This window comes from Daphnia magna, unplaced genomic scaffold, assembly GCF_020631705.1.
Source record: "Daphnia magna isolate NIES unplaced genomic scaffold, ASM2063170v1.1 Dm_contigs359, whole genome shotgun sequence".
NCBI classification, from domain to species: Eukaryota; Metazoa; Arthropoda; class Branchiopoda; order Diplostraca; family Daphniidae; genus Daphnia; species Daphnia magna.
The window spans coordinates 1-61,098 of record NW_025533269.1 but is presented as its reverse complement, the minus strand read 5'-3'; the positions used below and the strand labels follow the sequence as shown (position 1 = coordinate 61,098).

At 39.4% G+C, this 61,098-nt stretch overlaps 2 protein-coding genes, 1 long non-coding RNA gene and 102 other non-coding genes across 105 annotated transcripts; 102 read left to right on the top strand and 3 right to left on the bottom strand.

Annotated features, from left to right (window-relative positions):
* Positions 1-22,247: 22,247 nt before the first annotated feature.
* Positions 22,248-24,104, bottom strand: LOC123468417. Its single transcript, XR_006642259.1, has 5 exons — positions 24,065-24,104; positions 23,763-24,005; positions 23,488-23,694; positions 23,269-23,423; positions 22,248-23,199 (listed from the first exon to the last, which is right to left on the bottom strand). It is a non-coding gene; the product is annotated as an uncharacterized LOC123468417 (long non-coding RNA).
* Positions 24,105-24,108: 4 nt separating this feature from the next.
* LOC123468416 lies at positions 24,109-25,228 on the bottom strand (the record flags this gene model as incomplete). The annotated part of the gene is made up of 5 exons (XM_045167879.1): positions 24,991-25,228; positions 24,822-24,934; positions 24,594-24,764; positions 24,289-24,539; positions 24,109-24,225 (listed from the first exon to the last, which is right to left on the bottom strand). Coding segments are annotated over exons 3-5 (504 nt in total), but the record flags the coding sequence as incomplete, so codon positions are not given.
* Positions 25,229-25,471: 243 nt separating this feature from the next.
* On the bottom strand, positions 25,472-27,664 carry LOC116935890. The gene is made up of 4 exons (XM_045167878.1): positions 27,079-27,664; positions 26,903-27,009; positions 26,670-26,840; positions 25,472-26,602 (listed from the first exon to the last, which is right to left on the bottom strand). The coding sequence occupies exons 1-4, from the start codon at positions 27,533-27,535 to the stop codon at positions 25,892-25,894; spliced, it is 1,446 nt and encodes a 481-aa protein (XP_045023813.1). The 5' UTR covers positions 27,536-27,664; the 3' UTR covers positions 25,472-25,891.
* Positions 27,665-29,375: 1,711 nt separating this feature from the next.
* On the top strand, positions 29,376-29,462 carry Trnay-gua. Its single transcript is given in 2 exon segments — positions 29,376-29,412; positions 29,427-29,462. It is a non-coding gene; the product is annotated as a tRNA-Tyr (tRNA).
* A 439-nt stretch (positions 29,463-29,901) lies between these two features.
* On the top strand, positions 29,902-30,007 carry LOC123468435. The gene has a single exon (XR_006642277.1). It is a non-coding gene; the product is annotated as a U6 spliceosomal RNA (small nuclear RNA).
* Positions 30,008-30,078: 71 nt separating this feature from the next.
* Positions 30,079-30,161, top strand: Trnat-ugu. The gene is given in 2 exon segments: positions 30,079-30,114; positions 30,126-30,161. It is a non-coding gene; the product is annotated as a tRNA-Thr (tRNA).
* A 113-nt stretch (positions 30,162-30,274) lies between these two features.
* On the top strand, positions 30,275-30,358 carry Trnal-cag. Its single transcript has one exon. It is a non-coding gene; the product is annotated as a tRNA-Leu (tRNA).
* A 95-nt stretch (positions 30,359-30,453) lies between these two features.
* Trnas-aga lies at positions 30,454-30,535 on the top strand. The gene has a single exon. It is a non-coding gene; the product is annotated as a tRNA-Ser (tRNA).
* A 686-nt stretch (positions 30,536-31,221) lies between these two features.
* Positions 31,222-31,327, top strand: LOC123468434. The gene has a single exon (XR_006642276.1). It is a non-coding gene; the product is annotated as a U6 spliceosomal RNA (small nuclear RNA).
* A 71-nt stretch (positions 31,328-31,398) lies between these two features.
* Positions 31,399-31,481, top strand: Trnat-ugu. Its single transcript is given in 2 exon segments — positions 31,399-31,434; positions 31,446-31,481. It is a non-coding gene; the product is annotated as a tRNA-Thr (tRNA).
* Positions 31,482-31,594: 113 nt separating this feature from the next.
* Positions 31,595-31,678, top strand: Trnal-cag. The gene has a single exon. It is a non-coding gene; the product is annotated as a tRNA-Leu (tRNA).
* Positions 31,679-31,773: 95 nt separating this feature from the next.
* Positions 31,774-31,855, top strand: Trnas-aga. The gene has a single exon. It is a non-coding gene; the product is annotated as a tRNA-Ser (tRNA).
* Positions 31,856-32,030: 175 nt separating this feature from the next.
* Positions 32,031-32,117, top strand: Trnay-gua. Its single transcript is given in 2 exon segments — positions 32,031-32,067; positions 32,082-32,117. It is a non-coding gene; the product is annotated as a tRNA-Tyr (tRNA).
* Positions 32,118-32,556: 439 nt separating this feature from the next.
* On the top strand, positions 32,557-32,662 carry LOC123468433. The gene has a single exon (XR_006642275.1). It is a non-coding gene; the product is annotated as a U6 spliceosomal RNA (small nuclear RNA).
* A 71-nt stretch (positions 32,663-32,733) lies between these two features.
* On the top strand, positions 32,734-32,816 carry Trnat-ugu. Its single transcript is given in 2 exon segments — positions 32,734-32,769; positions 32,781-32,816. It is a non-coding gene; the product is annotated as a tRNA-Thr (tRNA).
* A 113-nt stretch (positions 32,817-32,929) lies between these two features.
* On the top strand, positions 32,930-33,013 carry Trnal-cag. Its single transcript has one exon. It is a non-coding gene; the product is annotated as a tRNA-Leu (tRNA).
* A 95-nt stretch (positions 33,014-33,108) lies between these two features.
* Positions 33,109-33,190, top strand: Trnas-aga. The gene has a single exon. It is a non-coding gene; the product is annotated as a tRNA-Ser (tRNA).
* Positions 33,191-33,365: 175 nt separating this feature from the next.
* Trnay-gua lies at positions 33,366-33,452 on the top strand. Its single transcript is given in 2 exon segments — positions 33,366-33,402; positions 33,417-33,452. It is a non-coding gene; the product is annotated as a tRNA-Tyr (tRNA).
* A 439-nt stretch (positions 33,453-33,891) lies between these two features.
* On the top strand, positions 33,892-33,997 carry LOC123468432. Its single transcript, XR_006642274.1, has one exon. It is a non-coding gene; the product is annotated as a U6 spliceosomal RNA (small nuclear RNA).
* A 71-nt stretch (positions 33,998-34,068) lies between these two features.
* On the top strand, positions 34,069-34,151 carry Trnat-ugu. Its single transcript is given in 2 exon segments — positions 34,069-34,104; positions 34,116-34,151. It is a non-coding gene; the product is annotated as a tRNA-Thr (tRNA).
* Positions 34,152-34,264: 113 nt separating this feature from the next.
* Positions 34,265-34,348, top strand: Trnal-cag. Its single transcript has one exon. It is a non-coding gene; the product is annotated as a tRNA-Leu (tRNA).
* Positions 34,349-34,443: 95 nt separating this feature from the next.
* Trnas-aga lies at positions 34,444-34,525 on the top strand. Its single transcript has one exon. It is a non-coding gene; the product is annotated as a tRNA-Ser (tRNA).
* Positions 34,526-34,700: 175 nt separating this feature from the next.
* Positions 34,701-34,787, top strand: Trnay-gua. The gene is given in 2 exon segments: positions 34,701-34,737; positions 34,752-34,787. It is a non-coding gene; the product is annotated as a tRNA-Tyr (tRNA).
* Positions 34,788-35,227: 440 nt separating this feature from the next.
* On the top strand, positions 35,228-35,333 carry LOC123468431. Its single transcript, XR_006642273.1, has one exon. It is a non-coding gene; the product is annotated as a U6 spliceosomal RNA (small nuclear RNA).
* A 71-nt stretch (positions 35,334-35,404) lies between these two features.
* Trnat-ugu lies at positions 35,405-35,487 on the top strand. The gene is given in 2 exon segments: positions 35,405-35,440; positions 35,452-35,487. It is a non-coding gene; the product is annotated as a tRNA-Thr (tRNA).
* Positions 35,488-35,600: 113 nt separating this feature from the next.
* Trnal-cag lies at positions 35,601-35,684 on the top strand. Its single transcript has one exon. It is a non-coding gene; the product is annotated as a tRNA-Leu (tRNA).
* A 95-nt stretch (positions 35,685-35,779) lies between these two features.
* Trnas-aga lies at positions 35,780-35,861 on the top strand. The gene has a single exon. It is a non-coding gene; the product is annotated as a tRNA-Ser (tRNA).
* A 175-nt stretch (positions 35,862-36,036) lies between these two features.
* Trnay-gua lies at positions 36,037-36,123 on the top strand. The gene is given in 2 exon segments: positions 36,037-36,073; positions 36,088-36,123. It is a non-coding gene; the product is annotated as a tRNA-Tyr (tRNA).
* Positions 36,124-36,562: 439 nt separating this feature from the next.
* On the top strand, positions 36,563-36,668 carry LOC123468430. The gene has a single exon (XR_006642272.1). It is a non-coding gene; the product is annotated as a U6 spliceosomal RNA (small nuclear RNA).
* A 71-nt stretch (positions 36,669-36,739) lies between these two features.
* Positions 36,740-36,822, top strand: Trnat-ugu. The gene is given in 2 exon segments: positions 36,740-36,775; positions 36,787-36,822. It is a non-coding gene; the product is annotated as a tRNA-Thr (tRNA).
* A 113-nt stretch (positions 36,823-36,935) lies between these two features.
* Positions 36,936-37,019, top strand: Trnal-cag. Its single transcript has one exon. It is a non-coding gene; the product is annotated as a tRNA-Leu (tRNA).
* A 95-nt stretch (positions 37,020-37,114) lies between these two features.
* Trnas-aga lies at positions 37,115-37,196 on the top strand. Its single transcript has one exon. It is a non-coding gene; the product is annotated as a tRNA-Ser (tRNA).
* Positions 37,197-37,371: 175 nt separating this feature from the next.
* On the top strand, positions 37,372-37,458 carry Trnay-gua. Its single transcript is given in 2 exon segments — positions 37,372-37,408; positions 37,423-37,458. It is a non-coding gene; the product is annotated as a tRNA-Tyr (tRNA).
* Positions 37,459-37,897: 439 nt separating this feature from the next.
* Positions 37,898-38,003, top strand: LOC123468428. The gene has a single exon (XR_006642270.1). It is a non-coding gene; the product is annotated as a U6 spliceosomal RNA (small nuclear RNA).
* A 71-nt stretch (positions 38,004-38,074) lies between these two features.
* Trnat-ugu lies at positions 38,075-38,157 on the top strand. Its single transcript is given in 2 exon segments — positions 38,075-38,110; positions 38,122-38,157. It is a non-coding gene; the product is annotated as a tRNA-Thr (tRNA).
* A 113-nt stretch (positions 38,158-38,270) lies between these two features.
* On the top strand, positions 38,271-38,354 carry Trnal-cag. The gene has a single exon. It is a non-coding gene; the product is annotated as a tRNA-Leu (tRNA).
* A 95-nt stretch (positions 38,355-38,449) lies between these two features.
* Trnas-aga lies at positions 38,450-38,531 on the top strand. Its single transcript has one exon. It is a non-coding gene; the product is annotated as a tRNA-Ser (tRNA).
* Positions 38,532-38,706: 175 nt separating this feature from the next.
* Trnay-gua lies at positions 38,707-38,793 on the top strand. Its single transcript is given in 2 exon segments — positions 38,707-38,743; positions 38,758-38,793. It is a non-coding gene; the product is annotated as a tRNA-Tyr (tRNA).
* Positions 38,794-39,233: 440 nt separating this feature from the next.
* Positions 39,234-39,339, top strand: LOC123468427. Its single transcript, XR_006642269.1, has one exon. It is a non-coding gene; the product is annotated as a U6 spliceosomal RNA (small nuclear RNA).
* Positions 39,340-39,410: 71 nt separating this feature from the next.
* On the top strand, positions 39,411-39,493 carry Trnat-ugu. Its single transcript is given in 2 exon segments — positions 39,411-39,446; positions 39,458-39,493. It is a non-coding gene; the product is annotated as a tRNA-Thr (tRNA).
* A 113-nt stretch (positions 39,494-39,606) lies between these two features.
* Trnal-cag lies at positions 39,607-39,690 on the top strand. Its single transcript has one exon. It is a non-coding gene; the product is annotated as a tRNA-Leu (tRNA).
* A 95-nt stretch (positions 39,691-39,785) lies between these two features.
* On the top strand, positions 39,786-39,867 carry Trnas-aga. The gene has a single exon. It is a non-coding gene; the product is annotated as a tRNA-Ser (tRNA).
* Positions 39,868-40,042: 175 nt separating this feature from the next.
* On the top strand, positions 40,043-40,129 carry Trnay-gua. Its single transcript is given in 2 exon segments — positions 40,043-40,079; positions 40,094-40,129. It is a non-coding gene; the product is annotated as a tRNA-Tyr (tRNA).
* A 439-nt stretch (positions 40,130-40,568) lies between these two features.
* On the top strand, positions 40,569-40,674 carry LOC123468426. Its single transcript, XR_006642268.1, has one exon. It is a non-coding gene; the product is annotated as a U6 spliceosomal RNA (small nuclear RNA).
* A 71-nt stretch (positions 40,675-40,745) lies between these two features.
* Positions 40,746-40,828, top strand: Trnat-ugu. The gene is given in 2 exon segments: positions 40,746-40,781; positions 40,793-40,828. It is a non-coding gene; the product is annotated as a tRNA-Thr (tRNA).
* Positions 40,829-40,941: 113 nt separating this feature from the next.
* Trnal-cag lies at positions 40,942-41,025 on the top strand. The gene has a single exon. It is a non-coding gene; the product is annotated as a tRNA-Leu (tRNA).
* Positions 41,026-41,120: 95 nt separating this feature from the next.
* Positions 41,121-41,202, top strand: Trnas-aga. The gene has a single exon. It is a non-coding gene; the product is annotated as a tRNA-Ser (tRNA).
* Positions 41,203-41,377: 175 nt separating this feature from the next.
* On the top strand, positions 41,378-41,464 carry Trnay-gua. The gene is given in 2 exon segments: positions 41,378-41,414; positions 41,429-41,464. It is a non-coding gene; the product is annotated as a tRNA-Tyr (tRNA).
* A 439-nt stretch (positions 41,465-41,903) lies between these two features.
* On the top strand, positions 41,904-42,009 carry LOC123468425. Its single transcript, XR_006642267.1, has one exon. It is a non-coding gene; the product is annotated as a U6 spliceosomal RNA (small nuclear RNA).
* Positions 42,010-42,080: 71 nt separating this feature from the next.
* On the top strand, positions 42,081-42,163 carry Trnat-ugu. The gene is given in 2 exon segments: positions 42,081-42,116; positions 42,128-42,163. It is a non-coding gene; the product is annotated as a tRNA-Thr (tRNA).
* Positions 42,164-42,276: 113 nt separating this feature from the next.
* Trnal-cag lies at positions 42,277-42,360 on the top strand. The gene has a single exon. It is a non-coding gene; the product is annotated as a tRNA-Leu (tRNA).
* A 95-nt stretch (positions 42,361-42,455) lies between these two features.
* On the top strand, positions 42,456-42,537 carry Trnas-aga. Its single transcript has one exon. It is a non-coding gene; the product is annotated as a tRNA-Ser (tRNA).
* Positions 42,538-42,712: 175 nt separating this feature from the next.
* Positions 42,713-42,799, top strand: Trnay-gua. Its single transcript is given in 2 exon segments — positions 42,713-42,749; positions 42,764-42,799. It is a non-coding gene; the product is annotated as a tRNA-Tyr (tRNA).
* A 439-nt stretch (positions 42,800-43,238) lies between these two features.
* LOC123468424 lies at positions 43,239-43,344 on the top strand. Its single transcript, XR_006642266.1, has one exon. It is a non-coding gene; the product is annotated as a U6 spliceosomal RNA (small nuclear RNA).
* A 71-nt stretch (positions 43,345-43,415) lies between these two features.
* Positions 43,416-43,498, top strand: Trnat-ugu. The gene is given in 2 exon segments: positions 43,416-43,451; positions 43,463-43,498. It is a non-coding gene; the product is annotated as a tRNA-Thr (tRNA).
* A 113-nt stretch (positions 43,499-43,611) lies between these two features.
* On the top strand, positions 43,612-43,695 carry Trnal-cag. The gene has a single exon. It is a non-coding gene; the product is annotated as a tRNA-Leu (tRNA).
* Positions 43,696-43,790: 95 nt separating this feature from the next.
* On the top strand, positions 43,791-43,872 carry Trnas-aga. The gene has a single exon. It is a non-coding gene; the product is annotated as a tRNA-Ser (tRNA).
* A 175-nt stretch (positions 43,873-44,047) lies between these two features.
* Positions 44,048-44,134, top strand: Trnay-gua. Its single transcript is given in 2 exon segments — positions 44,048-44,084; positions 44,099-44,134. It is a non-coding gene; the product is annotated as a tRNA-Tyr (tRNA).
* Positions 44,135-44,573: 439 nt separating this feature from the next.
* On the top strand, positions 44,574-44,679 carry LOC123468423. The gene has a single exon (XR_006642265.1). It is a non-coding gene; the product is annotated as a U6 spliceosomal RNA (small nuclear RNA).
* Positions 44,680-44,750: 71 nt separating this feature from the next.
* Positions 44,751-44,833, top strand: Trnat-ugu. Its single transcript is given in 2 exon segments — positions 44,751-44,786; positions 44,798-44,833. It is a non-coding gene; the product is annotated as a tRNA-Thr (tRNA).
* A 113-nt stretch (positions 44,834-44,946) lies between these two features.
* On the top strand, positions 44,947-45,030 carry Trnal-cag. Its single transcript has one exon. It is a non-coding gene; the product is annotated as a tRNA-Leu (tRNA).
* A 95-nt stretch (positions 45,031-45,125) lies between these two features.
* Positions 45,126-45,207, top strand: Trnas-aga. The gene has a single exon. It is a non-coding gene; the product is annotated as a tRNA-Ser (tRNA).
* A 175-nt stretch (positions 45,208-45,382) lies between these two features.
* On the top strand, positions 45,383-45,469 carry Trnay-gua. Its single transcript is given in 2 exon segments — positions 45,383-45,419; positions 45,434-45,469. It is a non-coding gene; the product is annotated as a tRNA-Tyr (tRNA).
* A 439-nt stretch (positions 45,470-45,908) lies between these two features.
* On the top strand, positions 45,909-46,014 carry LOC123468422. Its single transcript, XR_006642264.1, has one exon. It is a non-coding gene; the product is annotated as a U6 spliceosomal RNA (small nuclear RNA).
* Positions 46,015-46,085: 71 nt separating this feature from the next.
* On the top strand, positions 46,086-46,168 carry Trnat-ugu. The gene is given in 2 exon segments: positions 46,086-46,121; positions 46,133-46,168. It is a non-coding gene; the product is annotated as a tRNA-Thr (tRNA).
* Positions 46,169-46,281: 113 nt separating this feature from the next.
* Trnal-cag lies at positions 46,282-46,365 on the top strand. Its single transcript has one exon. It is a non-coding gene; the product is annotated as a tRNA-Leu (tRNA).
* A 95-nt stretch (positions 46,366-46,460) lies between these two features.
* Positions 46,461-46,542, top strand: Trnas-aga. Its single transcript has one exon. It is a non-coding gene; the product is annotated as a tRNA-Ser (tRNA).
* Positions 46,543-46,717: 175 nt separating this feature from the next.
* Positions 46,718-46,804, top strand: Trnay-gua. Its single transcript is given in 2 exon segments — positions 46,718-46,754; positions 46,769-46,804. It is a non-coding gene; the product is annotated as a tRNA-Tyr (tRNA).
* Positions 46,805-47,243: 439 nt separating this feature from the next.
* Positions 47,244-47,349, top strand: LOC123468421. The gene has a single exon (XR_006642263.1). It is a non-coding gene; the product is annotated as a U6 spliceosomal RNA (small nuclear RNA).
* A 71-nt stretch (positions 47,350-47,420) lies between these two features.
* Positions 47,421-47,503, top strand: Trnat-ugu. The gene is given in 2 exon segments: positions 47,421-47,456; positions 47,468-47,503. It is a non-coding gene; the product is annotated as a tRNA-Thr (tRNA).
* Positions 47,504-47,616: 113 nt separating this feature from the next.
* Trnal-cag lies at positions 47,617-47,700 on the top strand. Its single transcript has one exon. It is a non-coding gene; the product is annotated as a tRNA-Leu (tRNA).
* Positions 47,701-47,795: 95 nt separating this feature from the next.
* On the top strand, positions 47,796-47,877 carry Trnas-aga. Its single transcript has one exon. It is a non-coding gene; the product is annotated as a tRNA-Ser (tRNA).
* Positions 47,878-48,052: 175 nt separating this feature from the next.
* Positions 48,053-48,139, top strand: Trnay-gua. Its single transcript is given in 2 exon segments — positions 48,053-48,089; positions 48,104-48,139. It is a non-coding gene; the product is annotated as a tRNA-Tyr (tRNA).
* Positions 48,140-48,601: 462 nt separating this feature from the next.
* LOC123468420 lies at positions 48,602-48,707 on the top strand. Its single transcript, XR_006642262.1, has one exon. It is a non-coding gene; the product is annotated as a U6 spliceosomal RNA (small nuclear RNA).
* Positions 48,708-48,778: 71 nt separating this feature from the next.
* Positions 48,779-48,861, top strand: Trnat-ugu. The gene is given in 2 exon segments: positions 48,779-48,814; positions 48,826-48,861. It is a non-coding gene; the product is annotated as a tRNA-Thr (tRNA).
* Positions 48,862-48,974: 113 nt separating this feature from the next.
* Positions 48,975-49,058, top strand: Trnal-cag. Its single transcript has one exon. It is a non-coding gene; the product is annotated as a tRNA-Leu (tRNA).
* Positions 49,059-49,153: 95 nt separating this feature from the next.
* Trnas-aga lies at positions 49,154-49,234 on the top strand. The gene has a single exon. It is a non-coding gene; the product is annotated as a tRNA-Ser (tRNA).
* A 175-nt stretch (positions 49,235-49,409) lies between these two features.
* Positions 49,410-49,496, top strand: Trnay-gua. The gene is given in 2 exon segments: positions 49,410-49,446; positions 49,461-49,496. It is a non-coding gene; the product is annotated as a tRNA-Tyr (tRNA).
* A 439-nt stretch (positions 49,497-49,935) lies between these two features.
* On the top strand, positions 49,936-50,041 carry LOC123468419. Its single transcript, XR_006642261.1, has one exon. It is a non-coding gene; the product is annotated as a U6 spliceosomal RNA (small nuclear RNA).
* A 71-nt stretch (positions 50,042-50,112) lies between these two features.
* Positions 50,113-50,195, top strand: Trnat-ugu. The gene is given in 2 exon segments: positions 50,113-50,148; positions 50,160-50,195. It is a non-coding gene; the product is annotated as a tRNA-Thr (tRNA).
* A 113-nt stretch (positions 50,196-50,308) lies between these two features.
* Trnal-cag lies at positions 50,309-50,392 on the top strand. Its single transcript has one exon. It is a non-coding gene; the product is annotated as a tRNA-Leu (tRNA).
* Positions 50,393-50,487: 95 nt separating this feature from the next.
* On the top strand, positions 50,488-50,568 carry Trnas-aga. The gene has a single exon. It is a non-coding gene; the product is annotated as a tRNA-Ser (tRNA).
* A 175-nt stretch (positions 50,569-50,743) lies between these two features.
* Trnay-gua lies at positions 50,744-50,830 on the top strand. Its single transcript is given in 2 exon segments — positions 50,744-50,780; positions 50,795-50,830. It is a non-coding gene; the product is annotated as a tRNA-Tyr (tRNA).
* A 439-nt stretch (positions 50,831-51,269) lies between these two features.
* Positions 51,270-51,375, top strand: LOC123468438. The gene has a single exon (XR_006642280.1). It is a non-coding gene; the product is annotated as a U6 spliceosomal RNA (small nuclear RNA).
* Positions 51,376-51,446: 71 nt separating this feature from the next.
* On the top strand, positions 51,447-51,529 carry Trnat-ugu. The gene is given in 2 exon segments: positions 51,447-51,482; positions 51,494-51,529. It is a non-coding gene; the product is annotated as a tRNA-Thr (tRNA).
* A 113-nt stretch (positions 51,530-51,642) lies between these two features.
* On the top strand, positions 51,643-51,726 carry Trnal-cag. The gene has a single exon. It is a non-coding gene; the product is annotated as a tRNA-Leu (tRNA).
* A 95-nt stretch (positions 51,727-51,821) lies between these two features.
* Trnas-aga lies at positions 51,822-51,903 on the top strand. The gene has a single exon. It is a non-coding gene; the product is annotated as a tRNA-Ser (tRNA).
* A 175-nt stretch (positions 51,904-52,078) lies between these two features.
* On the top strand, positions 52,079-52,165 carry Trnay-gua. The gene is given in 2 exon segments: positions 52,079-52,115; positions 52,130-52,165. It is a non-coding gene; the product is annotated as a tRNA-Tyr (tRNA).
* A 440-nt stretch (positions 52,166-52,605) lies between these two features.
* Positions 52,606-52,711, top strand: LOC123468437. Its single transcript, XR_006642279.1, has one exon. It is a non-coding gene; the product is annotated as a U6 spliceosomal RNA (small nuclear RNA).
* A 71-nt stretch (positions 52,712-52,782) lies between these two features.
* On the top strand, positions 52,783-52,865 carry Trnat-ugu. The gene is given in 2 exon segments: positions 52,783-52,818; positions 52,830-52,865. It is a non-coding gene; the product is annotated as a tRNA-Thr (tRNA).
* Positions 52,866-52,978: 113 nt separating this feature from the next.
* On the top strand, positions 52,979-53,062 carry Trnal-cag. The gene has a single exon. It is a non-coding gene; the product is annotated as a tRNA-Leu (tRNA).
* A 95-nt stretch (positions 53,063-53,157) lies between these two features.
* Trnas-aga lies at positions 53,158-53,239 on the top strand. The gene has a single exon. It is a non-coding gene; the product is annotated as a tRNA-Ser (tRNA).
* Positions 53,240-53,414: 175 nt separating this feature from the next.
* Trnay-gua lies at positions 53,415-53,501 on the top strand. Its single transcript is given in 2 exon segments — positions 53,415-53,451; positions 53,466-53,501. It is a non-coding gene; the product is annotated as a tRNA-Tyr (tRNA).
* A 439-nt stretch (positions 53,502-53,940) lies between these two features.
* On the top strand, positions 53,941-54,046 carry LOC123468436. Its single transcript, XR_006642278.1, has one exon. It is a non-coding gene; the product is annotated as a U6 spliceosomal RNA (small nuclear RNA).
* Positions 54,047-54,117: 71 nt separating this feature from the next.
* On the top strand, positions 54,118-54,200 carry Trnat-ugu. Its single transcript is given in 2 exon segments — positions 54,118-54,153; positions 54,165-54,200. It is a non-coding gene; the product is annotated as a tRNA-Thr (tRNA).
* Positions 54,201-54,312: 112 nt separating this feature from the next.
* Positions 54,313-54,396, top strand: Trnal-cag. The gene has a single exon. It is a non-coding gene; the product is annotated as a tRNA-Leu (tRNA).
* A 95-nt stretch (positions 54,397-54,491) lies between these two features.
* Trnas-aga lies at positions 54,492-54,572 on the top strand. The gene has a single exon. It is a non-coding gene; the product is annotated as a tRNA-Ser (tRNA).
* Positions 54,573-54,746: 174 nt separating this feature from the next.
* On the top strand, positions 54,747-54,833 carry Trnay-gua. The gene is given in 2 exon segments: positions 54,747-54,783; positions 54,798-54,833. It is a non-coding gene; the product is annotated as a tRNA-Tyr (tRNA).
* Positions 54,834-55,271: 438 nt separating this feature from the next.
* On the top strand, positions 55,272-55,377 carry LOC123468429. Its single transcript, XR_006642271.1, has one exon. It is a non-coding gene; the product is annotated as a U6 spliceosomal RNA (small nuclear RNA).
* Positions 55,378-55,448: 71 nt separating this feature from the next.
* Positions 55,449-55,531, top strand: Trnat-ugu. Its single transcript is given in 2 exon segments — positions 55,449-55,484; positions 55,496-55,531. It is a non-coding gene; the product is annotated as a tRNA-Thr (tRNA).
* Positions 55,532-55,645: 114 nt separating this feature from the next.
* On the top strand, positions 55,646-55,729 carry Trnal-cag. The gene has a single exon. It is a non-coding gene; the product is annotated as a tRNA-Leu (tRNA).
* A 95-nt stretch (positions 55,730-55,824) lies between these two features.
* Trnas-aga lies at positions 55,825-55,905 on the top strand. The gene has a single exon. It is a non-coding gene; the product is annotated as a tRNA-Ser (tRNA).
* Positions 55,906-56,080: 175 nt separating this feature from the next.
* Positions 56,081-56,167, top strand: Trnay-gua. Its single transcript is given in 2 exon segments — positions 56,081-56,117; positions 56,132-56,167. It is a non-coding gene; the product is annotated as a tRNA-Tyr (tRNA).
* A 439-nt stretch (positions 56,168-56,606) lies between these two features.
* Positions 56,607-56,712, top strand: LOC123468418. Its single transcript, XR_006642260.1, has one exon. It is a non-coding gene; the product is annotated as a U6 spliceosomal RNA (small nuclear RNA).
* Positions 56,713-56,783: 71 nt separating this feature from the next.
* Positions 56,784-56,866, top strand: Trnat-ugu. Its single transcript is given in 2 exon segments — positions 56,784-56,819; positions 56,831-56,866. It is a non-coding gene; the product is annotated as a tRNA-Thr (tRNA).
* Positions 56,867-61,098: the final 4,232 nt, after the last annotated feature.

Below are 61,098 nucleotides of genomic sequence, written 5' to 3'. Positions count from 1 at the left end.
GTTCTTGTTCCCCAGCTACGAGATTAGTTCCGTTGTCACTGTAAACAACGTTCGGCTTTCCACGTAAACTCACGAACCGAGTGAAACATAGCATGAATTCTTCGAGACTGAGGCCATCGGAAACTTCTAGGTGAACGGCTCTAGTTGTTAGGCACGTAAACAGGCATACCCAACGTTTCTCGTGTCTACATCCTCTTCCACCGACTCGTACCGTTAGAGGGCCGAAGTAATCGATTCCAGTATATGCGAAAGGTGGACGATAGGGAGTAAGCCTGTGAACTGGTAACGATGCCATGAGTGGCGGAATGGGTTTTGATGATCTCCGCTTGCAAGGCCAGCAGGTGTTGACCACCGATTTGATGACGTTACGTCCAGAGATTATCCAGTAACGTGAACGTAACTCCGCCAGCAATCTTTCAGATTTAATGTGGAGATTCCGTTTGTGATGATCCCATACAATCCGCTGTGTCAGGAGTTGATCGGCTGGAAGCAGGATGGGATGCTTTGTGGAATAATCAACTGGAGCCTGAAGTATACGTCCGCCTACACGTAGCTGACCTGTTTCATCCAGGAAAGGGCTAAACGTGCGTAGTTTTGACTTCAGAGGCAACTCAGAGCTCTTTTTCAAGGCGTAGATTTCTTCCGCAAATGCCAGTCCTTGGGTGCGTTTAACACAAAGCGTGAGGGCCGTCATCATTTCTTCGGCCGTCAACTCCCCCACGGTTGGCTTGTAAATTCCCATCTTAGCTCTGGCGTTGGTCGCGAACCTTCTGCACCAAGCGATAACTCTTTGGATCTTGAGCAAGCTGGAATACTTCTTTACACAGTCATCAATCGGGTGATTTTCGTCTTCCGTTTTGACTGCGAAGACTCGAATTACGTTAACGTCCCTTTCTTCCGGCTCTGTGATCTCTTCCCAAATATCCCACTCCGACGGATCGAGTTTCAGGAACGATGGACCCTCGTGGAATTTCACCAACTCGTCGACGTTCTTCGGGTCAATGCCACGACTACACAGGTCCGCTGGATTGTTAATTCCGGAAACGTGACGCCATTGTCTTCGATTCGTGTTCCGGAGGATTCTGCCAATCCGATTGTTCACGAAGGTCTCAAATCGGCAAGTGCGGGAATGGATCCAACGTAAGACGGTTTGAGAGTCGGTGTGGAAGGTAACTTCACGTAAATCGATTTCGAGCTCCCGACAGATTACTAAGGCGATGTTTAAGCCTTCTACAGCAGCCTGCAACTCTAATCTTGGGATCGTGAGTCCTTTTACTGGTGTTACGTGGGTTTTAGCAATGACAAAGGATACGTTGATCGACTGGTCTTCGAAGATGAAACGGAAGTACGCCACAGCTCCAAATCCCTTTGTGCTTGCATCCGTAAATACATGCAGGTGCTGCTGCGTCCAACGTCCACGTTGATGCCGGAAACATCTTGGTACTGTTAACAACTCCAGGTTATCCAGATGCTCGTACCAGTAGTGAAAGCGTTGGCCTAATTCTTCGGGGATAGGGTCATCCCAGCCGATCCTTTTCTCGTACGTCCATATATCTTGCAGAAGTGACTTCATTAAGAAAACAACAGGAGCGACGAGTCCCAACGGGTCGTAGACACTGGAGATTATACTGAGGAAATTCCTTTTGGTGAGAACGTCATGGCTAGGCTGCTTCCGTATCTTGAACGTCAGCATATCCGTTTCTCCGTTCCACATCACTCCAAGTGTTCGCTCGATGGGCAACTTCTCCAAATCAAGGTCCAGTGTTGGTGAAGCCAAACCGAACTCACGTAGAGCCGATATAACCTTCCTTGATGAGGACGTCCACTTCGTTAGATTGAAACCGCCTAGTTGTAAGAGTTTCTTCATCTGGCGGGCCCGTTTTACTGCCCCGTCTTCGGAATCAAAGGAATCGAGGTAGTTGTCAACGTAAAAGTTTCTTCGAACGCTCTCTGCTGCCTCCGGATACTGGTCGCGATGATCGTCTGCAGTCCGATTTAGGGCGAAAATACAGGTCGTTGGGGAAGATACCGATCCAAAGACGTGGACAGTCATTTGGTACGTTAACGGAACTTGATTACTGCCAGGCGTTCGATAGACAAACCGGTAGGCCGCCTGGTCTTCTACTGGGACCTTCACTTGGTGAAACATCTTCTCGATATCTGCGCCAACTGGTACCAGGTTCCTTCGGAAGCGTAGTAGGACACCGAGTAGGCTAACGAGAAGATTGGGTCCACGTAACAGGTTCTGGTTGATCGACGTTCCCCATACTCGGCGGCTCCGTCGAATACAACTCGAACTTTGGTCGTAGAGCTGGATGGGCTTACGACGCCGTGGTGCGGTAAATACCACGTTCTACTTGACTCCTTCCGCAACTCTTCGGTCGTGAGGAGTCTGGCGTGATCCAGGCCGATGTACTCCTTAACAACTGCATCATACTTCTGGGCGAAGTCTACATCTCGTTGAAATCGCCTCTCCAGAGAATAAAGTCTCTTCAATGCAGTTGCCCGATTGTCCGGAAGGTTTACGTTGTCGGTTTTCCACATAAGGCCGACTTGATACCGGTTACCAACATTCTTTACTGTTGACTCGAGGATACGTTGCCCACGTAGATCGTCTTCGGAGAGAACAGGCTGCTCCATGTCTACGTCTTTCGCCTCCAGCTGCCAGAATTTCTTGACTAACTCATTGAGGTCTTCGGGACGTTCCTCTGCTACTATGTGGGCGATGAACGGACGCCCATCTTGTGGCGGGCCCGTTTGACCACCCAGGCACCAACCAAACGGTGTTTTGAAGGCGATAGGCCCAATTGTTCCAGCCGGCGGCTTGACGGAATCTACGTGATCGTGGGCTTCTGCTACGTCAATTCCAATTAATACTCCAACGTCTTCGGGTTGTATGTTCGGGACATCAAGACCGCGTAGGTGTGTCCAGGACTCCATCTGACGAGGGTTGATTGGAGGATTTGGCGTCACCTTCAAATTGTCGACGGCGTAGGCGTGTTTAACTTCAAATCGGCTTGTTCCATCGACGGATGAGAGGGAGAAATCCACAACCGCAGCTTGGACGTTTGATGTGGCTCCATCATAAGAGACAACGTTGATACGTTTATGCTGACCAACGAGTCCCAACCTTTTTACTAAATCTCTCCTGATCAGTGTGGTGTCACTTCCGGTATCCAGGAATCCGAAAGTGTCGACCCATCTTGTACCGACGCTAATACGAACGGGTACAATCTTGAAACGTACACGTCGCTTTACCGGTTCCTTCTGGGTTAGTGTCCCGAGGAATGCAGTCGATGTAGACGCTGATGGAGACATTTGATCCGATAGTTTACTCCGTGGGATGAACTCGGACCCGTGAAGCAAGGGATGGTGTCTTGATCCAGTGCATCGACCCATGGTACATTTGATGTCCCTGGGACACTCCTTGCGTTCATGTTTGCCGGTTAGGCATAGTAGACACCTCCCGGACTTAAATACGACTTCAGCCCTTTTCGTGGGCGTGAAAGACATAAACAGGTTACAGCTGGCCAAGTTGTGAGCCCTGCCGTTACAAGCTAGGCACCTCCATTGGTCAGTCTTTTCGGCCGCTTTCTCCTCCGTTTTCGGTTGTTTTCCCTTGGGAGCAGCCTCCGGAGGTGACGACGCCGTTGATTTAGAGCCTTCTTCTGTCGAAACGTGTCCAATGTTCGACGTGTGAGCAGCGTTCTGTTTCTTGACAGGCTTCTTCTCATCAAACCGTACTTTGGACGTCGACGTAGGCAAGGACTCAAATACGTTTTTACCATGTTGCTTACTCATGGATTTTACTGTTACCCAGTCGTCCAGGTCCAGAACGTTCAGCTCTGCACCCGTTCTCTTTCGTTTTTCATTCCACTTCTCTTTAAAGTACGTCGTCAGATTTGCTTCCATGGCCATCAGAGTAGTACGGCTATGAAGCTCGTGGGCATATCTTGATTGTGACAGCGTGACCACTGCTCCATGCAACCGGTTTGCAAAAGTCTTGAGGCTCGCCGCATCTTGGCTCTTCAAAGGTGGAATCTGCAGCAGTTCGTCGAGGTACGTTTGATCCATGACTTCGGTGCGGCCGTAAACTGCATCGAGTCGTTCCCATACCACGGAGTACATAGCCTCATCAGCGAGGCACTCGCCGATCTCATTCCGGACCTCCTTCGACAGCAGCTCTTCCAACATGAATAGTAGGGCAGGAGAACCGTTGTACTCTTGTTCGTATAAGGCTTGAAATTTAGCCTTAAACCGGGCGTAGTTCTTCGGATTTCCATCAAACGGCTGGATCGAGAAGGTCGGAGTACGTGGACGACTACAGCAGCCGCCATGAGGATGGTTGGAAGGGCCAGCGGCAGGTGGAGGTTCAGGGGTCGTGTCCGAACTCTCCGAAGACGTATCGTGCCCAGGGGGTGGGCATGGATTGCAGGTTGAAGGCATGATGGGCAAGGGTCTTCGGGTAGGATCCTGTGCAGAGGTACCGGCTGGAACGTAACGATTGGACAAGTCTCTACGGTGCATTACTGTGGCCTCAATTGACTTTAAGGACGCCCGGGCAGGGATGTCTTGTGTAGCAGCGAGTGACTGTGATCGTTTTGGAAGGCGTGTCTCTTGGTCCAGAACTTGCTCTTGTATCGTTCTCAGATGGATCTTGTTGACTTCCATCGTTGTTTTTAGACCTTCAATCTGAGCATTTAGGTCCAAGTTAACCTCTTTGATCTTCTGATCCATTTCACGTAGACTCTGACGTGAATCTTTCACCAAGTTGGTGTTAGCGGCGATTTCTGATGACGTCTTTTCCGCGCTGTCAATGAGTTTGCTCAGGTGCTCACCCATGCCTTTCAGCGCCTTGCTTAACGTTTCCGTAGCCGACGTGGTGCTCGCTTCCATCTGGATTCTTGCACGTTCCATCTTGACTTCCAGTTCCAGTATCTGTTTCTGGATGCACAGATCCCGCTGGCTGGGTTGACCAAGGGAAACATTTGACGCTGAACGGGTAGACCTCTTCTGTGATAGCGTGGTGCTAACTGTGACGTCTGACGTTGTCGTACCAATAGAGCTGGCTGAGTGACGTGACGACGTGGCATACCTAATGGCGAAGTTGAGGATTTCCACGTGGTCGGTGTCGAATTGTACCTCCCATTTTTCACATGCTTGACGTTGTGGATCCGTAATATCGGGCAAGCTCTCCATATACGTGTGGTGAAGATCTTTGAAGTCTTCGTAGATACGAATTAATTCGTCTCGCCATGCTGCAACTTGCAACTTCTTGAGTCTGATGGCTCCCAACTTGTGATCTGCCACTGCTTTTCTGAGCTGATTCGTTAACTTCGTGTGGGCCGCCTTTCTTCTCCCACGTTTCTGCTTGAGATCGTTGTCTGGGAGGAGGGGGCCTTCATTCTTCATTGCTTCTGGTTTCATTTCATCTTCTATAGAGATATTGCCGCCCGACTCAATACTCTCGGCTTTTGCTACGGCTTCACTCATGACGTAGAAACGTTCAAAGACAAGGAAGTAGTCACACGTAAACGGATGTCGATGATTCACGTAGATACAGCAACGATACAGTCAGATACGTAAAGGCGTGGTAGACCGGGTCTTGCCTTCAGGATGGCGTGGACGTGTGTCAAAGTCTTACAAAGGGGAATACCCGACAATTTTACTGAATCTAACAAGTTTTACTAGGGATAACAAGAGAAATGCACGTGTTCGTTAAATCCCGGGTTTCGGCACCATTTGTAACGCACCTGACGTGCTTGCAGGCGCGTTGCAGAGAAAAGATAAGAGAGTTTACTTGGGGGGAATTTAAGCACACTGTATTTCTGTGAGAAAAGGGGGGAGAACAAAGAGAGAGAGAGCGACTGGGAACTTAAAGTTTATACTGGTTTACTGGGGAGGTAAACGAGAGCTCCTCGTTCACGACCGTTACGGTAGTACTGAAAAAACAACTGAACAAAGGGGGGCAAGGGCCACTTCCAACATGAACACACACCGAAGGCCCTTGCCACCTACAATCCTGCCCGTGAGGGCAGCACTGTAAGTGACACATGCAGTTTACATATAGAAGTAAAAACTCATGGTATAACAGTGTATTCACATTGAATACAAGTATATTTGATGCTGTTTACATATAGAACTAAAAACTCATGGTATAACAGTGTATTCACATTAAATACAAGTATATTTGATGCTGTTTACATATAGAACTAAAAACTCATGGTATAACAGTGTATTCACATTGAATACAAGTATATTTGATGCTGTTTACATATAGAAGTAAAAACTCATGGTATAACAGTGTATTCACATTGAATACAAGTATATTTGATGCTGTTCACATAAAGAACTAAAAACTCATGGTATAACAGTGTATTCACATTGAATACAAGTATATTTGATGCTGTTTACATATAGAAATAAAAACTCATGGTATAAGAGTGTATTCACATTGAATACAAGTATATTCCATGCAGTTTACATATAGAAGTAAAAACTCATGGTATAACAGTGTATTCACATTGAATACAAGTATATTCCATGCAGTTTACATATAGAAGTAAAAACTCATGGTATAACAGTGTATTCACATTGAATACAAGTATATTCAATGCAGTTTACATATAGAAGTAAAAACTCATGGTATAACAGTGTATTCACATTGAATAGAAGTATATTTGATGCTGTTTACATATAGAACTAAAAACTCATGGTATAACAGTGTATTCACATTGAATACAAGTATATTTGATGCTGTTTACGTATAGAAGTAAAAACTAATGGTATAACAGTGTATTCACATTGAATACAAGTATATTTGATGCTGTTTACATATAGAAATAAAAACTCATGGTATAAGAGTGTATTCACATTGAATACAAGTATATTCCATGCAGTTTACATATAGAAGTAAAAACTCATGGTATAACAGTGTATTCACATTGAATACAAGTATATTTGATGCTGTTTACATATAGAACTAAAAACTCATGGTATAACAGATTATTCACATTGAATACAAGTATATTCCATGCAGTTTACATATAGAAGTAAAAACTCATGGTATAACAGTGTATTCACATTGAATACAAGTATATTCCATGCAGTTTACATATAGAAGTAAAAACTCATGGTATAACAGTGTATTCACATTACATACAAGTATATTTGATGCTGTTTACATATAGAACTAAAAACTCATGGTATAACAGTGTTTTCACATTGAATACAAGTATATTCCATGCAGTTTACATATAGAAGTAAAAACTCATGGTATAACAGTGTATTCACATTGAATACAAGTATATTTGATGCTGTTTACATATAGAACTAAAAACTCATGGTATAACAGTGTATTCACATTGAATACATGTATATTCCATGCAGTTTACATATAGAAGTAAAAACTCATGATATAACAGTGTATTCACATTGAATACAAGTATATTTGATGCTGTTTACATATAGAAGTAAAAACTAATGGTATAACAGTGTATTCACATTGAATACAAGTATATTCCATGCAGTTTACATATAGAAGTAAAAACTCATGGTATAACAGTGTATTCACATTGAATACAAGTATATTTGATGCTGTTTACATATAGAACTAAAAACTCATGGTATAACAGTGTATTCACATTGAATACAAGTATATTCCATGCAGTTTACATATAGAAGTAAAAACTCATGGTATAACAGTGTATTCACATTGAATACAAGTATATTCCATGCAGTTTACATATAGAAGTAAAAACTCATGGTATAACAGTGTATTCACATTGAATACAAGTATATTCCATGCAGTTTACATATAGAAGTAAAAACTCATGGTATAACAGTGTATTCACATTGAATACAAGTATATTCCATGCAGTTTACATATAGAAGTAAAAACTCATGGTATAACAGTGTATTCATATTGAATACAAGTATATTTGATGCTGTTTACATATAGAACTAAAAACTCATGGTATAACAGTGTATTCACATTGAATACAAGTATATTCCATGCAGTTTACATATAGAAGTAAAAACTCATGGTTTAACAGTGTATTCACATTGAATACAAGTATATTTGATGCTGTTTACATATAGAACTAAAAACTCATGGTATAACAGTGTATTCACATTGAATACAAGTATAGTTGATGCAGTTTACATATAGAAGTAAAAACTCATGGTATAACAGTGTATTCACATTGAATACAAGTATATTCCATGCAGTTTACATATAGAAGTAAAAACTCATGGTATAACAGTGAATTCACATTGAATACAAGTATATTCCATGCAGTTTACATATAGAAGTAAAAACTCATGGTATAACAGTGTATTCACATTGAATACAAGAATATTTGATGCTGTTTACATATAGAACTAAAAACTCATGGTATAACAGTGTATTCACATTGAATACAAGTATATTTGATGCTGTTTACATATAGAAGTAAAAACTAATGGTATAACAGTGTATTCACATTGAATACAAGTATATTTAATGCTGTTTACATATAGAAATAAAAACTCATGGTATAAGAGTGTATTCACATTGAATACAAGTATATTCCATGCAGTTTACATATAGAAGTAAAAACTCATGGTATAACAGTGTATTCACATTGAATACAAGTATATTTGATGCTGTTTACATATAGAACTAAAAACTCATGGTATAACAGATTATTCACATTGAATACAAGTATATTCCATGCAGTTTACATATAGAAGTAAAAACTCATGGTATAACAGTGTATTCACATTGAATACAAGTATATTTGATGCTGTTTACATAAAGAACTAAAAACTCATGGTATAACAGTGTATTCACATTGAATACAAGTATATTCCATGCAGTTTACATATAGAAGTAAAAACTCATGGTATAACAGTGTATTCACATTGAATACAAGTATATTCCATGCAGTTTACATATAGAAGTAAAAACTCATGGTATAACAGTGTATTCACATTGAATGGAAGTATATTTGATGCTGTTTACATATAGAACTAAAAACTCATGGTATAACAGTGTATTCACATTGAATACAAGTATATTTGATGCTGTTTACATATAGAAGTAAAAACTAATGGTATAACAGTGTATTCACATTGAATACAAGTATATTTGATGCTGTTTACATATAGAAAAAAAAACTCATGGTATAAGAGTGTATTCACATTGAATACAAGTATATTCCATGCAGTTTACATATAGAAGTAAAAACTCATGGTATAACAGTGTATTCACATTGAATACAAGTATATTTGATGCTGTTTACATATAGAACTAAAAACTCATGGTATAACAGATTATTCACATTGAATACAGGTATATTCCATGCAGTTTACATATAGAAGTAAAAACTCATGGTATAACAGTGTATTCACATTGAATACAAGTATATTCCATGCAGTTTACATATAGAAGTAAAAACTCATGGTATAACAGTGTATTCACATTGAATACAAGTATATTTGATGCTGTTTACATATAGAACTAAAACTCATGGTATAACAGTGTTTTCACATTGAATACAAGTATATTCCATGCAGTTTACATATAGAAGTAAAAACTCATGGTATAACAGTGTATTCAAATTGAATACAAGTATATTTGATGCTGTTTACATATAGAACTAAAAACTCATGGTATAACAGTGTATTCACATTGAATACATGTATATTCCATGCAGTTTACATATAGAAGTAAAAACTCATGGTATAACAGTGTATTCACATTGAATACAAGTATATTCCATGCAGTTTACATATAGAAGTAAAAACTCATGATATAACAGTGTATTCACATTGAATACAAGTATATTTGATGCTGTTTACATATAGAAGTAAAAACTAATGGTATAACAGTGTATTCACATTGAATACAAGTATATTCCATGCAGTTTACATATAGAAGTAAAAACTCATGGTATAACAGTGTATTCACATTGAATACAAGTATATTTGATGCTGTTTACATATAGAACTAAAAACTCATGGTATAACAGTGTATTCACATTGAATACAAGTATATTCCATGCAGTTTACATATAGAAGTAAAAACTCATGGTATAACAGTGTATTCACATAGAATACAAGTATATTCCATGCAGTTTACATATAGAAGTAAAAACTCATGGTATAACAGTGTATTCACATTGAATACAAGTATATTCCATGCAGTTTACATATAGAAGTAAAAACTCATGGTATAACAGTGTATTCACATTGAATACAAGTATATTCCATGCAGTTTACATATAGAAGTAAAAACTCATGGTATAACAGTGTATTCATATTGAATACAAGTATATTTGATGCTGTTTACATATAGAACTAAAAACTCATGGTATAACAGTGTATTCACATTGAATACAAGTATATTCCATGCAGTTTACATATAGAAGTAAAAACTCATGGTTTAACAGTGTATTCACATTGAATACAAGTATATTTGATGCTGTTTACATATAGAACTAAAAACTCATGGTATAACAGTGTATTCACATTGAATACAAGTATAGTTGATGCAGTTTACATATAGAAGTAAAAACTCATGGTATAACAGTGTATTCACATTGAATACAAGTATATTCCATGCAGTTTACATATAGAAGTAAAAACTCATGGTATAACAGTGAATTCACATTGAATACAAGTATATTCCATGCAGTTTACATATAGAAGTAAAAACTCATGGTATAACAGTGTATTCACATTGAATACAAGTATATTTGATGCTGTTTACATATAGAACTAAAAACTCATGGTATAACAGTGTATTCACATTGAATACAAGTATATTCCATGCAGTTTACATATAGAAGTAAAAACTCATGGTATAACAGTGTATTCACATTGAATACAAGGTATATTCCATGCAGTTTACATATAGATGTAAAAACTCATGGTATAACAGTGTATTCACATTGAATACAAGTATATTCCATGCAGTTTACATATAGAAGTAAAAACTCATGGTATAACAGTGAATTCACATTGAATACAAGTATAGTTGATGCAGTTTACATATAGAAGTAAAAACTCATGGTATAACAGTGTATTCACATTGAATACAAGTATATTCCATGCAGTTTACATATAGAAGTAAAAACTCATGGTATAACAGTGAATTCACATTGAATACAAGTATATTCCATGCAGTTTACATATAGAAGTAAAAACTCATGGTATAACAGTGTATTCACATTGAATACAAGTATATTTGATGCTGTTTACATATAGAACTAAAAACTCATGGTATAACAGTGTATTCACATTGAATACAAGTATATTCCATGCAGTTTACATATAGAAGTAAAAACTCATGGTTTAACAGTGTATTCACATTGAATACAAGTATATTTGATGCTGTTTACATATAGAACTAAAAACTCATGGTATAACAGTGTATTCACATTGAATACAAGTATAGTTGATGCAGTTTACATATAGAAGTAAAAACTCATGGTATAACAGTGTATTCACATTGAATACAAGTATATTCCATGCAGTTTACATATAGAAGTAAAAACTCATGGTATAACAGTGAATTCACATTGAATACAAGTATATTCCATGCAGTTTACATATAGAAGTAAAAACTCATGGTATAACAGTGTATTCACATTGAATACAAGTATATTTGATGCTGTTTACATATAGAACTAAAAACTCATGGTATAACAGTGTATTCACATTGAATACAAGTATATTCCATGCAGTTTACATATAGAAGTAAAAACTCATGGTATAACAGTGTATTCACATTGAATACAGGTATATTCCATGCAGTTTACATATAGATGTAAAAACTCATGGTATAACAGTGTATTCACATTGAATACAAGTATATTCCATGCAGTTTACATATAGAAGTAAAAACTCATGGTATAACAGTGAATTCACATTGAATACAAGTATAGTTGATGCAGTTTACATATAGAAGTAAAAACTCATGGTATAACAGTGTATTCACATTGAATACAAGTATATTCCATGCAGTTTACATATAGAAGTAAAAACTCATGGTATAACAGTGAATTCACATTGAATACAAGTATATTCCATGCAGTTTACATATAGAAGTAAAAACTCATGGTATAACAGTGTATTCACATTGAATACAAGTATATTTGATGCTGTTTACATATAGAACTAAAAACTCATGGTATAACAGTGTATTCACATTGAATACAAGTATATTCCATGCAGTTTACATATAGAAGTAAAAACTCATGGTATAACAGTGTATTCACATTGAATACAGGTATATTCCATGCAGTTTACATATAGATGTAAAAACTCATGGTATAACAGTGTATTCACATTGAATACAAGTATATTCCATGCAGTTTACATATAGAAGTAAAAACTCATGGTATAACAGTGTATTCACATTGAATACAAGTATATTTGATGCTGTTTACATATAGAACTAAAAACTCATGGTATAACAGTGTACTCACATTGAATACAAGTATATTTGATGCTGTTTACATATAGAACTAAAAACTCATGGTATAACAGTGTATTCACATTGAATACAAGTATATTCCATTCAGTTTACATATAGAAGTAAAAACTCATGGTATAACAGTGTATTCACATTGAATACAAGTATATTTGATGCTGTTTACATATAGAACTAAAAACTCATGGTATAACAATGTATTTACATTGAATACAAGTATATTCCATGCAGTTTACATATAGAAGTAAAAACTCATGGTATAACAGTGTATTCACATTGAATACAAGTATATTCCATGCAGTTTACATATAGAAGTAAAAACTCATGGTATAACAGTGTATTCACATTGAATACAAGTATATTCCATGCAGTTTACATATAGAAGTAAAAACTCATGGTATAACAGTGTATTCACATTGAATAGAAGTATATTTGATGCTGTTTACATATAGAACTAAAAACTCATGGTATAACAGTGTATTCACATTGAATACAAGTATATTTGATGCTGTTTACATATAGAAGTAAAAACTAATGGTATAACAGTGTATTCACATTGAATACAAGTATATTTGATGCTGTTTACATATAGAAATAAAAACTCATGGTATAAGAGTGTATTCACATTGAATACAAGTATTTTCCATGCAGTTTACATATAGAAGTAAAAACTCATGGTATAACAGTGTATTCACATTGAATACAAGTATATTTGATGCTGTTTACATATAGAACTAAAAACTCATGGTATAACAGTGTATTCACATTGAATACAAGTATATTCCATGCAGTTTACATATAGAAGTAAAAACTCATGGTATAACAGTGTATTCACATTGAATACAAGTATATTCCATGCAGTTTACATATAGAAGTAAAAACTCATGGTATAACAGTGTATTCACATTGAATACAAGTATATTCCATGCAGTTTACATATAGAAGTAAAAACTCATGGTATAACAGTGTATTCACATTGAATAGAAGTATATTTGATGCTGTTTACATATAGAACTAAAAACTCATGGTATAACAGTGTATTCACATTGAATACAAGTTTATTTGATGCTGTTTACATATAGAAGTAAAAACTAATGGTATAACAGTGTATTCACATTGAATACAAGTATATTTGATGCTGTTTACATATAGAAATAAAAACTCATGGTATAAGAGTGTATTCACATTGAATACAAGTATATTCCATGCAGTTTACATATAGAAGTAAAAACTCATGGTATAACAGTGTATTCACATTGAATACAAGTATATTTGATGCTTTTTACATATAGAACTAAAAACTCATGGTATAACAGATTATTCACATTGAATACAAGTATATTCCATGCAGTTTACATATAGAAGTAAAAACTCATGGTATAACAGTGTATTCACATTGAATACAAGTATATTCCATGCAGTTTACATATAGAAGTAAAAACTCATGGTATAACAGTGTATTCACATTGAATACAAGTATATTTGATGCTGTTTACATATAGAACTAAAAACTCATGGTATAACAGTGTTTTCACATTGAATACAAGTATATTCCATGCAGTTTACATATAGAAGTAAAAACTCATGGTATAACAGTGTATTCACATTGAATACAAGTATATTTGATGCTGTTTACATATAGAACTAAAAACTCATGGTATAACAGTGTATTCACATTGAATACATGTATATTCCATGCAGTTTACATATAGAAGTAAAAACTCATGGTATAACAGTGTATTCACATTGAATACAAGTATATTCCATGCAGTTTACATATAGAAGTAAAAACTTATGATATAACAGTGTATTCACATTGAATACAAGTATATTTGATGCTGTTTACATATAGAAGTAAAAACTAATGGTATAACAGTGTATTCACATTGAATACAAGTATATTCCATGCAGTTTACATATAGAAGTAAAAACTCATGGTATAACAGTGTATTCACATTGAATACAAGTATATTTGATGCTGTTTACATATAGAACTAAAAACTCATGGTATAACAGTGTATTCACATTGAATACAAGTATATTCCATGCAGTTTACATATAGAAGTAAAAACTCATGGTATAACAGTGTATTCACATTGAATACAAGTATATTCCATGCAGTTTACATATAGAAGTAAAAACTCATGGTATAACAGTGTATTCACATTGAATACAAGTATATTCCATGCAGTTTACATATAGAAGTAAAAACTCATGGTATAACAGTGTATTCACATTGAATACAAGTATATTTCATGCAGTTTACATATAGAAGTAAAAACTCATGGTATAACAGTGTATTCATATTGAATACAAGTATATTTGATGCTGTTTACATATAGAACTAAAAACTCATGGTATAACAGTGTATTCACATTGAATACAAGTATATTCCATGCAGTTTACATATAGAAGTAAAAACTCATGGTTTAACAGTGTATTCACATTGAATACAAGTATATTTGATGCTGTTTACATATAGAACTAAAAACTCATGGTATAACAGTGTATTCACATTGAATACAAGTATAGTTGATGCAGTTTACATATAGAAGTAAAAACTCATAGTATAACAGTGTATTCACATTGAATACAAGTATATTCCATGCAGTTTACATATAGAAGTAAAAACTCATGGTATAACAGTGAATTCACATTGAATACAAGTATATTCCATGCAGTTTACATATAGAAGTAAAAACTCATGGTATAACAGTGTATTCACATTGAATACAAGTATATTTGATGCTGTTTACATATAGAACTAAAAACTCATGGTATAACAGTGTATTCACATTGAATACAAGTATATTCCATGCAGTTTACATATAGAAGTAAAAACTCATGGTATAACAGTGTATTCACATTGAATACAAGTATATTTGATGCTGTTTACATATAGAAGTAAAAACTCATGGTATAACAGTGTATTCACATTGAATACAAGTATATTCCATGCAGTTTACATATAGAAGTAAAAACTCATGGTATAACAGTGTATTCACATTGAATACAAGTATATTCCATGCAGTTTACATATAGAAGTAAAAACTCATGGTATAACAGTGTATTCACATTGAATACATGTATATTCCATGCAGTTTACATATAGAAGTAAAAACTCATGGTATAACAGTGTATTCACATTGAATACAAGTATATCCATGCAGTTTACATATAGAAGTAAAAACTCATGGTATAACAGTGTATTCACATTGAATACAAGTATATTTGATGCTGTTTACATATAGAACTAAAAACTCATGGTATAACAGTGTATTCATATTGAATACAAGTATATTCCATGCAGTTTACATATAGAAGTAAAAACTCATGGTATAACAGTGTATTCACATTGAATACAAGTATATTTGATGCTGTTTACACATAGAACTAAAAACTCATGGTATAACAGTGTATTCACATTGAATACAAGTATATTTGATGCTGTTTACATATAGAAGTAAAAACTCATGGTATAACAGTGTATTCACATTGAATACAAGTATATTTGATGCTGTTTACATATAGAAGTAAAAACTCATGGTATAACAGTGTATTCACATTGAATACAAGTATATTCCATGCAGTTTACATATAGAAGTAAAAACTCATGGTATAACAGTGTATTCACATTGAATACAAGTATATTTGATGCTGTTTACATATAGAACTAAAAACTCAGGTATAAAGTGTATTACATTGAAACAGTTTAATATACTAACACATTGAATACAAGTATATTTGATGCTGTTTACATATAGAACTAAAAACTCATGGTATAACAGTGTATTCACATTGAATACAAGTATATTCCATGCAGTTTACATATAGAAGTAAAAACTCATGGTATAACAGTGTATTCACATTGAATACAAGTATATTTGATGCTGTTTACATATAGAACTAAAAACTCATGGTATAACAGTGTATTCACATTGAATACAAGTATATTTGATGCTGTTTACATATAGAAGTAAAAACTCATGGTATAACAGTGTATTCACATTGAATACAAGTATATTCCATGCAGTTTACATATAGAAGTAAAAACTCATGGTATAACAGTGTATTCACATTGAATACAAGTATATTTGATGCTGTTTACATATAGAACTAAAAACTCATGGTATAACAGTGTATTCACATTGAATACAAGTATATTCCATGCAGTTTACATATAGAAGTAAAAACTCATGGTATAACAGTGTATTCACATTGAATACAAGTATATTCCATGCAGTTTACATATAGAAGTAAAAACTCATGGTATAACAGTGTATTCACATTGAATACAAGTATATTTGATGCTGTTTACATATAGAACTAAAAACTCATGGTATAACAGTGTATTCACATTGAATACAAGTATATTCCATGCAGTTTACATATAAGAATAAAAACTCATGGTATAACAGTGTATTCACATTGAATACAAGTATATTCCATGCAGTTTACATATAGAAGTAAAAACTCATGGTATAACAGTGTATTCACATTGAATACAAGTATATTTGATGCTGTTTACATATAGAACTAAAAACTCATGGTATAACAGTGTATTCACATTGAATACAAGTATATTCCATGCAGTTTACATATAGAAGTAAAAACTCATGGTATAACAGTGTATTCACATTGAATACAAGTATATTCCATGCAGTTTACATATAGAAGTAAAAACTCATGGTATAACAGTGTATTCACATTGAATACAAGTATATTTGATGCTGTTTACATATAGAACTAAAAACTCATGGTATAACAGTGTATTCACATTGAATACAAGTATATTCCATGCAGTTTACATATAGAAGTAAAAACTCATGGTATAACAGTGTATTCACATTGAATACAAGTATATTCCATGCAGTTTACATATAGAAGTAAAAACTCATGGTATAACAGTGTATTCACATTGAATACAAGTATATTTGATGCTGTTTACATATAGAACTAAAAACTCATGGTATAACAGTGTATTCACATTGAATACAAGTATATTCCATGCAGTTTACATATAGAAGTAAAAACTCATGGTATAACAGTGTATTCACATTGAATACAAGTATATTCCGATGCAGTTTACATACTAGAAGTAAAAACTCATGGTATAACAGTGTATTCACATTGAATACAAGTATATTTGATGCTGTTTACATATAGAACTAAAAACTCATGGTATAACAGTGTATTCACATTGAATACAAGTATATTTGATGCTGTTTACATATAGAAGTAAAAACTCATGGTATAACAGTGTATTCACATTGAATACAAGTATATTCCATGCAGTTTACATATAGAAGTAAAAACTCATGGTATAACAGTGTATTCACATTGAATACAAGTATATTTGATGCTGTTTACATATAGAACTAAAAACTCATGGTATAACAGTGTATTCACATTGAATACAAGTATATTCCATGCAGTTTACATATAATATAAAAAACTCATGGTATAACAGTGTATTCACATTGAATACAAGTATATTTGATGCTGTTTACATATAGAACTAAAAACTCATGGTATAACAGTGTATTCACATTGAATACAAGTATATTCCATGCAGTTTACATATAGAATAAAAACTCATGGTATAACAGTGTATTCACATTGAATACAAGTATATTCGATGCTGTTTACATATAGAATAAAAACTCATGGTATAACAGTGTATTCACATTGAATACAAGTATATTCCATGCAGTTTACATATAGAAGTAAAAACTCATGGTATAACAGTGTATTCACATTGAATACAAGTATATTTGATGCTAGTTTACATATAGAACTAAAAACTCATGGTATAACAGTGTATTCACATTGAATACAAGTATATTCCATGCAGTTTACATATAGAAGTAAAAACTCATGGTATAACAGTGTATTCACATTGAATACAAGTATATTCCATGCAGTTTACATATAGAAGTAAAAACTCATGGTATAACAGTGTATTCACATTGAATACAAGTATATTTGATGCTGTTTACATATAGAACTAAAAACTCATGGTATAACAGTGTATTCACATTGAATACAAGTATATTCCATGCAGTTTACATATAGAAGTAAAAACTCATGGTATAACAGTGTATTCACATTGAATACAAGTATATTCCATGCAGTTTACATATAGAAGTAAAAACTCATGGTATAACAGTGTATTCACATTGAATACAAGTATATTTGATGCTGTTTACATATAGAACTAAAAACTCATGGTATAACAGTGTATTCACATTGAATACAAGTATATTCCATGCAGTTTACATATAGAAGTAAAAACTCATGGTATAACAGTGTATTCACATTGAATACAAGTATATTCCATGCAGTTTACATATAGAAGTAAAAACTCATGGTATAACAGTGTATTCACATTGAATACAAGTATATTCCATGCAGTTTACATATAGAAGTAAAAACTCATGGTATAACAGTGTATTCACATTGAATACAAGTATATTTGCATGCTGTTTACATATAGAACTAAAAACTCATGGTATAACAGTGTATTCACATTGAATACAAGTATATTTGATGCTGTTTACATATAGAAGTAAAAACTCATGGTATAACAGTGTATTCACATTGAATACAAGTATATTCCATGCAGTTTACATATAGAAGTAAAAACTCATGGTATAACAGTGTATTCACATTGAATACAAGTATATTTGATGCTGTTTACATATAGAACTAAAAACTCATGGTATAACAGTGTATTCACATTGAATACAAGTATATTCCATGCAGTTTACATATAGAAGTAAAAACTCATGGTATAACAGTGTATTCACATTGAATACAAGTATATTCCATGCAGTTTACATATAGAAGTAAAAACTCATGGTATAACAGTGTATTCACATTGAATACAAGTATATTTGATGCTGTTTACATATAGAACTAAAAACTCATGGTATAACAGTGTATTCACATTGAATACAAGTATATTTGATGCTGTTTACATATAGAAGTAAAAACTCATGGTATAACAGTGTATTCACATTGAATACAAGTATATTCCATGCAGTTTACATATAGAAGTAAAAACTCATGGTATAACAGTGTATTCACATTGAATACAAGTATATTTGATGCTGTTTACATATAGAACTAAAAACTCATGGTATAACAGTGTATTCACATTGAATACAAGTATATTCCATGCAGTTTACATATAGAAGTAAAAACTCATGGTATAACAGTGTATTCACATTGAATACAAGTATATTCCATGCAGTTTACATATAGAAGTAAAAACTCATGGTATAACAGTGTATTCACATTGAATACAAGTATATTTGATGCTGTTTACATATAGAACTAAAAACTCATGGTATAACAGTGTATTCACATTGAATACAAGTATATTCCATGCAGTTTACATATAGAAGTAAAAACTCATGGTATAACAGTGTATTCACATTGAATACAAGTATATTCCATGCAGTTTACATATAGAAGTAAAAACTCATGGTATAACAGTGTATTCACATTGAATACAAGTATATTTGATGCTGTTTACATATAGAACTAAAAACTCATGGTATAACAGTGTATTCACATTGAATACAAAGTATATTCCATTCAGTTTACATATAGAAGTAAAAACTCATGGTATAACAGTGTATTCACATTGAATACAAGTATATTCCATGCAGTTTACATAAAAAAAAGTAACAAACATATGCTGTTTACATATAGAAGTAAAAACTCATGGTATAACAGTGTATTCACATTGAATACAAGTATATTTGATGCTGTTTACATATAGAAGTAAAAACTCATGGTATAACAGTGTATTCACATTGAATACAAGTATATTTGATGCTGTTTACATATAGAACTAAAAACTCATGGTATAACAGTGTATTCACATTGAATACAAGTATATTCCATGCAGTTTACATATAGAAGTAAAAACTCATGGTATAACAGTGTATTCACATTGAATACAAGTATATTCCATGCAGTTTACATATAGAAGTAAAAACTCATGGTATAACAGTGTATTCACATTGAATACAAGTATATTTGATGCTGTTTACATATAGAACTAAAAACTCATGGTATAACAGTGTATTCACATTGAATACAAGTATATTCCATGCAGTTTACATATAGAAGTAAAAACTCATGGTATAACAGTGTATTCACATTGAATACAAGTATATTCCATGCAGTTTACATATAGAAGTAAAAACTCATGGTATAACAGTGTATTCACATTGAATACAAGTATATTCCATGCAGTTTACATATAGAAGTAAAAACTCATGGTATAACAGTGTATTCACATTGAATACAAGTATATTCCATGCAGTTTACATATAGAAGTAAAAACTCATGGTATAACAGTGTATTCACATTGAATACAAGTATATTTGATGCTGTTTACATATAAAGAACTAAAAACTCATGGTATAACAGTGTATCACATCACATTGAATACAAGTATATTTGATGCTGTTTACATATAGAACTAAAAACTCATGGTATAACAGTGTATTCACATTGAATACAAGTATATTCCATGCAGTTTACATATAGAAGTAAAAACTCATGGTATAACAGTGTATTCACATTGAATACAAGTATATTCCATGCAGTTTACATATAGAAGTAAAAACTCATGGTATAACAGTGTATTCACATTGAATACAAGTATATTTGATGCTGTTTACATATAGAACTAAAAACTCATGGTATAACAGTGTATTCACATTGAATACAAGTATATTCCATGCAGTTTACATATAGAAGTAAAAACTCATGGTATAACAGTGTATTCACATTGAATACAAGTATATTCCATGCAGTTTACATATAGAAGTAAAAACTCATGGTATAACAGTGTATTCACATTGAATACAAGTATATTTGATGCTGTTTACATATAGAACTAAAAACTCATGGTATAACAGTGTATTCACATTGAATACAAGTATATTCCATGCAGTTTACATATAGAAGAAAAAACTCATGGTATAACAGTGTATTCACATTGAATACAAGTATATTTGATGCTGTTTACATATAGAACTAAAAACTCATGGTATAACAGTGTATTCACATTGAATACAAGTATATTCCATGCAGTTTACATATAGAAGTAAAAACTCATGGTATAACAGTGTATTCACATTGAATACAAGTATATTTGATGCTGTTTACATATAGAACTAAAAACTCATGGTATAACAGTGTATTCACATTGAATACAAGTATATTCCATGCAGTTTACATATAGAAGTAAAAACTCATGGTATAACAGTGTATTCACATTGAATACAAGTATATTCCATGCAGTTTACATATAGAAGTAAAAACTCATGGTATAACAGTGTATTCACATTGAATACAAGTATATTCCATGCAGTTTACATATAGAAGTAAAAACTCATGGTATAACAGTGTATTCACATTGAATACAAGTATATTCCATGCAGTTTACATATAGAAGTAAAAACTCATGGTATAACAGTGTATTCACCCCGTACGAAACTTTTAGCTAATTCCGTGCTAGAATTAGCTACGAAGTTAGGTGGTTTTAGCTAGAAATTTTCATGTCAAAATTTTTAAATTTCATATTGGGAAATTTAGGGTAGTGTCAGCTTTGTTTTTCATAGCTAAAATTAGCTTAAAATCTTAGATTTAAGGTAGCTTGAAACTTATAAGCTTGAATATCTTAGATTATTGGTAGCTTGAAATTTATAAGCTTGGAATCTTGAGATTAAATGTAGCTTGAAATTTATTAGCTTTAAAGGAACTGAAATCTTTGTATTGAAATTAAACCATCTTTGGTTTAATCAAATTCTTTTCCATGTTACAAGTAGGCCTTGGAGGGACATCGATTAAAACACACCACACATACATTTTTACATTTAAAATGAACACAATAAGAATACGAGCAATATCTAAGTTCAATTACAGTTTTGGCCACTTCCGCGTTAATTCAATTTAACATCAATAAAAAACGACAATTTTCAGCAACGGCAATTCGTCGGAGGTGTCGTCGACGAGCAAATGGACAGACTGCCCGACATTTAAACCTTTAAAGTCAACCAATATTACAAATGAGGAAAATGTAGGAGATGCAGGAGGGGAGTTTTCTCGTCAACACACTGAACTCGAGAGATTTCACGGCAACATGGACTCGAAACTCAATTACGACATGATTAGATGTTTTTTAAATGACGTTAACTAAAACGTAACGAACATACGTACAATCAATTTTGAATTTGAAGAGAGAAACGGCAGGGAAAAAATGACCTCTTGGTCTTAAGAAGCTGAAAGCGCTGAAAGGATGATAGAGAGAGGAGTAGGAGGGTCATCGGAAAAGAGCAATAATTGCCGTCGTGTCGACGTGACCATACTGCGCGATGGAGGAGATTATTCAAAGAAGTTGAAAATGAAAAATAAAAAAAGTAGAAAATTGATAAAGAAAAGAATGACTGAACGAACAGGATATCTGTTGAACTCGAAAGTGGGGCTACACATAAACGTCGTCTTGAACGTGGTCTTGAAGAAATTTTCGCCGATTTATTGCTGTAATTGTTGGTCATCGTCATCGTCTTCCACGACCAATTTCTCTCTTGACTTGTTAGCCGTATGCTCCCCTAGAAGTTTGGATGTGATGCAAGGGTGGACCATGGATGGATCGATTGCCAACTTGTGTTTGGTTGCCCAAAACTCCACAACGAAACCTAAAATGAAAATCAAAACGTTAATATTGTGTAAATTGTTCGTTCTTAAATTCTTATACTTATACTTACTCGTAATTGCTTGTACATCATCCTTAGGAAGGGCCTCTTTCGCCGGATTATTTGACTTGTCAGTGGGTGCCTTCTTTCCGGTAAGGCTGTGTTTGGACATGAATTCCCTGTCCCACAGTGCTTCCATGATCACATTGATCATTTTGCTCATGTCCCTGTGTACACATAAAACAACTATTAGAGTTATCCTTAATAACACAAGCAATCTTAAAAACTCACTTTTTTTTGAACCAGACTTCCCATAGGACACTGCGATTGCTAGCTCATTTTGATTAATAGTTGTGTCATAATCTTTGTGAAGCTTGACTTTGTTGGTTCTTCTACTGCTTTCACTTTGCAACTGAACACGTGATTGTTCAGAATTAAGTTGACTAATTGTCAAGGTTTCCAAAGTGGACTGCAGTATAACCAACCCTTCATTAAGACCTAACAAGAATGAAATGAAATGTCAAGATAAAAATAAGAGTTTGGACAGTTTCAAAGAGAAAACTAACTTTTGGACAAGGCCAGGGGATTCATCTCTTTCAGGGACTTTACTTCTTCTTGTAAGCGAAGAATTGTAGCATCTTTTTCGGAAATTCTGTCATCGAAATCACGTCTCTCAATTTCTAGATCAAAGGTAGAATTCCGAATTTGCTCGTTGAGAAACGAGATTTCTTTTTCAGCTCATCAATTTGATCCATGTATTCATTACGGCCATGAAACTCAGCATCAACTAGCTCCGTCCATTGTTCGTCCTTAAACGGAAAATACAAATATAATAAACAAATAATTCTTACAATTATGTTGCATTTACCTGCACACGCTTCGGGTTTTCTTTTGTTGTGGAACTTGGGGGGTGTCAACTATGTTGACGTCCAAAGAAGTAAGAATCTGAGGATCAGAATTCTTTGCTGATGACTTTTCGTTTCTTTTTGGTGTGACAGATGAATTTTCCTTGTTGTGACTTGAATTTCTCTATAAAATAAAAATCAATAATGACTGAGGTACTATTACGTGTTTACCATAAAACAAAAAAACCTTAGATTTGGTGTCGCTCGATGATTTGAAAGACTGATCGCCTCGTTTTCTCTTCATTGGAGGCGGAGGTGGAGTAGGAGGAATCAAATCTTCGTCCTCTGATTCTGAAGAAAAAAATCGTTGCTGATTATCATCATGATCAAGGCTGCTGTCAGCAGATGTATCGGACTTGTCTTCATTTTCCCCAGTGATCAAATGGCAATCTAACCCTTCCATGTCTTCTTCTGAGATGCCCATGGTCTTCCTAATAACTGTGTAGCAGGTTAAAGTACGACATTGTAAATAATGAAAAACATTGGTACTACCTGTTGCTGACTTTTCAACTGGCAAGTTACGTGGTGGAGAGGTAGATTTATGGCCAGTGCCATGTTTCTGAGTTGCAGATGACTTCGGAGTTGATTTTTTGGCTACTGCCTTTTTGACACTGATAGGAGGCACCATGGCATCACGTACTGCCACCACCACATCTCTGTCCTCTGCACAACAAAAACTTTAAGAAAAATAACACGTGTAGTAATATGAAGTTGTACTACCTGAGAACGAGATAACTTTACATGATCTCACTTCATGTTGAACTTGGGATCTAGATTTGGTAGTCGACTGAACTGGTAGGTTCCAACCAGGATTGCTGGGAAACTTAGGCCAACTAAATACATAGCAATTTAGAACAATAACAATAAATAACAAAAAGTATGTGCTTACTTGATTCCAATAACTTTTTTGTTCCAATAAAACCTTTTAATTGCTCGAGCTGATGATCGAAACTTTGGTCATGGAAATCTTTCGGCACTGCTATGGCCTCCAATGTGCCAATGCCCAATTCTCCACTTTTAGCAGTAAAAGTGACAAGTATATAGATCAGTGGGTCTGCCATTGCAAATATGTACGTACTGATATTAAATGTAAGAGAAAAGTCAGTGAAGAAACAGACAGCCAGACATCTTTACTTAGACTTACACCACAGACTCAGTCTATATATGCTAACACTTCGAGCGCGAAAATTCAGTGCATAGCTGCCAAATTTCAATCGATTAAAAAATAAAGGCGTAGCTGCCAAATTTCGATCGATGATTTTTTCTTTGATTTGAGTTTATATAATTTTGAAACATTAGCATATTGATGATTTTCATTAATCTGTATTAATCAGTTTCAAGATAATTGACAAGAGGAGTAACAACAAAAGTTTCCGTAAGTTCATTATGAAATCCTATAACGCACTTTTTCATTATGTCACTTGGACGGCGAGCAGTTAATTCTGTGGAAAGCCCAATCAATTTTCTACTTTGACCGGGGAAATTTAAAAATGAAATATTATCGATGGGAGGCGAATATTTCACAGCAGAAATGGTTCCCATGACTCGCCCAACTAGGAGAATATTTCCTTCTAGAGGAAATGATTGAAATGATATTATGCTTTCTATCATAAAAAAAGAATCGTCTTTCATGTAACCACAGAAATTGGTCCGTTTGGGGGATCGAGTATAACTAGTCGTTGTAAATATACCTTTTTGTGGAATGCTCACCCTTTTGTAAGAGTAGTGGTATGCAAAACTTTCTGTTGATTTTTTTAGAGAACCGTCTAAATCTGACGAAGCAAGATAATTCAAAATCGCGATTTCATAAAAAGGGTTGGTTTTTTTTTCAGTGCAGATCCAAGAAGTTTAATAGTTCCGTAACTGCTACCAAAATCTTGATTGATATGGGAATAGAAGGCTTCCTTTTGTGAAATATTCAGCAACTTCCTCAACAATGCACTTACTGTGATTGGCAAGTTAAAATTTGTAATGAGGGAGATTGCATCTGATCGTACCGCTTTTTTCAAGAGAAAGGATTTGACCATTTGCTCTGCAACACATTGGGTCCCATTCTTTAATGAAATCAATTCCCCGTTAAACCACTCGGGAATGAATGTAGAATTACTCCATGGAAGGCCCCAATTAAGTGCACTTTGAACCAAATGAGTAAGTAAGTGGAAATTATAGCGAATACGTTTTCTACCATAGAGTACTTCTGCTTCGCGGACAAAGTATTGAAAAATAAATTCGACCTCCTTAACACGCTCAACTGCTACTTCTTCTTGCAGCAGCACTTGAAGGCCATAAACGAGGCATAAGAAGTGATCATAGAACTGTTTTGGTAACAGATCTTCTAGAGCCGAAAAATAATAAAGAGCAAATGCTCTATACTCAGAAGCTTTCCAATCGCCAAGGTTTGATACTAAAGCTGATGTGCGTGTGACTTCATATGGAGGCCTCATTTGACTTAAGCGAGCATCAATAATGGCAAGTTTGTGTTTATTTAAGTGCCATAGTTCCTAATAATTAATAGATATATTGTTAGTTATATTTTTTACTATGTATATAATAATCTAAGAACCATACTGTGTGATATTTCGAATCTGTCCAAAATTCCAACAGACATTTAATTGCTCCTTGACAAACCGAATGTAAGTAGTCTGGTACTTGTGCGGCCACATAGTCGAAAAACGTGAGAGCCAAGAAAGGAGAAGGACCTTTGATTCCATGTACAGGCTTACCCATTTCTAGCGCAATCTGAAAAAAAAATCGATATTTTAATTTTTAGCCACAGCATATATAATTTGTACCGTTATCACCATCAAGTCTTTTTCGTGCTGCTCTATTGTCCTTAATGGAAATGTAGGATTTGTTGTAGGTTCTGGATACACTCTTGCAGATCCTCTTCCTATCTTCGTTGTTTCACCTGTATATATGAAAGTAAAAATGCTGTTAAATTTTCAACGAAGAATTTTAAAAGCAAATGTTCGTGTACCAGCGTGCAAACAGAAATCGCACCCGAATTCACCGCGACATATGGTACCGTCTAGGAAAACAGTCCGGGCCATTGAATCAGTTGTTAACACCAAAGGTCTCAGAAACACGGTCAGCTCTCCAAATTTCATCCCGGAGGATCCGAGGTGCTTTAGTTCGGCTATTGATGTGTCAAGAAACGGCCCTCTAGGGGGCTTCTTGTTTCCGAACCAAAGAGCCATTAAAATCATGTGTGCTCGTCTTGCCCCGTAAGGAATTTCATTTATGACACCCATAAATGGCCAAATTCCAAATTTACTTTTTTTAAAACTCTGCGCTCCATCAACATTTAGTTGCGCTGTGAAGATCACCTGGTTTTCGGAACCATCACCACGAACTTTTTCTCTGTAGCACTTTCCACTTTGGACATCCCCCAGAGTTGTTCCGTCATATCCAGTAGTTTCTTTTCTTAATTTCATTCCGCCGCTCTCCAAAAAAAATTTTAGTTGCTGTTCTATTGGGAGAACAAGAACGTAGCACGATCTTGACTTGTCAAATGGATGCCGGCATCTCTGTTTTTGTTTAGGAAGACCATCTTTCCCAATTTCAAGAATGGCATCACAATTCTTGTTCGCGCACACAAAATTTTTTTGACGTCCATTAATAAATGGTCATATTTTTCGACACACTTGGCGGCACTTTCAATTTCTGCTGCGGTTGATTCCGTGGCGATTTGAATTATTTTCAAATGGTCTTTGAATGCTTCATTAGATAGATGGTATTTAAGTTTGTAGGCTAGACATAGCATACTAAGGTATGCTGATGATTCACAGTCTTTATCCTGAATTTAAAAGTTGTAATATTAGGAAATTTTCAGAAAATAAGAGATAATATAGGTCTAATATACTAACCTCAAAAGTATTTGAATTCTTTTCATTCAAGTTGTATTCTTCATCACTATCGTAGGATTCACAGCCTTCTGCAACAGAGTTTTGGCTCGATGTTTTGATTTCAGCTCAGCAATATTCTGTAACATATGAATACACCATGAATAAATGTAAATAACAAGTGCATATATATATATTTCTTACTTTGGGATCCTCATCTTCGTGGAATTGACTTGTCAATACACATGTTACGGGTTCTGAGCTAGGTTGTTCAGACTGCTGGGGATTGCTGCTGATTTCATTGTCAGAAAAATGGTTATTAACTTTTTGGTGGCATGGAGCTTTTTTTTTAACCATTTGTTCAATTTCTTCCTGAGCCTCCTTCAAATTCAATTTCCTCTTGAGGTATCGAGATAACTTACGATTCTCATTTGCCATTGTTTCATATGTCTTGTCACTTCGAATCACTGAATCAACACTCACAACAAATTTAAAGTCGTCTGATAATTTTTCTTCAAAATCTAAAAATATACAACACACTGGCGCCAATTTTTATGTTAAGCTTAATAAATTAATACCATAAAAATTAATAATTTCTTACCGAAAATATTTATATGTAATAGAACATGCTACTTTTTTTATATCGCGATTAATTTCGATCAAATTTAGCAAAACCCTAGATTACAAATTCTATACTAGAATTAGCTGAAAAGTTGGGATAAATAATTAAGGGGGAAAAATTCGAGCTGATTTTTAGGTTAATAATTTCAAGCCAGTAGAAAACGCCCTAGCTTAGAAAATAAAAGCTTATAATCTGCTAAAAAAAGTGGAGCAAAACTCTAGATTGAAAATTCCATACTGGAATTAGCTTATAGTTAGGAAATAAATTTAGGGGGAAAAATTCAAGCTGGTTTTAAGGTTTATTATTTCAAGCAAGATAGGAAAACGCCCTAGCTTGGAAAATAAAAGCTTAGAATCTGCTAATAAAAGTGGAGCAAAACTCTAGATTGAAAATTCCATACTGGAATTAGCTTATAGTTAGGAAATAAATTTAGGGGTAAAAATTCAAGCTGTTTCTAAGGTTTATTTTTTCAAGCAAGATAGGAAAACGCCCTAGCTTGGAAAAAAAAAGCTGATATCTGCTAACAAAAAGGTGAATTATGTTAACATGAAAAATTTCGAGGTGATTGCAGCATGATAGCTGCTTTGATTTTTTAGCCTAGCACCGCGCGAGCTGTTATTAGCTAACAGTTCAAAATCTAAGCTAAAAGTTTCGTACGGGTAAGAAAACTAGGAAATTGCGCTGCTTACTATTACAGTTACTATACGTGAGAATTGAATGAGATTTTTGTTAATACTTACTGAAGTTTGCTCAGTTGTCACGCACACCATTTCTATTGATAGTACTCAACTGAATCTAAAGATTCATGTCCCTTCGATAGCTCAGTTGGTAGAGCGGTGGACTGTAGCATTGTACAAAGATATCCATAGGTCACTGGTTCAACTCCGGTTCGAAGGACTGTACACTTGATTTCTTTTCTGTTTGTTTTTTTGTCTCTGTTCGTTGCAATGCTTTCAAACAAATCTGGCTTTTTACACCACGTACAAATTCCCCACCGTGATGGTGCACCAGAATGAGAAACGTGCTCGCTGGTAAAAAAAGAGAGCATAGATTCACGATTGTTATACGCCATGGATTGAGCAGAAGTTCCTGGACGTTAGCTGCACTAATTCAATACATCGTTGAATACTCTTTCGTCAAGTCGGCCCAAGAGCACTGCGCATGGGGGACACACAAAAGCAAATATCTGAATACAGTTCATTTTAGGAAATCTGACAGCTGACTGACTATCACTATTCAATAGATCATTTCCACGTACAAACAACGTTAAGCTGCAGCAACGGATTGGACTTGAAAAATAAGAGGTACAAAAGCTTTGGTCGGCATTATTGTTACTGTATTCCACACGGAATACATATACTAAAATTGGAACGATACAGAGAAGATTAGCATGGCCCCTGCGCAAGGATGACACGCAAAATCGTGAAGCGTTCCACATTTTTGGCCATGTTCATTAAGTAAACCAAAACCCGTCTAATACGGATAGCTATGTCTTTGCGAGTTGATCCTATCAGCCTTCTTAGCTCAGTGGCAGAGCACTAGTCTTGTAAACACCTGGCTAACTAGGGGTCATGAGTTCAATTCTCATAGAGGGCACAATGCACTGAAGACATTTATATAATTGTTAACATACGCGTAGCCACAAACTCATGATCACAATGTAAGTGAAATACAGGGGACCACTCCCCAAAATTATTCAAAGGCATTCAGTCAGGATGGCCGAGCGGTCCAAGGCGCTGCGTTCAGGTCGCAGTCCAGTTCTCTGGGCGAGGGTTCGAATCCCTCTTCTGACACACACGTAAAAGATTTATATCAAAACCAATTGAAGTAGATCAGCTGTTAATGAGTTATAGCGGGTTTTCATCAATTGTTCTGACATTAACTAACAGCAGATGTGGCCGAGTGGTTAAGGCGACTGACTAGAAATCAGTTTCTCTTCGGGAGCGTAGGTTCGAATCCTACCATCTGCGTTGCGGTGGGTAGCGCGCGTAACGATAAGAAAACTAGGAAATTGCGCTGCTTACTATTACAGTTACTATACGTGAGAATTGAATGAGATTTTTGTTAATACTTACTGAAGTTTGCTCAGTTGTCACGCACACCATTTCTATTGATAGTACTCAACTGTCCCTTCGATAGCTCAGTTGGTAGAGCGGTGGACTGTAGCATTGTACAAAGATATCCATAGGTCACTGGTTCAACTCCGGTTCGAAGCACTGTACACTTGATTTCTTTTCTGTTTGTTTTTTTGTCTCTGTTCGTTGCAATGCTTTCAAACAAATCTGGCTTTTTACACCACGTACAAATTCCCCACCGTGATGTTGCACCAGAATGAGAAACGTGCTCGCTGGTAAAAAAAAGAGAGCATAGATTCACGATTGTTATACGCCATGGATTGAGCAGAAGTTCCTGGACGTTAGCTGCACTAATTCAATACATCGTTGAATACTCTTTCGTCAAGTCGGCCCAAGAGCACTGCGCATGGGGGACACACAAAAGCAAATATCTGAATACAGTTCATTTTAGGAAATCTGACAGCTGACTGACTATCACTATTCAATAGATCATTTCCACGTACAAACAACGTTAAGCTGCAGCAACGGATTGGACTTGAAAAATAAGAGGTACAAAAGCTTTGGTCGGCATTATTGTTACTGTATTCCACACGGAATACATATACTAAAATTGGAACGATACAGAGAAGATTAGCATGGCCCCTGCGCAAGGATGACACGCAAAATCGTGAAGCGTTCCACATTTTTGGCCATGTTCATTAAGTAAACCAAAACCCGTCTAATACGGATAGCTATGTCTTTGCGAGTTGATCCTATCAGCCTTCTTAGCTCAGTGGCAGAGCACTAGTCTTGTAAACACCTGGCTAACTAGGGGTCATGAGTTCAATTCTCATAGAGGGCACAATGCACTGAAGACATTTATATAATTGTTAACATACGCGTAGCCACAAAATCATGATCACAATGTAAGTGAAATACAGGGGACCACTCCCCAAAATTATTCAAAGGCATTCAGTCAGGATGGCCGAGCGGTCCAAGGCGCTGCGTTCAGGTCGCAGTCCAGTTCTCTGGGCGAGGGTTCGAATCCCTCTTCTGACACACACGTAAAAGATTTATATCAAAACCAATTGAAGTAGATCAGCTGTTAATGAGTTATAGCGGGTTTTCATCAATTGTTCTGACATTAACTAACAGCAGATGTGGCCGAGTGGTTAAGGCGACTGACTAGAAATCAGTTTCCCTTCGGGAGCGTAGGTTCGAATCCTACCATCTGCGTTGCGGTGGGTAGCGCGCGTAACGATAAGAAAACTAGGAAATTGCGCTGCTTACTATTACAGTTACTATACGTGAGAATTGAATGAGATTTTTGTTAATACTTACTGAAGTTTGCTCAGTTGTCACGCACACCATTTCTATTGATAGTACTCAACTGAATCTAAAGATTCATGTCCCTTCGATAGCTCAGTTGGTAGAGCGGTGGACTGTAGCATTGTACAAAGATATCCATAGGTCACTGGTTCAACTCCGGTTCGAAGGACTGTACACTTGATTTCTTTTCTGTTTGTTTTTTTGTCTCTGTTCGTTGCAATGCTTTCAAACAAATCTGGCTTTTTACACCACGTACAAATTCCCCACCGTGATGGTGCACCAGAATGAGAAACGTGCTCGCTGGTAAAAAAAGAGAGCATAGATTCACGATTGTTATACGCCATGGATTGAGCAGAAGTTCCTGGACGTTAGCTGCACTAATTCAATACATCGTTGAATACTCTTTCGTCAAGTCGGCCCAAGAGCACTGCGCATGGGGGACACACAAAAGCAAATATCTGAATACAGTTCATTTTAGGAAATCTGACAGCTGACTGACTATCACTATTCAATAGATCATTTCCACGTACAAACAACGTTAAGCTGCAGCAACGGATTGGACTTGAAAAATAAGAGGTACAAAAGCTTTGGTCGGCATTATTGTTACTGTATTCCACACGGAATACATATACTAAAATTGGAACGATACAGAGAAGATTAGCATGGCCCCTGCGCAAGGATGACACGCAAAATCGTGAAGCGTTCCACATTTTTGGCCATGTTCATTAAGTAAACCAAAACCCGTCTAATACGGATAGCTATGTCTTTGCGAGTTGATCCTATCAGCCTTCTTAGCTCAGTGGCAGAGCACTAGTCTTGTAAACACCTGGCTAACTAGGGGTCATGAGTTCAATTCTCATAGAGGGCACAATGCACTGAAGACATTTATATAATTGTTAACATACGCGTAGCCACAAAATCATGATCACAATGTAAGTGAAATACAGGGGACCACTCCCCAAAATTATTCAAAGGCATTCAGTCAGGATGGCCGAGCGGTCCAAGGCGCTGCGTTCAGGTCGCAGTCCAGTTCTCTGGGCGAGGGTTCGAATCCCTCTTCTGACACACACGTAAAAGATTTATATCAAAACCAATTGAAGTAGATCAGCTGTTAATGAGTTATAGCGGGTTTTCATCAATTGTTCTGACATTAACTAACAGCAGATGTGGCCGAGTGGTTAAGGCGACTGACTAGAAATCAGTTTCCCTTCGGGAGCGTAGGTTCGAATCCTACCATCTGCGTTGCGGTGGGTAGCACGCGTAACGATAAGAAAACTAGGAAATTGCGCTGCTTACTATTACAGTTACTATACGTGAGAATTGAATGAGATTTTTGTTAATACTTACTGAAGTTTGCTCAGTTGTCACGCACACCATTTCTATTGATAGTACTCAACTGAATCTAAAGATTCATGTCCCTTCGATAGCTCAGTTGGTAGAGCGGTGGACTGTAGCATTGTACAAAGATATCCATAGGTCACTGGTTCAACTCCGGTTCGAAGGACTGTACACTTGATTTCTTTTCTGTTTGTTTTTTTGTCTCTGTTCGTTGCAATGCTTTCAAACAAATCTGGCTTTTTACACCACGTACAAATTCCCCACCGTGATGGTGCACCAGAATGAGAAACGTGCTCGCTGGTAAAAAAAGAGAGCATAGATTCACGATTGTTATACGCCATGGATTGAGCAGAAGTTCCTGGACGTTAGCTGCACTAATTCAATACATCGTTGAATACTCTTTCGTCAAGTCGGCCCAAGAGCACTGCGCATGGGGGACACACAAAAGCAAATATCTGAATACAGTTCATTTTAGGAAATCTGACAGCTGACTGACTATCACTATTCAATAGATCATTTCCACGTACAAACAACGTTAAGCTGCAGCAACGGATTGGACTTGAAAAATAAGAGGTACAAAAGCTTTGGTCGGCATTATTGTTACTGTATTCCACACGGAATACATATACTAAAATTGGAACGATACAGAGAAGATTAGCATGGCCCCTGCGCAAGGATGACACGCAAAATCGTGAAGCGTTCCACATTTTTGGCCATGTTCATTAAGTAAACCAAAACCCGTCTAATACGGATAGCTATGTCTTTGCGAGTTGATCCTATCAGCCTTCTTAGCTCAGTGGCAGAGCACTAGTCTTGTAAACACCTGGCTAACTAGGGGTCATGAGTTCAATTCTCATAGAGGGCACAATGCACTGAAGACATTTATATAATTGTTAACATACGCGTAGCCACAAAATCATGATCACAATGTAAGTGAAATACAGGGGACCACTCCCCAAAATTATTCAAAGGCATTCAGTCAGGATGGCCGAGCGGTCCAAGGCGCTGCGTTCAGGTCGCAGTCCAGTTCTCTGGGCGAGGGTTCGAATCCCTCTTCTGACACACACGTAAAAGATTTATATCAAAACCAATTGAAGTAGATCAGCTGTTAATGAGTTATAGCGGGTTTTCATCAATTGTTCTGACATTAACTAACAGCAGATGTGGCCGAGTGGTTAAGGCGACTGACTAGAAATCAGTTTCCCTTCGGGAGCGTAGGTTCGAATCCTACCATCTGCGTTGCGGTGGGTAGCACGCGTAACGATAAGAAAACTAGGAAATTGCGCTGCTTACTATTACAGTTACTATACGTGAGAATTGAATGAGATTTTTGTTAATACTTACTGAAGTTTGCTCAGTTGTCACGCACACCATTTCTATTGATAGTACTCAACTGAATCTAAAGATTCATGTCCCTTCGATAGCTCAGTTGGTAGAGCGGTGGACTGTAGCATTGTACAAAGATATCCATAGGTCACTGGTTCAACTCCGGTTCGAAGGACTGTACACTTGATTTCTTTTCTGTTTGTTTTTTTGTCTCTGTTCGTTGCAATGCTTTCAAACAAATCTGGCTTTTTTACACCACGTACAAATTCCCCACCGTGATGGTGCACCAGAATGAGAAACGTGCTCGCTGGTAAAAAAAGAGAGCATAGATTCACGATTGTTATACGCCATGGATTGAGCAGAAGTTCCTGGACGTTAGCTGCACTAATTCAATACATCGTTGAATACTCTTTCGTCAAGTCGGCCCAAGAGCACTGCGCATGGGGGACACACAAAAGCAAATATCTGAATACAGTTCATTTTAGGAAATCTGACAGCTGACTGACTATCACTATTCAATAGATCATTTCCACGTACAAACAACGTTAAGCTGCAGCAACGGATTGGACTTGAAAAATAAGAGGTACAAAAGCTTTGGTCGGCATTATTGTTACTGTATTCCACACGGAATACATATACTAAAATTGGAACGATACAGAGAAGATTAGCATGGCCCCTGCGCAAGGATGACACGCAAAATCGTGAAGCGTTCCACATTTTTGGCCATGTTCATTAAGTAAACCAAAACCCGTCTAATACGGATAGCTATGTCTTTGCGAGTTGATCCTATCAGCCTTCTTAGCTCAGTGGCAGAGCACTAGTCTTGTAAACACCTGGCTAACTAGGGGTCATGAGTTCAATTCTCATAGAGGGCACAATGCACTGAAGACATTTATATAATTGTTAACATACGCGTAGCCACAAAATCATGATCACAATGTAAGTGAAATACAGGGGACCACTCCCCAAAATTATTCAAAGGCATTCAGTCAGGATGGCCGAGCGGTCCAAGGCGCTGCGTTCAGGTCGCAGTCCAGTTCTCTGGGCGAGGGTTCGAATCCCTCTTCTGACACACACGTAAAAGATTTATATCAAAACCAATTGAAGTAGATCAGCTGTTAATGAGTTATAGCGGGTTTTCATCAATTGTTCTGACATTAACTAACAGCAGATGTGGCCGAGTGGTTAAGGCGACTGACTAGAAATCAGTTTCCCTTCGGGAGCGTAGGTTCGAATCCTACCATCTGCGTTGCGGTGGGTAGCACGCGTAACGATAAGAAAACTAGGAAATTGCGCTGCTTACTATTACAGTTACTATACGTGAGAATTGAATGAGATTTTTGTTAATACTTACTGAAGTTTGCTCAGTTGTCACGCACACCATTTCTATTGATAGTACTCAACTGAATCTAAAGATTCATGTCCCTTCGATAGCTCAGTTGGTAGAGCGGTGGACTGTAGCATTGTACAAAGATATCCATAGGTCACTGGTTCAACTCCGGTTCGAAGGACTGTACACTTGATTTCTTTTCTGTTTGTTTTTTTGTCTCTGTTCGTTGCAATGCTTTCAAACAAATCTGGCTTTTTACACCACGTACAAATTCCCCACCGTGATGGTGCACCAGAATGAGAAACGTGCTCGCTGGTAAAAAAAGAGAGCATAGATTCACGATTGTTATACGCCATGGATTGAGCAGAAGTTCCTGGACGTTAGCTGCACTAATTCAATACATCGTTGAATACTCTTTCGTCAAGTCGGCCCAAGAGCACTGCGCATGGGGGACACACAAAAGCAAATATCTGAATACAGTTCATTTTAGGAAATCTGACAGCTGACTGACTATCACTATTCAATAGATCATTTCCACGTACAAACAACGTTAAGCTGCAGCAACGGATTGGACTTGAAAAATAAGAGGTACAAAAGCTTTGGTCGGCATTATTGTTACTGTATTCCACACGGAATACATATACTAAAATTGGAACGATACAGAGAAGATTAGCATGGCCCCTGCGCAAGGATGACACGCAAAATCGTGAAGCGTTCCACATTTTTGGCCATGTTCATTAAGTAAACCAAAACCCGTCTAATACGGATAGCTATGTCTTTGCGAGTTGATCCTATCAGCCTTCTTAGCTCAGTGGCAGAGCACTAGTCTTGTAAACACCTGGCTAACTAGGGGTCATGAGTTCAATTCTCATAGAGGGCACAATGCACTGAAGACATTTATATAATTGTTAACATACGCGTAGCCACAAAATCATGATCACAATGTAAGTGAAATACAGGGGACCACTCCCCAAAATTATTCAAAGGCATTCAGTCAGGATGGCCGAGCGGTCCAAGGCGCTGCGTTCAGGTCGCAGTCCAGTTCTCTGGGCGAGGGTTCGAATCCCTCTTCTGACACACACGTAAAAGATTTATATCAAAACCAATTGAAGTAGATCAGCTGTTAATGAGTTATAGCGGGTTTTCATCAATTGTTCTGACATTAACTAACAGCAGATGTGGCCGAGTGGTTAAGGCGACTGACTAGAAATCAGTTTCCCTTCGGGAGCGTAGGTTCGAATCCTACCATCTGCGTTGCGGTGGGTAGCACGCGTAACGATAAGAAAACTAGGAAATTGCGCTGCTTACTATTACAGTTACTATACGTGAGAATTGAATGAGATTTTTGTTAATACTTACTGAAGTTTGCTCAGTTGTCACGCACACCATTTCTATTGATAGTACTCAACTGAATCTAAAGATTCATGTCCCTTCGATAGCTCAGTTGGTAGAGCGGTGGACTGTAGCATTGTACAAAGATATCCATAGGTCACTGGTTCAACTCCGGTTCGAAGGACTGTACACTTGATTTCTTTTCTGTTTGTTTTTTTGTCTCTGTTCGTTGCAATGCTTTCAAACAAATCTGGCTTTTTACACCACGTACAAATTCCCCACCGTGATGGTGCACCAGAATGAGAAACGTGCTCGCTGGTAAAAAAAGAGAGCATAGATTCACGATTGTTATACGCCATGGATTGAGCAGAAGTTCCTGGACGTTAGCTGCACTAATTCAATACATCGTTGAATACTCTTTCGTCAAGTCGGCCCAAGAGCACTGCGCATGGGGGACACACAAAAGCAAATATCTGAATACAGTTCATTTTAGGAAATCTGACAGCTGACTGACTATCACTATTCAATAGATCATTTCCACGTACAAACAACGTTAAGCTGCAGCAACGGATTGGACTTGAAAAATAAGAGGTACAAAAGCTTTGGTCGGCATTATTGTTACTGTATTCCACACGGAATACATATACTAAAATTGGAACGATACAGAGAAGATTAGCATGGCCCCTGCGCAAGGATGACACGCAAAATCGTGAAGCGTTCCACATTTTTGGCCATGTTCATTAAGTAAACCAAAACCCGTCTAATACGGATAGCTATGTCTTTGCGAGTTGATCCTATCAGCCTTCTTAGCTCAGTGGCAGAGCACTAGTCTTGTAAACACCTGGCTAACTAGGGGTCATGAGTTCAATTCTCATAGAGGGCACAATGCACTGAAGACATTTATATAATTGTTAACATACGCGTAGCCACAAAATCATGATCACAATGTAAGTGAAATACAGGGGACCACTCCCCAAAATTATTCAAAGGCATTCAGTCAGGATGGCCGAGCGGTCCAAGGCGCTGCGTTCAGGTCGCAGTCCAGTTCTCTGGGCGAGGGTTCGAATCCCTCTTCTGACACACACGTAAAAGATTTATATCAAAACCAATTGAAGTAGATCAGCTGTTAATGAGTTATAGCGGGTTTTCATCAATTGTTCTGACATTAACTAACAGCAGATGTGGCCGAGTGGTTAAGGCGACTGACTAGAAATCAGTTTCCCTTCGGGAGCGTAGGTTCGAATCCTACCATCTGCGTTGCGGTGGGTAGCACGCGTAACGATAAGAAAACTAGGAAATTGCGCTGCTTACTATTACAGTTACTATACGTGAGAATTGAATGAGATTTTTGTTAATACTTACTGAAGTTTGCTCAGTTGTCACGCACACCATTTCTATTGATAGTACTCAACTGAATCTAAAGATTCATGTCCCTTCGATAGCTCAGTTGGTAGAGCGGTGGACTGTAGCATTGTACAAAGATATCCATAGGTCACTGGTTCAACTCCGGTTCGAAGGACTGTACACTTGATTTCTTTTCTGTTTGTTTTTTTGTCTCTGTTCGTTGCAATGCTTTCAAACAAATCTGGCTTTTTACACCACGTACAAATTCCCCACCGTGATGGTGCACCAGAATGAGAAACGTGCTCGCTGGTAAAAAAAAGAGAGCATAGATTCACGATTGTTATACGCCATGGATTGAGCAGAAGTTCCTGGACGTTAGCTGCACTAATTCAATACATCGTTGAATACTCTTTCGTCAAGTCGGCCCAAGAGCACTGCGCATGGGGGACACACAAAAGCAAATATCTGAATACAGTTCATTTTAGGAAATCTGACAGCTGACTGACTATCACTATTCAATAGATCATTTCCACGTACAAACAACGTTAAGCTGCAGCAACGGATTGGACTTGAAAAATAAGAGGTACAAAAGCTTTGGTCGGCATTATTGTTACTGTATTCCACACGGAATACATATACTAAAATTGGAACGATACAGAGAAGATTAGCATGGCCCCTGCGCAAGGATGACACGCAAAATCGTGAAGCGTTCCACATTTTTGGCCATGTTCATTAAGTAAACCAAAACCCGTCTAATACGGATAGCTATGTCTTTGCGAGTTGATCCTATCAGCCTTCTTAGCTCAGTGGCAGAGCACTAGTCTTGTAAACACCTGGCTAACTAGGGGTCATGAGTTCAATTCTCATAGAGGGCACAATGCACTGAAGACATTTATATAATTGTTAACATACGCGTAGCCACAAAATCATGATCACAATGTAAGTGAAATACAGGGGACCACTCCCCAAAATTATTCAAAGGCATTCAGTCAGGATGGCCGAGCGGTCCAAGGCGCTGCGTTCAGGTCGCAGTCCAGTTCTCTGGGCGAGGGTTCGAATCCCTCTTCTGACACACACGTAAAAGATTTATATCAAAACCAATTGAAGTAGATCAGCTGTTAATGAGTTATAGCGGGTTTTCATCAATTGTTCTGACATTAACTAACAGCAGATGTGGCCGAGTGGTTAAGGCGACTGACTAGAAATCAGTTTCCCTTCGGGAGCGTAGGTTCGAATCCTACCATCTGCGTTGCGGTGGGTAGCACGCGTAACGATAAGAAAACTAGGAAATTGCGCTGCTTACTATTACAGTTACTATACGTGAGAATTGAATGAGATTTTTGTTAATACTTACTGAAGTTTGCTCAGTTGTCACGCACACCATTTCTATTGATAGTACTCAACTGAATCTAAAGATTCATGTCCCTTCGATAGCTCAGTTGGTAGAGCGGTGGACTGTAGCATTGTACAAAGATATCCATAGGTCACTGGTTCAACTCCGGTTCGAAGGACTGTACACTTGATTTCTTTTCTGTTTGTTTTTTTGTCTCTGTTCGTTGCAATGCTTTCAAACAAATCTGGCTTTTTACACCACGTACAAATTCCCCACCGTGATGGTGCACCAGAATGAGAAACGTGCTCGCTGGTAAAAAAAGAGAGCATAGATTCACGATTGTTATACGCCATGGATTGAGCAGAAGCTCCTGGACGTTAGCTGCACTAATTCAATACATCGTTGAATACTCTTTCGTCAAGTCGGCCCAAGAGCACTGCGCATGGGGGACACACAAAAGCAAATATCTGAATACAGTTCATTTTAGGAAATCTGACAGCTGACTGACTATCACTATTCAATAGATCATTTCCACGTACAAACAACGTTAAGCTGCAGCAACGGATTGGACTTGAAAAATAAGAGGTACAAAAGCTTTGGTCGGCATTATTGTTACTGTATTCCACACGGAATACATATACTAAAATTGGAACGATACAGAGAAGATTAGCATGGCCCCTGCGCAAGGATGACACGCAAAATCGTGAAGCGTTCCACATTTTTGGCCATGTTCATTAAGTAAACCAAAACCCGTCTAATACGGATAGCTATGTCTTTGCGAGTTGATCCTATCAGCCTTCTTAGCTCAGTGGCAGAGCACTAGTCTTGTAAACACCTGGCTAACTAGGGGTCATGAGTTCAATTCTCATAGAGGGCACAATGCACTGAAGACATTTATATAATTGTTAACATACGCGTAGCCACAAAATCATGATCACAATGTAAGTGAAATACAGGGGACCACTCCCCAAAATTATTCAAAGGCATTCAGTCAGGATGGCCGAGCGGTCCAAGGCGCTGCGTTCAGGTCGCAGTCCAGTTCTCTGGGCGAGGGTTCGAATCCCTCTTCTGACACACACGTAAAAGATTTATATCAAAACCAATTGAAGTAGATCAGCTGTTAATGAGTTATAGCGGGTTTTCATCAATTGTTCTGACATTAACTAACAGCAGATGTGGCCGAGTGGTTAAGGCGACTGACTAGAAATCAGTTTCCCTTCGGGAGCGTAGGTTCGAATCCTACCATCTGCGTTGCGGTGGGTAGCACGCGTAACGATAAGAAAACTAGGAAATTGCGCTGCTTACTATTACAGTTACTATACGTGAGAATTGAATGAGATTTTTGTTAATACTTACTGAAGTTTGCTCAGTTGTCACGCACACCATTTCTATTGATAGTACTCAACTGAATCTAAAGATTCATGTCCCTTCGATAGCTCAGTTGGTAGAGCGGTGGACTGTAGCATTGTACAAAGATATCCATAGGTCACTGGTTCAACTCCGGTTCGAAGGACTGTACACTTGATTTCTTTTCTGTTTGTTTTTTTGTCTCTGTTCGTTGCAATGCTTTCAAACAAATCTGGCTTTTTACACCACGTACAAATTCCCCACCGTGATGGTGCACCAGAATGAGAAACGTGCTCGCTGGTAAAAAAAGAGAGCATAGATTCACGATTGTTATACGCCATGGATTGAGCAGAAGTTCCTGGACGTTAGCTGCACTAATTCAATACATCGTTGAATACTCTTTCGTCAAGTCGGCCCAAGAGCACTGCGCATGGGGGACACACAAAAGCAAATATCTGAATACAGTTCATTTTAGGAAATCTGACAGCTGACTGACTATCACTATTCAATAGATCATTTCCACGTACAAACAACGTTAAGCTGCAGCAACGGATTGGACTTGAAAAATAAGAGGTACAAAAGCTTTGGTCGGCATTATTGTTACTGTATTCCACACGGAATACATATACTAAAATTGGAACGATACAGAGAAGATTAGCATGGCCCCTGCGCAAGGATGACACGCAAAATCGTGAAGCGTTCCACATTTTTGGCCATGTTCATTAAGTAAACCAAAACCCGTCTAATACGGATAGCTATGTCTTTGCGAGTTGATCCTATCAGCCTTCTTAGCTCAGTGGCAGAGCACTAGTCTTGTAAACACCTGGCTAACTAGGGGTCATGAGTTCAATTCTCATAGAGGGCACAATGCACTGAAGACATTTATATAATTGTTAACATACGCGTAGCCACAAAATCATGATCACAATGTAAGTGAAATACAGGGGACCACTCCCCAAAATTATTCAAAGGCATTCAGTCAGGATGGCCGAGCGGTCCAAGGCGCTGCGTTCAGGTCGCAGTCCAGTTCTCTGGGCGAGGGTTCGAATCCCTCTTCTGACACACACGTAAAAGATTTATATCAAAACCAATTGAAGTAGATCAGCTGTTAATGAGTTATAGCGGGTTTTCATCAATTGTTCTGACATTAACTAACAGCAGATGTGGCCGAGTGGTTAAGGCGACTGACTAGAAATCAGTTTCCCTTCGGGAGCGTAGGTTCGAATCCTACCATCTGCGTTGCGGTGGGTAGCACGCGTAACGATAAGAAAACTAGGAAATTGCGCTGCTTACTATTACAGTTACTATACGTGAGAATTGAATGAGATTTTTGTTAATACTTACTGAAGTTTGCTCAGTTGTCACGCACACCATTTCTATTGATAGTACTCAACTGAATCTAAAGATTCATGTCCCTTCGATAGCTCAGTTGGTAGAGCGGTGGACTGTAGCATTGTACAAAGATATCCATAGGTCACTGGTTCAACTCCGGTTCGAAGGACTGTACACTTGATTTCTTTTCTGTTTGTTTTTTTGTCTCTGTTCGTTGCAATGCTTTCAAACAAATCTGGCTTTTTACACCACGTACAAATTCCCCACCGTGATGGTGCACCAGAATGAGAAACGTGCTCGCTGGTAAAAAAAGAGAGCATAGATTCACGATTGTTATACGCCATGGATTGAGCAGAAGTTCCTGGACGTTAGCTGCACTAATTCAATACATCGTTGAATACTCTTTCGTCAAGTCGGCCCAAGAGCACTGCGCATGGGGGACACACAAAAGCAAATATCTGAATACAGTTCATTTTAGGAAATCTGACAGCTGACTGACTATCACTATTCAATAGATCATTTCCACGTACAAACAACGTTAAGCTGCAGCAACGGATTGGACTTGAAAAATAAGAGGTACAAAAGCTTTGGTCGGCATTATTGTTACTGTATTCCACACGGAATACATATACTAAAATTGGAACGATACAGAGAAGATTAGCATGGCCCCTGCGCAAGGATGACACGCAAAATCGTGAAGCGTTCCACATTTTTGGCCATGTTCATTAAGTAAACCAAAACCCGTCTAATACGGATAGCTATGTCTTTGCGAGTTGATCCTATCAGCCTTCTTAGCTCAGTGGCAGAGCACTAGTCTTGTAAACACCTGGCTAACTAGGGGTCATGAGTTCAATTCTCATAGAGGGCACAATGCACTGAAGACATTTATATAATTGTTAACATACGCGTAGCCACAAAATCATGATCACAATGTAAGTGAAATACAGGGGACCACTCCCCAAAATTATTCAAAGGCATTCAGTCAGGATGGCCGAGCGGTCCAAGGCGCTGCGTTCAGGTCGCAGTCCAGTTCTCTGGGCGAGGGTTCGAATCCCTCTTCTGACACACACGTAAAAGATTTATATCAAAACCAATTGAAGTAGATCAGCTGTTAATGAGTTATAGCGGGTTTTCATCAATTGTTCTGACATTAACTAACAGCAGATGTGGCCGAGTGGTTAAGGCGACTGACTAGAAATCAGTTTCCCTTCGGGAGCGTAGGTTCGAATCCTACCATCTGCGTTGCGGTGGGTAGCACGCGTAACGATAAGAAAACTAGGAAATTGCGCTGCTTACTATTACAGTTACTATACGTGAGAATTGAATGAGATTTTTGTTAATACTTACTGAAGTTTGCTCAGTTGTCACGCACACCATTTCTATTGATAGTACTCAACTGAATCTAAAGATTCATGTCCCTTCGATAGCTCAGTTGGTAGAGCGGTGGACTGTAGCATTGTACAAAGATATCCATAGGTCACTGGTTCAACTCCGGTTCGAAGGACTGTACACTTGATTTCTTTTCTGTTTGTTTTTTTGTCTCTGTTCGTTGCAATGCTTTCAAACAAATCTGGCTTTTTACACCACGTACAAATTCCCCACCGTGATGGTGCACCAGAATGAGAAACGTGCTCGCTGGTAAAAAAAGAGAGCATAGATTCACGATTGTTATACGCCATGGATTGAGCAGAAGTTCCTGGACGTTAGCTGCACTAATTCAATACATCGTTGAATACTCTTTCGTCAAGTCGGCCCAAGAGCACTGCGCATGGGGGACACACAAAAGCAAATATCTGAATACAGTTCATTTTAGGAAATCTGACAGCTGACTGACTATCACTATTCAATAGATCATTTCCACGTACAAACAACGTTAAGCTGCAGCAACGGATTGGACTTGAAAAATAAGAGGTACAAAAGCTTTGGTCGGCATTATTGTTACTGTATTCCACACGGAATACATATACTAAAATTGGAACGATACAGAGAAGATTAGCATGGCCCCTGCGCAAGGATGACACGCAAAATCGTGAAGCGTTCCACATTTTTGGCCATGTTCATTAAGTAAACCAAAACCCGTCTAATACGGATAGCTATGTCTTTGCGAGTTGATCCTATCAGCCTTCTTAGCTCAGTGGCAGAGCACTAGTCTTGTAAACACCTGGCTAACTAGGGGTCATGAGTTCAATTCTCATAGAGGGCACAATGCACTGAAGACATTTATATAATTGTTAACATACGCGTAGCCACAAAATCATGATCACAATGTAAGTGAAATACAGGGGACCACTCCCCAAAATTATTCAAAGGCATTCAGTCAGGATGGCCGAGCGGTCCAAGGCGCTGCGTTCAGGTCGCAGTCCAGTTCTCTGGGCGAGGGTTCGAATCCCTCTTCTGACACACACGTAAAAGATTTATATCAAAACCAATTGAAGTAGATCAGCTGTTAATGAGTTATAGCGGGTTTTCATCAATTGTTCTGACATTAACTAACAGCAGATGTGGCCGAGTGGTTAAGGCGACTGACTAGAAATCAGTTTCCCTTCGGGAGCGTAGGTTCGAATCCTACCATCTGCGTTGCGGTGGGTAGCACGCGTAACGATAAGAAAACTAGGAAATTGCGCTGCTTACTATTACAGTTACTATACGTGAGAATTGAATGAGATTTTTGTTAATACTTACTGAAGTTTGCTCAGTTGTCACGCACACCATTTCTATTGATAGTACTCAACTGAATCTAAAGATTCATGTCCCTTCGATAGCTCAGTTGGTAGAGCGGTGGACTGTAGCATTGTACAAAGATATCCATAGGTCACTGGTTCAACTCCGGTTCGAAGGACTGTACACTTGATTTCTTTTCTGTTTGTTTTTTTGTCTCTGTTCGTTGCAATGCTTTCAAACAAATCTGGCTTTTTACACCACGTACAAATTCCCCACCGTGATGGTGCACCAGAATGAGAAACGTGCTCGCTGGTAAAAAAAGAGAGCATAGATTCACGATTGTTATACGCCATGGATTGAGCAGAAGCTCCTGGACGTTAGCTGCACTAATTCAATACATCGTTGAATACTCTTTCGTCAAGTCGGCCCAAGAGCACTGCGCATGGGGGACACACAAAAGCAAATATCTGAATACAGTTCATTTTAGGAAATCTGACAGCTGACTGACTATCACTATTCAATAGATCATTTCCACGTACAAACAACGTTAAGCTGCAGCAACGGATTGGACTTGAAAAATAAGAGGTACAAAAGCTTTGGTCGGCATTATTGTTACTGTATTCCACACGGAATACATATACTAAAATTGGAACGATACAGAGAAGATTAGCATGGCCCCTGCGCAAGGATGACACGCAAAATCGTGAAGCGTTCCACATTTTTGGCCATGTTCATTAAGTAAACCAAAACCCGTCTAATACGGATAGCTATGTCTTTGCGAGTTGATCCTATCAGCCTTCTTAGCTCAGTGGCAGAGCACTAGTCTTGTAAACACCTGGCTAACTAGGGGTCATGAGTTCAATTCTCATAGAGGGCACAATGCACTGAAGACATTTATATAATTGTTAACATACGCGTAGCCACAAAATCATGATCACAATGTAAGTGAAATACAGGGGACCACTCCCCAAAATTATTCAAAGGCATTCAGTCAGGATGGCCGAGCGGTCCAAGGCGCTGCGTTCAGGTCGCAGTCCAGTTCTCTGGGCGAGGGTTCGAATCCCTCTTCTGACACACACGTAAAAGATTTATATCAAAACCAATTGAAGTAGATCAGCTGTTAATGAGTTATAGCGGGTTTTCATCAATTGTTCTGACATTAACTAACAGCAGATGTGGCCGAGTGGTTAAGGCGACTGACTAGAAATCAGTTTCCCTTCGGGAGCGTAGGTTCGAATCCTACCATCTGCGTTGCGGTGGGTAGCACGCGTAACGATAAGAAAACTAGGAAATTGCGCTGCTTACTATTACAGTTACTATACGTGAGAATTGAATGAGATTTTTGTTAATACTTACTGAAGTTTGCTCAGTTGTCACGCACACCATTTCTATTGATAGTACTCAACTGAATCTAAAGATTCATGTCCCTTCGATAGCTCAGTTGGTAGAGCGGTGGACTGTAGCATTGTACAAAGATATCCATAGGTCACTGGTTCAACTCCGGTTCGAAGGACTGTACACTTGATTTCTTTTCTGTTTGTTTTTTTGTCTCTGTTCGTTGCAATGCTTTCAAACAAATCTGGCTTTTTACACCACGTACAAATTCCCCACCGTGATGGTGCACCAGAATGAGAAACGTGCTCGCTGGTAAAAAAAGAGAGCATAGATTCACGATTGTTATACGCCATGGATTGAGCAGAAGTTCCTGGACGTTAGCTGCACTAATTCAATACATCGTTGAATACTCTTTCGTCAAGTCGGCCCAAGAGCACTGCGCATGGGGGACACACAAAAGCAAATATCTGAATACAGTTCATTTTAGGAAATCTGACAGCTGACTGACTATCACTATTCAATAGATCATTTCCACGTACAAACAACGTTAAGCTGCAGCAACGGATTGGACTTGAAAAATAAGAGGTACAAAAGCTTTGGTCGGCATTATTGTTACTGTATTCCACACGGAATACATATACTAAAATTGGAACGATACAGAGAAGATTAGCATGGCCCCTGCGCAAGGATGACACGCAAAATCGTGAAGCGTTCCACATTTTTGGCCATGTTCATTAAGTAAACCAAAACCCGTCTAATACGGATAGCTATGTCTTTGCGAGTTGATCCTATCAGCCTTCTTAGCTCAGTGGCAGAGCACTAGTCTTGTAAACACCTGGCTAACTAGGGGTCATGAGTTCAATTCTCATAGAGGGCACAATGCACTGAAGACATTTATATAATTGTTAACATACGCGTAGCCACAAAATCATGATCACAATGTAAGTGAAATACAGGGGACCACTCCCCAAAATTATTCAAAGGCATTCAGTCAGGATGGCCGAGCGGTCCAAGGCGCTGCGTTCAGGTCGCAGTCCAGTTCTCTGGGCGAGGGTTCGAATCCCTCTTCTGACACACACGTAAAAGATTTATATCAAAACCAATTGAAGTAGATCAGCTGTTAATGAGTTATAGCGGGTTTTCATCAATTGTTCTGACATTAACTAACAGCAGATGTGGCCGAGTGGTTAAGGCGACTGACTAGAAATCAGTTTCCCTTCGGGAGCGTAGGTTCGAATCCTACCATCTGCGTTGCGGTGGGTAGCACGCGTAACGATAAGAAAACTAGGAAATTGCGCTGCTTACTATTACAGTTACTATACGTGAGAATTGAATGAGATTTTTGTTAATACTTACTGAAGTTTGCTCAGTTGTCACGCACACCATTTCTATTGATAGTACTCAACTGAATCTAAAGATTCATGTCCCTTCGATAGCTCAGTTGGTAGAGCGGTGGACTGTAGCATTGTACAAAGATATCCATAGGTCACTGGTTCAACTCCGGTTCGAAGGACTGTACACTTGATTTCTTTTCTGTTTGTTTTTTTGTCTCTGTTCGTTGCAATGCTTTCAAACAAATCTGGCTTTTTACACCACGTACAAATTCCCCACCGTGATGGTGCACCAGAATGAGAAACGTGCTCGCTGGTAAAAAAAAGAGAGCATAGATTCACGATTGTTATACGCCGCGTTCACGATTGTTATACGCCATGGATTGAGCAGAAGTTCCTGGACGTTAGCTGCACTAATTCAATACATCGTTGAATACTCTTTCGTCAAGTCGGCCCAAGAGCACTGCGCATGGGGGACACACAAAAGCAAATATCTGAATACAGTTCATTTTAGGAAATCTGACAGCTGACTGACTATCACTATTCAATAGATCATTTCCACGTACAAACAACGTTAAGCTGCAGCAACGGATTGGACTTGAAAAATAAGAGGTACAAAAGCTTTGGTCGGCATTATTGTTACTGTATTCCACACGGAATACATATACTAAAATTGGAACGATACAGAGAAGATTAGCATGGCCCCTGCGCAAGGATGACACGCAAAATCGTGAAGCGTTCCACATTTTTGGCCATGTTCATTAAGTAAACCAAAACCCGTCTAATACGGATAGCTATGTCTTTGCGAGTTGATCCTATCAGCCTTCTTAGCTCAGTGGCAGAGCACTAGTCTTGTAAACACCTGGCTAACTAGGGGTCATGAGTTCAATTCTCATAGAGGGCACAATGCACTGAAGACATTTATATAATTGTTAACATACGCGTAGCCACAAAATCATGATCACAATGTAAGTGAAATACAGGGGACCACTCCCCAAAATTATTCAAAGGCATTCAGTCAGGATGGCCGAGCGGTCCAAGGCGCTGCGTTCAGGTCGCAGTCCAGTTCTCTGGGCGAGGGTTCGAATCCCTCTTCTGACACACACGTAAAAGATTTATATCAAAACCAATTGAAGTAGATCAGCTGTTAATGAGTTATAGCGGGTTTTCATCAATTGTTCTGACATTAACTAACAGCAGATGTGGCCGAGTGGTTAAGGCGACTGACTAGAAATCAGTTTCCTTCGGGAGCGTAGGTTCGAATCCTACCATCTGCGTTGCGGTGGGTAGCACGCGTAACGATAAGAAAACTAGGAAATTGCGCTGCTTACTATTACAGTTACTATACGTGAGAATTGAATGAGATTTTTGTTAATACTTACTGAAGTTTGCTCAGTTGTCACGCACACCATTTCTATTGATAGTACTCAACTGAATCTAAAGATTCATGTCCCTTCGATAGCTCAGTTGGTAGAGCGGTGGACTGTAGCATTGTACAAAGATATCCATAGGTCACTGGTTCAACTCCGGTTCGAAGGACTGTACACTTGATTTCTTTTCTGTTTGTTTTTTTGTCTCTGTTCGTTGCAATGCTTTCAAACAAATCTGGCTTTTTACACCACGTACAAATTCCCCACCGTGATGGTGCACCAGAATGAGAAACGTGCTCGCTGGTAAAAAAAGAGAGCATAGATTCACGATTGTTATACGCCATGGATTGAGCAGAAGTTCCTGGACGTTAGCTGCACTAATTCAATACATCGTTGAATACTCTTTCGTCAAGTCGGCCCAAGAGCACTGCGCATGGGGGACACACAAAAGCAAATATCTGAATACAGTTCATTTTAGGAAATCTGACAGCTGACTGACTATCACTATTCAATAGATCATTTCCACGTACAAACAACGTTAAGCTGCAGCAACGGATTGGACTTGAAAAATAAGAGGTACAAAAGCTTTGGTCGGCATTATTGTTACTGTATTCCACACGGAATACATATACTAAAATTGGAACGATACAGAGAAGATTAGCATGGCCCCTGCGCAAGGATGACACGCAAAATCGTGAAGCGTTCCACATTTTTGGCCATGTTCATTAAGTAAACCAAAACCCGTCTAATACGGATAGCTATGTCTTTGCGAGTTGATCCTATCAGCCTTCTTAGCTCAGTGGCAGAGCACTAGTCTTGTAAACACCTGGCTAACTAGGGGTCATGAGTTCAATTCTCATAGAGGGCACAATGCACTGAAGACATTTATATAATTGTTAACATACGCGTAGCCACAAAATCATGATCACAATGTAAGTGAAATACAGGGGACCACTCCCCAAAATTATTCAAAGGCATTCAGTCAGGATGGCCGAGCGGTCCAAGGCGCTGCGTTCAGGTCGCAGTCCAGTTCTCTGGGCGAGGGTTCGAATCCCTCTTCTGACACACACGTAAAAGATTTATATCAAAACCAATTGAAGTAGATCAGCTGTTAATGAGTTATAGCGGGTTTTCATCAATTGTTCTGACATTAACTAACAGCAGATGTGGCCGAGTGGTTAAGGCGACTGACTAGAAATCAGTTTCCTTCGGGAGCGTAGGTTCGAATCCTACCATCTGCGTTGCGGTGGGTAGCACGCGTAACGATAAGAAAACTAGGAAATTGCGCTGCTTACTATTACAGTTACTATACGTGAGAATTGAATGAGATTTTTGTTAATACTTACTGAAGTTTGCTCAGTTGTCACGCACACCATTTCTATTGATAGTACTCAACTGAATCTAAAGATTCATGTCCCTTCGATAGCTCAGTTGGTAGAGCGGTGGACTGTAGCATTGTACAAAGATATCCATAGGTCACTGGTTCAACTCCGGTTCGAAGGACTGTACACTTGATTTCTTTTCTGTTTGTTTTTTTGTCTCTGTTCGTTGCAATGCTTTCAAACAAATCTGGCTTTTTACACCACGTACAAATTCCCCACCGTGATGGTGCACCAGAATGAGAAACGTGCTCGCTGGTAAAAAAAGAGAGCATAGATTCACGATTGTTATACGCCATGGATTGAGCAGAAGTTCCTGGACGTTAGCTGCACTAATTCAATACATCGTTGAATACTCTTTCGTCAAGTCGGCCCAAGAGCACTGCGCATGGGGGACACACAAAAGCAAATATCTGAATACAGTTCATTTTAGGAAATCTGACAGCTGACTGACTATCACTATTCAATAGATCATTTCCACGTACAAACAACGTTAAGCTGCAGCAACGGATTGGACTTGAAAAATAAGAGGTACAAAAGCTTTGGTCGGCATTATTGTTACTGTATTCCACACGGAATACATATACTAAAATTGGAACGATACAGAGAAGATTAGCATGGCCCCTGCGCAAGGATGACACGCAAAATCGTGAAGCGTTCCACATTTTTGGCCATGTTCATTAAGTAAACCAAAACCCGTCTAATACGGATAGCTATGTCTTTGCGAGTTGATCCTATCAGCCTTCTTAGCTCAGTGGCAGAGCACTAGTCTTGTAAACACCTGGCTAACTAGGGGTCATGAGTTCAATTCTCATAGAGGGCACAATGCACTGAAGACATTTATATAATTGTTAACATACGCGTAGCCACAAAATCATGATCACAATGTAAGTGAAATACAGGGGACCACTCCCCAAAATTATTCAAAGGCATTCAGTCAGGATGGCCGAGCGGTCCAAGGCGCTGCGTTCAGGTCGCAGTCCAGTTCTCTGGGCGAGGGTTCGAATCCCTCTTCTGACACACACGTAAAAGATTTATATCAAAACCAATTGAAGTAGATCAGCTGTTAATGAGTTATAGCGGGTTTTCATCAATTGTTCTGACATTAACTAACAGCAGATGTGGCCGAGTGGTTAAGGCGACTGACTAGAAATCAGTTTCCCTTCGGGAGCGTAGGTTCGAATCCTACCATCTGCGTTGCGGTGGGTAGCACGCGTAACGATAAGAAAACTAGGAAATTGCGCTGCTTACTATTACAGTTACTATACGTGAGAATTGAATGAGATTTTTGTTAATACTTACTGAAGTTTGCTCAGTTGTCACGCACACCATTTCTATTGATAGTACTCAACTGAATCTAAAGATTCATGTCCCTTCGATAGCTCAGTTGGTAGAGCGGTGGACTGTAGCATTGTACAAAGATATCCATAGGTCACTGGTTCAACTCCGGTTCGAAGGACTGTACACTTGATTTCTTTTCTGTTTGTTTTTTTGTCTCTGTTCGTTGCAATGCTTTCAAACAAATCTGGCTTTTTCACACCACGTACAAATTCCCCACCGTGATGGTGCACCAGAATGAGAAACGTGCTCGCTGGTAAAAAAAGAGAGCATAGATTCACGATTGTTATACGCCATGGATTGAGCAGAAGTTCCTGGACGTTAGCTGCACTAATTCAATACATCGTTGAATACTCTTTCGTCAAGTCGGCCCAAGAGCACTGCGCATGGGGGACACACAAAAGCAAATATCTGAATACAGTTCATTTTAGGAAATCTGACAGCTGACTGACTATCACTATTCAATAGATCATTTCCACGTACAAACAACGTTAAGCTGCAGCAACGGATTGGACTTGAAAAATAAGAGGTACAAAAGCTTTGGTCGGCATTATTGTTACTGTATTCCACACGGAATACATATACTAAAATTGGAACGATACAGAGAAGATTAGCATGGCCCCTGCGCAAGGATGACACGCAAAATCGTGAAGCGTTCCACATTTTTGGCCATGTTCATTAAGTAAACCAAAACCCGTCTAATACGGATAGCTATGTCTTTGCGAGTTGATCCTATCAGCCTTCTTAGCTCAGTGGCAGAGCACTAGTCTTGTAAACACCTGGCTAACTAGGGGTCATGAGTTCAATTCTCATAGAGGGCACAATGCACTGAAGACATTTATATAATTGTTAACATACGCGTAGCCACAAAATCATGATCACAATGTAAGTGAAATACAGGGGACCACTCCCCAAAATTATTCAAAGGCATTCAGTCAGGATGGCCGAGCGGTCCAAGGCGCTGCGTTCAGGTCGCAGTCCAGTTCTCTGGGCGAGGGTTCGAATCCCTCTTCTGACACACACGTAAAAGATTTATATCAAAACCAATTGAAGTAGATCAGCTGTTAATGAGTTATAGCGGGTTTTCATCAATTGTTCTGACATTAACTAACAGCAGATGTGGCCGAGTGGTTAAGGCGACTGACTAGAAATCAGTTTCCCTTCGGGAGCGTAGGTTCGAATCCTACCATCTGCGTTGCGGTGGGTAGCACGCGTAACGATAAGAAAACTAGGAAATTGCGCTGCTTACTATTACAGTTACTATACGTGAGAATTGAATGAGATTTTTGTTAATACTTACTGAAGTTTGCTCAGTTGTCACGCACACCATTTCTATTGATAGTACTCAACTGAATCTAAAGATTCATGTCCCTTCGATAGCTCAGTTGGTAGAGCGGTGGACTGTAGCATTGTACAAAGATATCCATAGGTCACTGGTTCAACTCCGGTTCGAAGGACTGTACACTTGATTTCTTTTCTGTTTGTTTTTTTGTCTCTGTTCGTTGCAATGCTTTCAAACAAATCTGGCTTTTTACACCACGTACAAATTCCCCACCGTGATGGTGCACCAGAATGAGAAACGTGCTCGCTGGTAAAAAAAGAGAGCATAGATTCACGATTGTTATACGCCATGGATTGAGCAGAAGTTCCTGGACGTTAGCTGCACTAATTCAATACATCGTTGAATACTCTTTCGTCAAGTCGGCCCAAGAGCACTGCGCATGGGGGACACACAAAAGCAAATATCTGAATACAGTTCATTTTAGGAAATCTGACAGCTGACTGACTATCACTATTCAATAGATCATTTCCACGTACAAACAACGTTAAGCTGCAGCAACGGATTGGACTTGAAAAATAAGAGGTACAAAAGCTTTGGTCGGCATTATTGTTACTGTATTCCACACGGAATACATATACTAAAATTGGAACGATACAGAGAAGATTAGCATGGCCCCTGCGCAAGGATGACACGCAAAATCGTGAAGCGTTCCACATTTTTGGCCATGTTCATTAAGTAAACCAAAACCCGTCTAATACGGATAGCTATGTCTTTGCGAGTTGATCCTATCAGCCTTCTTAGCTCAGTGGCAGAGCACTAGTCTTGTAAACACCTGGCTAACTAGGGGTCATGAGTTCAATTCTCATAGAGGGCACAATGCACTGAAGACATTTATATAATTGTTAACATACGCGTAGCCACAAAATCATGATCACAATGTAAGTGAAATACAGGGGACCACTCCCAAAATTATTCAAAGGCATTCAGTCAGGATGGCCGAGCGGTCCAAGGCGCTGCGTTCAGGTCGCAGTCCAGTTCTCTGGGCGAGGGTTCGAATCCCTCTTCTGACACACACGTAAAAGATTTATATCAAAACCAATTGAAGTAGATCAGCTGTTAATGAGTTATAGCGGGTTTTCATCAATTGTTCTGACATTAACTAACAGCAGATGTGGCCGAGTGGTTAAGGCGACTGACTAGAAATCAGTTTCCTTCGGGAGCGTAGGTTCGAATCCTACCATCTGCGTTGCGGTGGGTAGCACGCGTAACGATAAGAAAACTAGGAAATTGCGCTGCTTACTATTACAGTTACTATACGTGAGAATTGAATGAGATTTTGTTAATACTTACTGAAGTTTGCTCAGTTGTCACGCACACCATTTCTATTGATAGTACTCAACTGAATCTAAAGATTCATGTCCCTTCGATAGCTCAGTTGGTAGAGCGGTGGACTGTAGCATTGTACAAAGATATCCATAGGTCACTGGTTCAACTCCGGTTCGAAGGACTGTACACTTGATTTCTTTTCTGTTTGTTTTTTTGTCTCTGTTCGTTGCAATGCTTTCAAACAAATCTGGCTTTTACACCACGTACAAATTCCCCACCGTGATGGTGCACCAGAATGAGAAACGTGCTCGCTGGTAAAAAAAGAGAGCATAGATTCACGATTGTTATACGCCATGGATTGAGCAGAAGTTCCTGGACGTTAGCTGCACTAATTCAATACATCGTTGAATACTCTTTCGTCAAGTCGGCCCAAGAGCACTGCGCATGGGGGACACACAAAAGCAAATATCTGAATACAGTTCATTTTAGGAAATCTGACAGCTGACTGACTATCACTATTCAATAGATCATTTCCACGTACAAACAACGTTAAGCTGCAGCAACGGATTGGACTTGAAAAATAAGAGGTACAAAAGCTTTGGTCGGCATTATTGTTACTGTATTCCACACGGAATACATATACTAAAATTGGAACGATACAGAGAAGATTAGCATGGCCCCTGCGCAAGGATGACACGCAAAATCGTGAAGCGTTCCACATTTTTGGCCATGTTCATTAAGTAAACCAAAACCCGTCTAATACGGATAGCTATGTCTTTGCGAGTTGATCCTATCAGCCTTCTTAGCTCAGTGGCAGAGCACTAGTCTTGTAAACACCTGGCTAACTAGGGGTCATGAGTTCAATTCTCATAGAGGGCACAATGCACTGAAGACATTTATATAATTGTTAACATACGCGTAGCCACAAAATCATGATCACAATGTAAGTGAAATACAGGGGACCACTCCCCAAAAATTATTCAAAGGCATTCAGTCAGGATGGCCGAGCGGTCCAAGGCGCTGCGTTCAGGTCGCAGTCCAGTTCTCTGGGCGAGGGTTCGAATCCCTCTTCTGACACACACGTAAAAGATTTATATCAAAACCAATTGAAGTAGATCAGCTGTTAATGAGTTATAGCGGGTTTTCATCAATTGTTCTGACATTAACTAACAGCAGATGTGGCCGAGTGGTTAAGGCGACTGACTAGAAATCAGTTTCCTTCGGGAGCGTAGGTTCGAATCCTACCATCTGCGTTGCGGTGGGTAGCACGCGTAACGATAAGAAAACTAGGAAATTGCGCTGCTTACTATTACAGTTACTATACGTGAGAATTGAATGAGATTTTTGTTAATACTTACTGAAGTTTGCTCAGTTGTCACGCACACCATTTCTATTGATAGTACTCAACTGAATCTAAAGATTCATGTCCCTTCGATAGCTCAGTTGGTAGAGCGGTGGACTGTAGCATTGTACAAAGATATCCATAGGTCACTGGTTCAACTCCGGTTCGAAGGACTGTACACTTGATTTCTTTTCTGTTTGTTTTTTTGTCTCTGTTCGTTGCAATGCTTTCAAACAAATCTGGCTTTTTACACCACGTACAAATTCCCCACCGTGATGGTGCACCAGAATGAGAAACGTGCTCGCTGGTAAAAAAAGAGAGCATAGATTCACGATTGTTATACGCCATGGATTGAGCAGAAGTTCCTGGACGTTAGCTGCACTAATTCAATACATCGTTGAATACTCTTTCGTCAAGTCGGCCCAAGAGCACTGCGCATGGGGGACACACAAAAGCAAATATCTGAATACAGTTCATTTTAGGAAATCTGACAGCTGACTGACTATCACTATTCAATAGATCATTTCCACGTACAAACAACGTTAAGCTGCAGCAACGGATTGGACTTGAAAAATAAGAGGTACAAAAGCTTTGGTCGGCATTATTGTTACTGTATTCCACACGGAATACATATACTAAAATTGGAACGATACAGAGAAGATTAGCATGGCCCCTGCGCAAGGATGACACGCAAAATCGTGAAGCGTTCCACATTTTTGGCCATGTTCATTAAGTAAACCAAAACCCGTCTAATACGGATAGCTATGTCTTTGCGAGTTGATCCTATCAGCCTTCTTAGCTCAGTGGCAGAGCACTAGTCTTGTAAACACCTGGCTAACTAGGGGTCATGAGTTCAATTCTCATAGAGGGCACAATGCACTGAAGACATTTATATAATTGTTAACATACGCGTAGCCACAAAATCATGATCACAATGTAAGTGAAATACAAGGGACCACTCCCCAAAAATTATTCAAAGGCATTCAGTCAGGATGGCCGAGCGGTCCAAGGCGCTGCGTTCAGGTCGCAGTCCAGTTCTCTGGGCTTTGTGTCTTTTGGCAAGATCGAAGGATCGCCACTGTATTTAAAACCAGTACGGGAGTCCACGAGAATGTGGGCGATGAGACGGACATGAAAGTAATTACTGATCGCATCAAACGTTCGAGCCTGACCGACCCCCTCAGCCACCGCGCTCGCCGCTCCTCTAGCGGCGTTTTCTTTGCGCCACCAATATCACACACACACTTGACGACATGATCCACACACACATCACAACCCTTCCCGAGCCGCCGCTCTACAGCGATGGCCAATCTTCACCGAATGGCGGCGCCGGAGACAATATAGGTCAACGATAAAGAAGCGAATAGATGAAGGCGACGAAGATACATGGGATAACTCATCGCACGTCGACGGGGATTGGAGGATAGTTGGAACATAACATGGAGATAATTGTGCGAGGAGGGCAGATACATTCTTCACATACCGAGAGATTAAACAGAAATAACGACTCGCGGCTTGCGTGTACGGGGCTTCTGCGAGGCGTCACGCCCGATGGGGCCGGTAGTGGTCAAAGCTGCCCAGTAGACGTGTAATCGGGATCGCCTGCTGCCGTTTCCCCACCTCCAGCACCGCTCGTGGAAGATGATTCCACCTCCCCTCCGCCGCCGATGTCGCTGGAACCAACAAAGCGGAGGGAGAATCGGCTTGTTTCGCCGCAAAACGCTGCCACTGCAAATTTGATGCGATACGAGCTGGTGATCGCCCGATCGCCACTTATTACACCAACGCGGTCCCATAATTTTTGTGTCCGGTCTTGCACTCATCGACGAACCGATGGATAGCGGACGGAGAGGGCGCTGTCCTGGCAAGTCGTAACGAAAGCGGACTGCAGCATCAGCTGCCGCCTTGTGCTCCTGTACAAAAAGCCGCTATCGCTTTTTCCATTGGCTTGCGTATGTGATGATCGGTAGGCTGGTATGATAGACCGAAGTTGATGACCGAACACTATCTGGGCCGGCGACAAACCACTTTCGATGTAACAGAATTACGGAATTCTACGAGTCCGGGTGAGAAGGCTTCCGATGGTTAAGTCGCCTGATGGTGCTAGCTTTGCCACCAACTCCTTACCGCCTTCACCGCCGCTACAGCGTGCCCATTGCTTTGGGGGATGTGGCGACGAATTGCCGCCTTCGACCCCCCACTTCCGCTTCAGAGCCTCCTGGAAATTTCCCGGCACTGAATTGAGGGCCGCCATCCGATCGAGAGCGCAGGTACACCAGTTCCACGAAATTACCGAAACGGCTTGCACCACTTCGTGCATCGGATCGCGTCGCCATTGATGAACACCAGCCAACCGGATAGCCTGTCGGCGTGCACCAGCACATGGTGATCCGCTGAAATAAACTCTACGACCGTCTTGGAAAACGCTATGTTGGGCCGGTCGGACATCATCGGCTCCTGGCAATGGCTCGGCAAACGCTCCTGGTATAGCACCGCCGATGAGCATGGTCACATCATCTCGTGATTCCAGGCCAGTAGATCGTCTGGCAAGCGCCTTTTCGTTATGACAATGCCGGGAGCCGCATCAGCTTATTCACGTGTCCTGACGTGCCGCCGTGGCAACGATCGTGGAACCGCATAGGACGACGTTATCCACTGATAAATGATTCGAATCGACCAGAATGCCGATGTGATCGGGTGCGGCGCACGGTCTACAAGGCAACCGCTGGATTCTAGCGGCGTCGCCACCAGATCTCGACGTATTGGGGTCCGCTGATGCCGTCACTCGCAAGTCCGGAATAGATTATCCGTCAAATGGCTCGAGAGATCCCGACTCGTCGTGGGCTCGCAAATGCTGCTGATGCCTTGAAGTGTGATGCCGACGCACGGAATGACGCCAACCCGCTCCGACGCATTCATCGTCCACCGCCGGATCATTCACAGGTGCCCGCGATAATGCATCGAATATGTGGTCTTTTTCCCTTCCGCCATCGTGGAAGCGCGTACAGGAGACGCTCCTTCAGGCGCTGGATCTTGGGATTATCGACAGCATCCAATGTGTATCGATCCACTATGGCACCAATGCTTGAGGATCCACCACCAATGTAAAAATTTAGTAATCGGAGAAAAAGTCAGCATCCGGATTGCCCATTCCACCGCTGACATCCTGAGTCCACCACTGCATATCTCGACTCCGTATCCGAGCACCAGCGAATTGGCGATCCACCAGCTTCCAGGAATCGCCATGTCTGCCAAAGCATAGCCCCATACCGTGTTTGCGCGAGGCATCGACCTGGATTGTCGTTTCACGCATGGGGTCGAAGTGCACCAACACAGCGAGGAGAGATAAGGGCCAGTTTTACAGCTTCGAAAGACTGATCATGATCTTCGGTCCACACGAAAGGATTGCGCAGGAAGTGGACGAAGGGGACCCCGCGCCGCCACTCCAGTAGAATATCCCACAATTGTTCAACCAACCCCATGAAAGAACGCAGCTCTGATACGTTGGTTATCTTGGGGAAAATGCGACAGCGCTTTGAGTTTTTCTTCTCGATTATGATGCCGCCGTGCCGGATATCATATCCGACCCAAGAAATGCGGGATTGAGCAAACCGGAAATTTCTCCTTACTGAAGGTGATTCCTGCTCGTCCGCGCTGCCTGCAATACTGCACATACTCCCGCGACGTGGCTGGAGTCGACTGGTCAAATCGCAGCAAGTCGTCAACCACTCACGGTGTTAGACAATGCTGCAAACGCGACATCCGTCGCCGATTTGTACTCGTCCGAACAAACACAATCCCAAAGACGCAAGGATTTAACTTATCGCCCAGGGGGTCATAAACGTAGTCAAATGTTGGCAGGAGGGCTGGAGGCATTCGATATGCCTGGCCGCATCGAAGCGGCTGAAATATCGCTTACCCTATCACTTCCCGCTCGCCGTGGTGTACGCGTTGGATGGGTAGGCCGTAACACGAATTTGTTTAGGCGTGTATGATCGACACATATACGAATTTTTCCAGTTTTGCATTCCGAATGACGTATCAATGGAGCGGCCCACTCGCGCCTCGCTAACTGCCACGATCATATCCTTCCGCCAAATCGTCTGGCAAAGCACGCTTCACGTCAGAACGATCCCCGAAAGCAATGGGTCGCGCACCATTGACATAAAATGGGGACTGGATCATTAGCGGAATTAATGATACCCGGGCCTGCCATTTTGCGTGTAACCCCTCTTCCGGTTAAAAACCGATTTCAAGCTCAAGCCTGATAGCCCTCTGATGGTCGAAATCTTACTCCGCGGTAAATCGTGAGGATGTAAATATCCTTGAGAAACGTCCCCGCCAGCAGATGAAGTGGAAGTTGTGTCACTTTGATGGATTTCCTCCGGCAATGAAAACGTAACCGAACGCACTCAGAGACAGCGGCTTCGAAGATTATTGTCGATGCAAAATATTTAATTCGACGCAATCCAACCAGCATAAAGAGCATGCCGCGGATTCCCGGGCAGGAACACAATCGTGATATGGGCGCTCCGATCCGCATACCGGAGGATACTTGAATGTCTCGCTGTCCGATGAATGCAGCGAGAGGATCTGTCGGCCATCACTGGGTCAAATGGCCGAAGCCGCCAGATCCTTTCAACTAGGCGAAGCTGCCATAACGTCGCGGCCCCGCGACACTGACCTCAGCACCTGGATCAGGAATAACGTCACTGATTTGAGCACTTTTACCACAAACACTGCCATCGTCACGAATCGTCCAACCATGTAGTCAGAGCAGCGCCGCCGATGAGTATCTTGGACATTTCACGTGGTTGCGCGGGCCCATTTATGGATTTAGATCCTAAAGCCATTTCTTATTTTCCCATTGCCCGTTTCCTTCATGAGAGGTGGGGCATCTGGGGAAAAATGATCAGGCTTTCCACATACTTAGCGATTTTAACGCGCTTATCACGCTGGACAGCTGTCTTCCCATTCACATGGGTCAGGCAGCCACCGCGCCACGCAATTTCAATAGACGATTGTCAACCTTTTTTGTAATTTGTGGGTGAATAAGCTGCAACACCGGTTGTCCACTCACAAGTGCTCGCGTTACGCGAAGGCC

Bases quoted from the DNA above. Each gene is read 5' to 3' on its own strand.
- LOC116935890 (XM_045167878.1), bottom strand. From the start codon at position 27,535: ATGAAATTAAGAAAAGAAACTACTGGATATGACGGAACAACTCTGGGG. The intron at 27,010-27,078 runs GTACACGAACAT...TCATATATACAG, and splicing joins CGATTTCTGTTTGCACGCTG to GTGAAACAACGAAGATAGGA. The intron at 26,841-26,902 runs GTGATAACGGTA...TTTTTTTTTCAG, and splicing joins AGCACGAAAAAGACTTGATG to ATTGCGCTAGAAATGGGTAA.